Raw genomic sequence first — 72,089 nt, forward strand, 5'->3', positions numbered from 1 at the left:
GAGGATGAAACATCGGCCCGACAGATAATCCGGCGTTCCAAGTCAATGACCATACTCAACAGAGAGTTACATCGTTACAGCGTCTCAGGGGCAATTCAGCGTTGTGTTTCTCATCAAGAGGGTTGTGAGATTTTGCGAGAAATCCATGAAGGGGATTGTGGTCACCACGCCGGTTCAAAGTCTTTGGTAGCTAAAGCTTTTCACCATGGTTTTTATTGGTTAACAGCTCACGCTGATGCGGAGGACTTAGTCAAAAGATGTGACGGTTGTCAAAAATTCGCACGCCGTGCTCATATTTCGGCTCAGGAGTTGAGGATGATTCCAATAACGTGGCCGTTTGTGACTTGGGGGGCTTGATATGGTTGGATCCTTTAAGCACTCCAAGGACAAAAAGACCCACTTATTAGTGGCGGTTGACAAATTCACCAAATGGGTGGAAGCAGAGCCAGACAGTAAGTGTGATGCGGCCACGGCGGTTCAATTCATCAAAAAGGTGATATTCTGGTTTGGCTTTCCACATAGTATTATAATTGGTAATGGTACTAATCTGTCAAAGGGAGAGATGGAGGAATTTTGCCAACGTGAGCACATCCGGCTTGATATACCATCGGTGGCTCACCCCCAATCTAATGGTCAAGCGGAGAGGGCAAATCAAGAAATTTTGAGAGGTATTAAACCCCGGCTTATGGTTCCTTTGAAACGGACACCGGGTTGTTGGGTTGAGGAGTTACCTTCTGTGTCATGGAGCATCAACACCACACCCAACAGATCTACGGGTTACACGCCTTTCTTCATGGTTCATGGAGCGGAGGCAGTTCTTCCTAGTGACATACGTCACGACTCGCCCCGTGTGGCAGCTTATATTGAAGCTGATAATTAGACAGCACGTCAGGACTCACTGGACTTGTTAGATGAGGAGCGTGATCTTGCAGTAGCACGTTCGGCGATTTATCAACAAGATCTCCGACGTTATCACAGCCGCCGGGTTAAGACTAGAACCTTTGAATAGGGCGATTTGGTGCTCCGGCTCATCCAGGATCAGACTGATATGCACAAGTTATCCCCACCTTGGGAAGGACCCTTTGTGTTCAACAAGAATCTGCACAACGGGTCATACTACCTCATTGATGTTCGAGAGCACAAAGACTCACGTAAATCGGAGGAGGAGACCAAGCGGCCGTGGAATATAGCTCTTCTTCGTCCTTACTATACTTTAGCCACAGGCTCTTCATATGTACATATTCATGACAATGTATATATTATATAATAAACCGGAGCCTCGAATGAAGTGGGGTCTCTGTTATTTTTATATCATGTGTGTGCTTACAAGAGTTTTTACTGACAAAGCGGAGTTTTGTTAAACCGGTCTCTGCAGCCGCACGGATATAAAGAAAATCACTAGGGGGCTTGGTCATATCTGAACCATACCTACACCTCTTAATCGGTTTGAAACCACAAAGGGATATCACCAGGGGGCTTGGTTGTTGTCACACCATAGCTACACCTCTTGATCGGTTTAACACCACAAAGGGATGCCACTAGGGGGCTTGGTTGTTGTCACACCATAGCTACAGCTCTTGATAGGTGTTAAGTCAAAAGGAAATTTTGTGGAGCCAAAGAGAGTCTGTTGTATTAAGCACAACTCAAACATAGGTAACCACCGAGCACAGCTCACATATTACCTGGGGGCTCTTTGCTTCTCAAAGAACAATGAGTTTTGAACCCTTGTAATAGGCTATCAAGCCAGGCTTGGAAGCCAGGTGTATTCACCTAAAACCCCGGGTTATCCTGCCTCTTTAAGTATGTCACTCCATCTAGGTAAACCTGGTATGACCCATCGAACGTTTGACAAGTCAATACCATGGACCCTGAACTTGTCACAGTTAAATCGGTGATTGGTTAAAGATTGAGGTCCATCTAAAAAAGGCTTTGTAAAATGGTTTAACTTGGTGGCCTGGCAGCCCATGAAAAGCCTCGATTTGGAGCCTGGCAGCTCGTAAAAAGCCTCGCATGTTCTTTTTGAGTTCTATTTGTGGGGGAACGTAGTAATTTCAAAAAAATTCCTACGCAGACGCACGATCATGGTGATGCATAGCAACGAGAGGGGAGAGTGTTGTCCACGTACCCTCGTAGACCGAAAGCGAAAGCGTTAGCACAACGCGGTTGATGTAGTCGTACGTCTTCACGATCCGACCGATCAAGTACCGAACGCACGGCACCTCCGAGTTCTACACACGTTCAACTCAATGACGTCCCTCGAACTCCGATCCAGCCGAGTGTTGAGGGAGAGTTTCGTCAGCACGACGGCATGGTGACGATGATGATGTTCTACCGACGTAGAGCTTCGCCTAAGCACCGCTACGATATGATCGAGGTGGATTATGGTGGAGGGGGGCACTGCACATGGCTAAGAGATCAAGAGATCAATTGTTGTGTCTTTGGGGTGCCCCTGCCCCCGTATATAAAGGAGTGGAGGAGGGGGAGGGCCGGCCCTCTCTATGGCGCGCTCTAGGGGAGTCCTACTCCCACCGGGAGTAGGATTCCCCCTTTCCTAGTAGAACTAGGAGCCCTTCCAAGTAGTAGGAGTAGGAGGGAAGGAAAGGGAAGGGAAAAGGAGAAGGAAGGAACGGGGCGCCCCCCTCCCTAGTCCAATTCGGACCAGCCCATGGGGAGGGGTGCAGCCACCCTTTGAGGCCTTTCTCTCCTTTCCCGTATGGCCCATTAAGGCCCAATACGAGTTCCCGTAACTCCCAGGTACTCCCGAAAATACCCGAATCACTCGGAACCTTTCCGATGTCCGAATATAGTCGTCCAATATATCGATATTTACGCCTCGACCATTTCGAGACTCCTCGTCATGTCCCCGATCTCATCAGGGACTCCGAACTACCTTTGGTACATCAAATCACATAAACTCATAATACAATCGTCACCGAAACTTTAAGCATGCGGACCCTATGGGTTGGAGAACTATGTAAACATGACCGAGACACGTCTCCGGCCAATAACCAATAGCGGAACCTGGATGCTCATATTGGCTCCCACATATTCTACGAAGATCTTTATCGGTCAAACCGCATAACAACATACGTTGTTCCCTTTGTCATCGGTATGTTACTTGCCCGAGATTCGATCGTCGATATCTCAATACCTAGTTCAATCTCGTTACCGGCAAGTCTCTTTACTCGTTCCGTAATACATCATCCCGCAACTAACTCATTAGTTGCAATGCTTGCAAGGCTTATAGTGATGTGCATTATCGAGTGGGCCCAGAGATACCTCTCCGACAATCGGAGTGACAAATCCTAATCTCGAAATACGCCAACCCAACAAGTACCTTCAGAGACACCTGTAGAGCACCTTTATAATCACCCAGTTACGTTGTGACGTTTGGTACCACACAAAGTGTTCCTCCGGTAAACGGGAGTTGCATAATCTCATAGTCATAGGAACATGTATAAGTCATGAAGAAAGCAATAGCAACAAACTAAACAATCAAGTTCTATGCTAATGGAATGGGTCAAGTCAATCACATCATTCTCTAGTGATGTGAACCCGTTAATCAAATGACAACTCATGTCTATGGCTAGGAAACTTAACCATCTTTGATTCAACGAGCTAGTCAAGTAGAGGCATACTAGTGACACTCTGTTTGTCTATGTATTCAATCATGTATTATGTTTCCGGTTAATACAATTCTAGCATGAATAATAAACATTTATCATGAAATAAGGAAATAAATAATAATTTTATTATTGCCTCTAGGGCATATTTCCTTCAGTCTCCCACTTGCACTAGGGTCAATAATCTAGTTCACATCACCATGTGATTTAACATCAATAGTTCACATCACCATGTGGTTAACACCCGTAGTTCACATCTTCATGTGACCAACACCCAAAGGGTTTACTAGATTCAATAATCTAGTTCACATCGCTATGTGATTAACGCCCAAAGAGTACTAAGGTGTGATCATGTTTTGCTTGTGAGAGAAGTTTAGTCAACGGGTCTGCCACATTCAGATCCGTAAGTATTTTTAAATTTTCTATGTCAACAATGCTCTGCACTAAGCTACTCTAGCTAATTGCTCCCACTTTCAATATGTATCCAGATTGAGACTTTGAGTCATCTGGATCAGTGTCAAAACTTGCATGGACGTAACCTTTTACGATGAACCTTTTTTCACATCCATAATCGAGAAACATATCCTTATTCCACTAAGGATAATTTTGACCACTGTCCAGTGATCTACTCCTAGATCACTATTGTACTCCCTTGCCAAAAACACTGTAGGGTATACAATAGATCTGGTACACATCATGGCATACTTTATAGAACCTATGGCTGAGGCATAGGGAATGACTTTCATTCTATTTCTATCTTCTGCTGTGGTCGGGCTTAGAGTCTTACTCAATTTCACACCTTGTAACATAGGTAAGAACTCTTTCTTTAACTGTTCCATTTTGACCTACTTCAAAATCTTGTCAAGGTATGTACTCATTGAAAAACTTATCAAGCGTCTTGATCTATCTCTATAGATCTTGATGCTCAATATGTAAGCAGCTTCACCGAGGTCTTTCATTGAAAAACTCTTATTCAAGTATCCCTTTATGCTATCCAAAAATTCTATATCATTTCCAATCAGTAATATCCCGTCCACATATAATATCAGAAATGCTACAGAGCTCCCACTCACCTTTTTGTAAATACAGGCTTCTCCAAAAGTCTGTATAAAACCAAATGCTTTGATCACACTATCAAAGCATTTATTCCAACTCCGAGAGGCTTGCACCAGTCCAGAAATGGATCGCTGGAGCTTGCATATTTTGTTAGCACCTTTAGGATTGACAAAACCTTCTGGTTGCATCATATACAACTCTTCTTTAATAAATCCATTAAGGAATGCAGTTTTTTTATCCATTTGCCATATTTCATAAAATGTGGCAATTGCTAACATGATTCGGACAGACTTAAGCATAGATACGAGTGAGAAACTCTCATCGTGGTCAACACCTTGAACTTGTCGAAAACCTTTTGCGACAATTCTAGCTTTGTAGATAGTAACACTACTATCAGCGTCCGTCTTCCTCTTGAAGATCCATTTAATCTCAATTGGTCACCAATCATCGGGCAAGTCAATCAAAGTCCATACTTTGTTCTTATACATGGATCCCATCTCAGATTTCATGGCCTTAAACCATTTTGCGGAATCTGGGCTCATCATTGATTCCTCATAGTTCGTAGGTTCAGCATGGTCAAGTAACATGACCTCCAGAACAGGATTACCGTACCACTCTGGTGCGGATCTCACTCTGGTTGAGCTACGAAGTTTTGTAGTAACTTGATCTGAAGTTTCATGATCATCATCATTAACTTCCTCTCTTGTTGTTGTAGACATCACTAGAACTGATTTCTGTGATGAACTATTTTCCAATTCGGGAGAAGGTACAATTACCTTATCAAGTTCCACTTTCCTCCCACTCACTTCTTTCGAGAGAAACTCCTTCTCTAGAAAGGATCCATTCTCAGCAATGAATATCTTGCCTTTGGATCTGTGATAGAAGGTGTACCCAACATTTTCTTTTGGGTATCCTATGAAGACACACTTCTCCGATTTGGGTTTGAGCTTATCAGGTTGAAACTTTTTCACATAAGAATTGCAACCTCAAACTTTAAGAAACGACAACTTAGGTTTCTTGCCAAACAATAGTTCATACGGTGTCGTCTCAACAGATTTAGATGGTGCCCTATTTAATGTGAATGTAGCTGTCCCTAATGCATAACCCCAAAACGATAGTGGTAAATCGGTAAGAGACATCATAGATCGCACCATATCTAATAAAGTACGGTTACGACGTTCGGACACACCATTACACTGTGGTGTTCCAGGTGGCGTGAGTAGTGAAACTATTTCACATTGTTTTAACTGAAGGCCAAACTCGTAACTCAAATATTTTACTTCTGCGATCATATCATAGAAACTTCTATTTTTGTTACAATGATTCTCCACTTCACTCTGAAATTCTATGAACTTTTCAAATGTTTCAAACTTGTGTTTCATCAAGTAGATATACTCATATCTGCTCAAATCATCTGTGAAGATCAGAAAATAATGATACCTGCCGCGAGCCTCAATATTCATCGGACCACATACATCAGTATGTATGATTTCCAACAAATCTGTTGCTCGCTCCATTGTTCCGGAGAACGGAGTCTTAGTCATCTTGCCCATGAGGCATGATTCGCAAGCATCAACTGATTCATAATCAAGTGATTCCAAATCCCATCAGCATGGATTTTCTTCATGCGCTTTACACCAATATGACCTAAACGGCAGTGCCACAAATAAGTTGCACTATCATTATTAACTTTGCATCTTTTGGCTTCAATATTATGAAAATGTGTATCACCACGATCGAGATCCAACAAACCATTTTCATTGGGTGTATGACCATAGAAGGTTTTATTCATGTAAACAGAACAACAATTATTCTCTAACTTACATGAATAACCGTATTGCAATAAACATGATCCAATCATATTTATGCTCAACGCAAACACCAAATAACATTTATTTAGGTTCAACACTAATCCCGAAAGTATAGGGAGTGTGCGATGATGATCATATCAATCTTGGAACCACTTCCAACACACATCATCACTTCACCCTTAACTAGTCTCTGTTTATTTTGCAACTCCCATTTCGAGTTACTACTCTTAGCAACTGAACCAGTATCAAATATAGCATCAATAACATGTATATCAAATATAGCTTTGTTCACTTTGCCATCCTTCTTATCCACCAAATACTTGGGGTAGTTCCGCTTCTAGTGACCAGTCCCTTTGCAGTAGAAGCACTTAGTCTCAGGCTTAGGTCTAGACTTGGGTTTCTTCACTTGAGCAGCAACTTGTTTGCTGTTCTTCTTGAAGTTCCCCTTCTTCCCTTTGCCCTTTCTCTTGAAACTAGTGGTCTTGTCTACCATCAACACTTGATATTTTTCTTGATTTCTACCTTTGTTGATTTCAGCATTACGAAGAGCTTGGGAATTGTTTCTGTTATCCCTTGCATATCATAGTTCATCACGAAGTTCTACTAACTTGGTGATGGTGACTAGAGAATTCTGTCAATCAATATCTTATCTGGAAGATTAACTCCCACTTGATTCAAGTGATTGTAGTACCCAGACAATCTGAGCACATGCTCACTGCTTGAGCTATTCTCCTCCATCTTTTAGCTATAGAACTTGTTGGAGACTTCATATCTCTCAACTCGGGTATTTACTTGAAATATTAACTTCAACTCCTGGAACATCTCATATGGTACATGACGTTCAAAACGTCTTTGAAGTCCCGATTCTAAGCCGTTTAAGCATGGTGCACTAAACTATCAAGTAGTCATCATATTGAGCTAGCCAAACGTTCATAACATCTGCATCTGCTCCTGCAATTGGTTTGTCACCTAGCGGTGCATCAAGGACATAATTCTTCTGTGCAGCAATGAGGAAAAACCTCAGATCACGGATCCAATCCGCATCATTGCTACTAACATCTTTCAACTTAGTTTTCTCTAGGAACATATCAAAAATAAAACAGGGGAGCTAAACGCGAGCTATTGATCTACAACATAGATATGCTAATACTACCAGGATTAAGTTCATGATAAATTTAAGTTCAACTAATAATATTACTTAAGAACTCCCACTTAGAAAGACATCCCTCTAATCTTCTAAGTGATCACGTGATCCAAATCAACTAAAACACAACCGATCATCACGTGAAATGGAGTAGTTTTCAATGGTGAACATCACTATGTTGATCATATCTACTATATGATTCACGCTCGACCTTTCGGTCTCAGTGTTCCGAAGCCATATCTGCATATGCTAGGCTCGTCAAGTTTAACCTGAGTATTCTGCGTGTGCAAAACTGGCTTGCACCCGTTGTAGATGGACATAGAGCTTATCACACCCGATCATCACGTGGTGTCTGGGCACGATGAACTTTGGCAACGGTGCATACTCAGGGAGAACACTTTTTATCTTGAAATTTAGTGAGAGATCATCTTATAATGCTACCGTCAATCAAAGCAAGATAAGATGCATAAAAGATAAACATCACATGCAATCGAATATGTGACATGATATGGCCATCATCATCTTGTGCCTTTGATCTCCATCTCCAAAGCATCGTCATGATTTCCATCGTCACCTGCATGACACCATGATCTCCATCATCTTGATATATATCAATGTGTCATCTCGCCAACTATTGCTCTTGCAACTATTGCTATCGCATAGCGATAAAGTAAAGCAATTATTTGGCGCTTGCATCTTACGCAATAGAGAGACAACCATAAGGCTTTTGCCAGTTGCCGATAACATCAACAAAACATGATCATATCATACAACAACTTATATCTCATCACGTCTTGACCATATCACATCACAACATGCCCTACAAAAACAAGTTAGACGTCCTCTACTTTGTTGTTGCAAGTTTTACGTGGCTGCTACTGGGCTTAGCAATAACCGTTCTTTCCTACGCATCAAAACCACAATGATAGTTTGTTAAGTTGGTGTTGTTTTAACCTTCGCAAGGACCGGGCATAGCCACACTCGGTTCAACCAAAGTTGGAGAAACTGACACCCGCCAGCCACCTGTGTGCAAAGCACGTCGGTAGAACCAGTCTCGCGTAAGCGTACGTGTAATGTCGGTCCGGGCCGCTTCATCCAACAATATTGCCGAACCAAAGTATGACATGCTGGTAAGCAGTATGACTTATATCGCCCACAACTCACTTGTGTTCTACTTGTGCATATAACATCAACGCATAAAACTTGGCTCTGATACCACTGTTGGGGAACGTAGTAATTTCAAAAAAATTCCTACGCACACGCAAGATCATGGTGATGCATAGCAACGAGAGGGGAGAGTGTTTTCCACGTACCCTCGTAGACCGAAAGCGGAAGCGTTAGCACAACACAGTTGATGTAGTCGTACGTCTTCACGATCCGACCGATCAAGTACCGAACGCACGGCACCTCCGCGTTCTGCACACGTTCAACTCGATGACGTCCCTCGAACTCCGATCCAGCCGAGTGTTGAGGGAGAGTTTCGTCAGCATGACGGCATGGTGACGATGATGATGTTCTACCGACGCAGGACTTCGCCTAAGCACCGCTACGATATGATCGAGGTGGAGGGGGGCACCTCACACAGCGAAGAGATCAAGAGATCAATTGTTGTGTCTTTGGGGTGCCCCTGCCCCCGTATATAAAGGAGTGGAGGAGGGGGAGGGCTGGCCCTCTCTATGGCGCACCCTAGGGGAGTCCTACTCCCACCGGGAGTAGGATTCCCCCTTTCCTAGTAGAACTAGGAGCCCTTCCAAGTAGTAGGAGTAGGAGGGAAGGAAAGGGAAGGGAAAAGGACAAGGAAGGAAGGGGGGCGCCCCCCTCCCTAGTCCAATTCGGACCAGCCCATGGAGAGGGGTGCGGCCACCTTTTGAGGCCTTTCTCTCATTTCCCGTATGGCCCATTAAGGCCCAATACGAGTTCCCGTAACTCACCGGTACTCCCAAAAATACCCGAATCACTTCGAACCTTTCCGATGTCTGAATATAGTCGTCCAATATATCGATCTTTACGCCTCGACCATTTCGAGACTCCTCGTCATGTCCCCGATCTCATCCGGGACTCCGAACTACCTTCATTACATCAAATCACATAAACTCATAATACAATCGTCACCGAAACTTTAAGCGTGCGGACCCTACAGGTTGGAGACCTATGTAGACATGACCGAGACACGTCTCCGGCCAATAACCAATAGAGGAACCTGGATGCTCATATTGGCTCCCACATATTCTACGAAGATCTTTATCGGTCAAACCGCATAACAACATACGTTGTTCCCTTTGTCATCGGTATGTTACTTGCCCGAGATTTGATCATCGGTATCTCAATACATAGTTCAATCTCGTTACCGGCAAGTCTCTTTACTCATTCTGTAATACATCATCCCGCAACTAACTCATTAGTTGCAATGCTTGCAAGGCTTATAGTGATGTGCATTACCGAGTGGGCCCAGAGATACCTCTCCGACAATTGGAGTGACAAATCCTAATCTCGAAATACGCCAACCCAACAAGTACCTTCGGAGACACCTGTAGAGCAACTTTATAATCACCCAGTTACGTTGTGACGTTTGGTAGCACACAAAGTGTTCCTCCGGTAAACGGGAGTTGCATAATCTCATAGTCATAGGAACATGTATAAGTCATGAAGAAAGCAATAGCAACAAACTAAACAATCAAGTTCTATGCTAATGGAATGGGTCAAGTCAATCACATCATTCTCTAATGATGTGACCCCATTAATCAAATGACAACTCATGTCTATGGCTAGGAAACTTAACCATCTTTGATTCAACGAGCTAGTCAAGTAGAGGCATACTAGTGACACTCTGTTTGTCTATGTATTCACTCATGTATTATGTTTCCGGTTAATACAATTCTAGCATGAATAATAAACATTTATTATGAAATAAGGAAATAAATAATAACTTTATTATTGCTTCTAGGGCATATTTCCTTCACTATTTGCCAAGTTTTTTCGCCTTTGTTGAGGTTCATAATATATTCTGATAAACCGGTGTCCTTGCCCCGGCTTGTCTTTCAACTACAAGTTGTCAGTACATGATCAGTTATAATCCGGCGTTCATTAACCCGGTCTGGTTTTGACTAACAAGTCTCCAGTGTTATAAGGAAAACCCGGTGTTTATTATATCCCGGTACGGTTTATTATCTTAATCCAGCAAATTAAGGACGGAGTTATCAATGCTCCGAATTGGTGTTTACACCTTTACCATACAAGCAGTTGGTCAGCCAACGAGGTATGTTGCAGATATTATTTTTTATATACAAACTTTGATTATCCATCCAAGTATTGTATATTTTTGGGCATCATGACCCATCCAGTGGTAAACCACTAGGACACTTTTAAGTTCTTGTATCCAGGAACACAAATCATCATGGGATATGCATAAATAGATCCCCAAAAAGTGGAGCAAGTTTTCACAATAGCAAAGCACCACAAAACATGCTCGATGGCATGACAGATAAAGGAGTTTTTGCTATCCTATTACAAGAAGCTTCAAAATGGCTCCAATTAAATAATTGTTTTTAAGCATTGGCGCACAATAGCCGGTTTAAGATGCTTCGTCTGGACGGTTTGACGGTTGAGGGTCATTTGGTGCAATCACTTCTTCTTCATCCTTCCCCATACGCTGGAAATCAACCATTGACCAATCGATTCCGGTTAAAGCTTGAAACAGGGCTTCTTCATGGATAAGGCTGGAGGGGTTAATGTCAGGAGCGTAAGTATGCTTACGGATTGGAGGCACAAGTTCTTCGACTTCATGGATTTCGGCAGGTTGTCTTTTCCCTTCAGTGCCGTAAGCCGGCTGGAAATGAGATAAGTCTGTGTCTTCTGCCAGTTTGCTGGCTATTGGCCGCATCTCCTTTGTCAGCCTTCGGAGATCATCATTGTCGAAGTTTGAACTGTCCTCCTTCACACCTGGATATCCTTTTATAATGTCATCCACTTCAAGGTCCGGAATCCATGCCTTGGCCCGGATTAGCGCGATCAATGCTCCTGCTCTTGTGGCTGCCTTCTTTAGTTTGGTAATCCGGGCTGGTAACATGGCCAGCTTCTCAAGAGTTTCTTTTATAAGTGATGGCGCCGGCTTGTTGTAAGCCGCAGTGCAAATAGCACGCTGGGATCCAGATTACAGCTGTTCAATCAAGGAATAAGCCGCTTTAAGCTTCATCCACATATCCGTGCCCAGATGAGCAATACGAGTGCATGTCACGGTTTAAAATTAGCAAACTGGTAAATGATAAGATCTCATGAATTGGACAAACTTCATACGGAGATACTTACCAAAAATAGCGGATGTCATGGCATTGATTTGCCGCTTCAAACCAGTTAGTTCATCTACAACTGGCTTCAGGGCTGCTTCGGCATCCTCAGCTCTTTTGGTTAAACCGGCCTTCTCGGTTTCCCAGTCAGCACTTTCTTTGTTAAAAGACTCCTTTAGCTTCTCCATAGCTGTCAGGGATTTGGTCAGCTCCTCCTTGGCTTTCACAGCCTCTGCTTGTTGGGACTTCACGTTCTCTTGCAAATCAGCGGTTCGGGCGTCTCTATTGCTTAGCTCGGCCTGTAACAGCAAAGATATATCAACAATAGGATATGTATTTTCAAAGTACTAAGTGTATAACAAGTTATGCACTTCGTACTTGGGGGCTAATTCCTATTTGCTCTATTATCAATACATTTTTTATAAGTCTCCAGAACAATGCAAGCATTATCCTTGACACTTGGGGGCTAATGTACATCTGTTCAAAACGGACGCATGGATTTCAAGACCCAGATTACCTCGCAAAGCTAAACCGGCCCTTGGGGGCTACACTGAGGAAAGCTACATAATTCCATTGGTAAAGTATCGGTTTTGTTTTCACTAAGGACCTGACATGTTGAGGGTCAGCAGGAGAGGATTAAAGTATTACAAAGTCCTGGTTTAAGATTAACATCATAAAACGGCCCTTGGGGGCTACTTGGGCTAGTGTTTCAACTTTGGAATCAAAGAAATAAAGGGAGATGAAAATACCTCATAGCATTCCTTCATCAGGTTCACCAAACCGGCTTCATAGTCACGGTTTGAGTGCAGGCGGTTTAAGAAACCGGAGTGAAGTTCTTAAGCACTGAGATGAGCATAGCTTGATAAGTCAGTGCTCCATTTACCCTTTTCCCTAGCAGCATGCTCTTCTTTGGCGCTATGTTGGGCCCAGATTACAGGATGGCCAGGAGAGCTGTGGCCCATGCCTGTAATGATAACATCATCTCCTTGGCCTTCAGTAGTTTTTGCAGCTGATGATGGAGTATCAGTACCTCTCACCGGACTATCCTGGTTTGGAGGTGTCGGTTCAGTGTCAGGCACAGCAGGATCAGCTTCTGGTTGTTCATCAATATTCTGGTCTAGAAGGTGCGGTTCATCAAAGGTAGCTTCAGGATGAGGACCCTCCAGTTCACGAGTTTGGTCCGGTTCACCTATTTGCTCTTCTCCAAAAATAGCCTGGTCTTCTGACGGATTGTTAACCCGAGCTTTCTTGCTGGGTCTAGCTTTGGCTCTGCAAACAAAATTAAAAGAAGGTTTAGCGTCTTATTCAAGATTTGCAACACATTTGAAGAAACGGTTTGAATACTTACCCAGCTACAGTTTTAAGAGGAGGGAGTTGGGTTGCTGTTGATTCGCCAAAGGATGAGGGAGGTGTCACCTGATAATTTGAATCGGACGGATTAAGAGGTTGTTTGAAATAACCTGCCTTGGGATAAGAATTGTCAGAAGTGGGAGAGAGCTCAGACCAGCGCTTCCGAATCGGGATATCAGGTAAACCGGCCGAAGTGACCTGTTGGCCACTGTGCCGGGTTGTCGGGCGAGCTTCATGCTGCTGCGTCTTCAAAATAAATGTTGGATCCAAGTAAGTAAGAGGATGATAAAATCTTACTTTTCGGACTGCTTGACGGGTTTTTTGTGTTGGCATAGAGTCTGAACAGGAGGAAAGGGTAATTACCTCTACATCATTAGCCTGGCTGCCTTCTACGTCCTCCTGATAAAGATCATTGTTAATGAGGTGCATGAAAAGGGAGCCAAGTGAGTCAAGTTCTACCTCAACTTCCAGATCATCTGCATCATCATCAAGTTCCATGTTGATCCGGTCAGCCATTTTCCGCTTTGAGGTACGCTTGACGGCTTTGGTTTTGGGACAGGATGGCTTTGCCGCTTTATCCGCAGATTTCCGCTTCTAGAAGGGATCATCACCCTGTTTATACGCAAACAGAAGGAAGTTTACAAGTTGAACAATTTAAAGATATCAAAGATAAAAAGGAAGCATAGTGCTTACAGCAGGCGGTTTATTTTGAGTATAGAAGGGGTTTAAGTCGGTTTGGCGACAGACTGATTCCGGTTCATTCAAAATTTTCTTGACGCTTTCAGTGACCTCTTCATCGGTCACCTGAATGTTGATATGGCGTTGGTGGTCTTCTAAATCACCGGTGTACTCACACATTAAACCGGGGCGCCGGCTTAGTGGCAAGACGCTCCAAGATATCCAGCAACGCACAAAATCAACGCCTGTTAAACCGTTGGCCAGAAAGGCCCGGAGCTTGGCGAGTTGAGGGGCATATTTGGCCCATTCCACAAAACTTAAACGCTGCGGGATCGGATGAGTGTTGGAAAGTCGGTGATCACGGTAGCCTGGAAGAGGGTTCTCATCTTCAGGAGAGGTATCTATGCAATAGAACCAAGTCTCGTTCCATTCCTTAGGGTGACTGTGCAGTTTGACATGAGGAAATTCAAGTTCTTTCCGATTTTGAATAGAGACACCACCAAGCTTAGTGTTGGGACCATTTACAAATTATGTATGCCGGTTCAGATGAAAAAAGTCCCGGAATAGCTCAGCAGTTGGTTCTTCTTGTAAGTATACTTCACAGAAGACTTGGAAGTTGCATAGATTGGACACCGAATTGGGTCCGATATCTTGAGGATGGAATTGGAAACTACCAAGCACATCTCGGAAAAACTTCGACCCAGGAGGTTTGAAACCACGGCCTATGTGGTCGACAAAGACCACTACCTCACCCTGCCTCGGGGTAGGAGGATTCTCTGTTCCTGGAACTCACCATCGAATTTCAGTTTTCTTAGGCAAGGTGCCGATACTGACCATTCTGTTCAACTGTTCCTCGGTGACCCGGGAACGAGCCCAGTTGCAAGCGGCAAACTGTTTGGCCATTGTGAAGCGAAAAGCTGAAAAAGAAATGCCGGATTACAAATCATTCATGGTGGTACGCAAGATGCAATGGAATAAAGATATACAGATATGTGAAATTGCGTAAACCGGAGACTAATACAATAATGGATGACAAGGTCATATCAAGGGCATACATGTGTTGTTAAACCGGACTATTACAATCAATGTAAAGGAGGTTTGCCGGTTTACTAGGGGACTAATGGTATGGGATAGATTGTTTTTACAAGGGTAAACCGCTTACATGGTAAAGAGGATACAGATCTAAGGCGAAAAGGGCTAAGTAAAGTAAAACATGTTTCACAGGATTACATGGGCATTTTGGATCTACCACAAGTCAGGAAAAGAAAAAGATTTAGACCTAAAAAAAGTTGGTCCTGGAGCAGTTCACAAAGGTCCAGATCAGTTTTTATGCGTATAAGGCTTGGTTTGATAGCCAAAATAAGGACTACTATAGCTGCCGCACAGAACACATCAAGTTTGAGGTCTGCTGTGTATGGACTAACGAAGAACAAGAGAAGAACGCCATGAACCCACATGAACCCTAAGTGGATCTGCAGAGGAAAAAGGGGAAGATTTACCGAAGTTGTTGAAGTAGAGGAGGTGCGCCGCATTTTTTTGGTTCAGTCAGGTTGATGCAGCAGCCGACGATGAGGCAGAGGCGAAGCTCGACGACGGCGGTGGCGCTGGGGTGCAGAGGCATCACGAGGAGGAAGAAGAGACGAAGAGGCAACGGGAGGAAAAGGAAAGGGATCCTCAGCCCTATTTATAAGGCAAAGAGATAAGCGACAAGCGCGGGAATCGAGGAGCCTAAAAATGGATATATGACATGGTTGTTGACTCGATTGTTGGATGCTCATTAATAAAGGGTAACTTCGGCTTTAATGAACAGGTGACGTCACAATGTTTTACTACAAATCCGGAGGATGACGTCACGGCAGTTTACAAGATCTATGCGAAGGTGCAAACGGAGGAAATTTTCTAAGTGTTGAAGATTGACATGAACAAGTTCAAACCAACCTGGGGCCTAATGTTGGGGATATTACTACTGGACGTAAACCGGCCAGGAGTAGCCGGATTAACTTTATGAAGATTAGAAGCCCATGAAGACGTAAGAATGATGGCGCTTTATGAAGGCCCAAGGCCTAGAGGCGAGTTAAGGCCTGTAGCTGTAAACCGACCTTATTATGTAACTTGCATTGTAAGATAGGAAGTATAGAGACCGAACCGTACACGTTTATGATCCGGCTTCGGGACTCTGTAAACCGGCGGGCGTCAACCTATGTATATAAAGGGACGACCCAGCAGCGGTTTAAGGACAAGACATACAACTCGAGAGCCAGTAAAAGCGGATTCGCTCCCTGGTCATCGAAACCCTAGCAATACCAATCACAACTAGACGTAGGCTTTTACATTCATCGAAGGGGCCGAACTAGTATAAACTTCCCGTGTCCCCTTGTCCGGTCTAACCCCTGTAAGCTAACCCATTGCGATGGCTCCATGACTAAGTCCTTTCACAAGGACATCTGTCGTGACAAACCCACGACAATTACAAAAAAACTGTTAATAGGTCCCGAAAAAATTGGTCTAAAAAATTGGATGATGCAATTTGGGCCTATAGAACATCATATAAAAATCCTATGGGTATGTCTCCATATAAAATGGTTTATGGAAAAGCCTATCATTTGCCTCTAGAGTTAGAACATAAAGCTTATTGGGCAATTGAAGAACTCAACTATGATTTCAAACTTGCTGGTGAAAAGAGTTTATTTCATATTAGCTCATTAGATGAGTGGAGAACCCAAGCCTATGAAAATGCCGAATTATTTAAAGAAAAAGTTAAAAGATGGCATGACAAAAGAATCCAAAAGCGGGAATTCAAAGTGGGAGAATATATTCTTTTGTACAACTCTCATTTCAGATTCTTTGCAGGAAAACTCCTCTCTAAATGGGAAGGACCATATATTATCGAAGAGGTTTATCGCTTTGGAGCCATTAAGATTAATAATGTCGAAGGTACTAACCCGAAGGTGTTCAATGGGCAAAGAACTAACAATATATCTCAGGTACGCCTATTAATGTTGAAAGTAATATTATTCAAACCATGACACCGGAGGAACACCTAAAAGAAATAAACCTTCCCGAACACTCCAAAATCTTGAAAAAGAGGAGGTACGTGATACGGTAAGTAAACGGACTTTGAGAAATCCACAAAAATATTTTCTGTCAGTTTTGGAATATTAAAAAAAATATGAAAATAAGAAATGACCAGGATGGCAACCGAGGAGGGCACAAGACACCATGGCGCGCCTGGCATGCCTGCCGCACCTAGGTGGGTTGTGCCCACCTCGGGAACCTTCCCTACTCCATTTTCCTCTCATTTGCTTGTTTCGCAAGATAGAAAAAAATCTTTATATACCCCCCGAACGTATTGACCAACGTATCGCGGAGAAATCTTCTGTTCTTCTTTCTTGCTATTTTCTGGCAGATCTGAAAATTTGTCATCTCAAGATTCGGAGGGAGAGTGCCCGGTTTCTTACCAGCCCCTAGACCTAAATATCTTCTGAAAGGATCGAGAAGAGGGGTCTAGACAGGGGTGATTAGACCCTCAACAAGTAAAAGTGGCAATTTTAAGTTATTGAAGTTAAGGAGGAGTTTTAGCACAAGTTTAAGCATTCACAATACAATTCAAGCAAGCATGACAAGAGTATATGGAGCGGAAAGAGTAAAGCATGCTAATTAGAAGAATGTAAGGGATGGGATTGGAGTGTGCAAACTCAATGAAGACACAGAGAGTTTTGGTGTGGTTCCAATAGGTGGTGCTATCATACATCCACGTTGATGGAGACTTTAACCCACAAAGGGTAATGGTTGCGTGAGTCCATGGAGGGCTCCAACCACGAAGGGTGCACGAAGAAGAAACCTTGTCTATCCCACCATGGCCATCGCCAACGAAGGACTTGCCTCACTCGGGTAGATCTTCACGAAGTAGGTGATCTCCTTGCCCTTACAAACTTCTTGGTTCAACTCCAAGACTTGACGGAAGCTCCCAAGCGACACCTAACCAATCTAGGAGACACCACTCTCCAAAAGGTAATAGATGTTGTGTTGATGATGAACTCCTTGCTCTTGTGGTTCAAATGATAGTATCCCCAACACTCAACTCTCTCACACAGATTTGGATATGGTGGAAAGATGATTTGAGTGGAAAGCAACTTTGGGAAGGCCAGAAATAAAGGTTCTTGTGGTAGGATTGGTATATCTTGATCTCAACACATGAGTAGGTGGTTCTCTCTCAAAAAATGTATGCTGGAAGTGTAGGCACGTTTTGATGGCTGTCTCACATATGGAGAAGGGGGTGGAGGGGTATATATAGCGTCCACACAAAACCCAACCATTACACACATTTGACACAACTCAGTCAGACCGAATAGATGAACTCGGTGAGACCGATTTAGTTAAAAATGTGAATGTTAGGAATCTCATTGAGACCGATTGGAACAACTCGGTGGGACCGATGTGCTAGGGCTTAGGGAAAACCTCATCTCGGTGGCGCCGATTACATCAACTCGGTGAGATTGAAGTGAAGCCATTGAGAAACAGAGATTTGGTCAAGCCATCTCGGCGAGACCGATCGCTATTTCGGTGAGACCGAAATAATTGCAACATGCAACACAGAGTTGGCAAGGCAATCTCAGTGAGACCGAGATCCGTATCGGTGTGACCAAACTGTTAGGGTTTCTGGTTGTGGCTATGTCATATGAACTCGGTGGCTCCGGATAGAATGAATCGGTGGGGCCGAGTTGGAGTTTAGGGTTTTGACATATTTGGAATGAGTATGTGGTTGAGGTTTTTGGAGCAATATCACTAAGCATTTCAGCAAGCAAGACATTAAGTGACACCTCATCCCCTTTTAATAGTGTTGGCTTTCCTATGGACTCAATGTGATCTTGGATCAATAAAATATAAATGAAGAGTCTTGAGCTTTTGCCAATATGTGTACTTAGCATTTTGAAGGGGTTCCACATCCTGTTGTCCTTTCCACGCCATTGTTGAACTTGTCTGAAATACACTACATAAAAGCATTAGTCCAACAAGAGGTATATTGTCATTAATTACCAAAATCACCCAGGGAGCACTTGTGCTTTCTATCTCCCCCTTTTTGGTAATTGATGACAACATACATCAAAGCTTTAGGTAAAAAGAAATGTGAAGGGTAGCAGGTAAAGCATTGGAGAGACACGTAACATGCATAAGCTCCCCCTACATGTATGCAATCATGTGAAGATAGAATATACTAACTTGTGAATGCATAATCATGACAGAGCAAGCAGAGAATTACATGTATCTTGGCTATATGCATCAGAGCAAATGATATGATTTAGAAATGTACCTCCATGTTTATGAATCCCTCTTGCAAAAAATATGTACACCAGCAGGAGATCATCATGCACATGAGTGTGATACATATACTTACCTTGTGGTCTTGAGATGACTTTGGAAAGAGTGGGCTTGAGAAAATAGGGTTAGATAACACAAGATCACTCTAAGTAAAGCAGTTTTAGGGAACAAGAAGAGTACCAAGATTGGGATGACATGTAATGGATGAGTACTAAGTACTTCATTTAGATGTAGACATGTCCCTAAAGATTAAAAGATGTGCAATGAATTCCAAAGAGAAAATTTTCTCCCCTTAGACATGGACTCTTTCTCCCCCTGAATCTGATATTGGATAATGGGAGAAGGTAGGGTGAGCTAAAATCAGAGCAAGATAGGGTAATATCAACCAAAATCAGAGCAACAAGAATTTTATCAATAGCTAAGATCAAACATATTGACATGTCTTTCCCCTCTAAAAGACATGCGACTTCTCTCCTCTTTGTTAACAAGCATCTGTAGAAGAGCTTAGATGTGCTCATTTGACAAGCTTTGATGCGCTCTCTCTCCCCCTTTGACATAAAGTTCCAAGAAGGACACTTATGGATCATGAGCGAAATAGGCGTGGTCCTTGAGAGTCACTACAAAGCAGGAAGTAGCTTATGATGCTGATAGAGGAAATAATCACTGAGTGGAGCTGAAGAAAATAGGCAGTAAGAAATGGCAAAGCATTGTAACATCCCAAATTTGCAATTTGGAATGTTATACACTAGATCATCATGCATATCATATTTTCATGCATTTTGGTTGATCCTAGAAATTTCATGCAACTCAAGGACCCACGGATAGAGTTGGAGATTTCGTTATTTTCATATTTGAGTTCTCTCAAATTTTGGAAAAGAGGATCATTTGATTTATTTATTTCATCTTCAATTATTTTTCCAATATAAAAAAATGAGAGAGGGAATAATATGACTTTCCCAAAGTTAGGAAAAATCAAGATTTAATGAATAAGTCAAGTTTTGGTTTTGCCGGAGTTCTTTTGCGTTTTTTTTTGGATCGGGAAAAATGCGCGTTTTCAAAAAATTGCATTTTAGGCCCGGAGAAAAGTTCATTTTGTTCGACTCATTTTTTGGAGTCGGGGAAAATTTACTTTAGATTTTTCGGAGTTCGTGTAGATAGTTTTTCTTTTGTTTTTCTACGCGCGAAATCGATTTAAAAAAAAGGAGCAGCTCCCGCGCACCAGGCCAGCCGGGCCAAGGCCCAGCCTGCCAGCCGCCACCGCCCCCAGCCCCTCGCGCGAAGTCGAGTCCCAGCGGGACTCTAGGCCGCCGCCCCCCCCTTTTGCCCCTTGGCCAAGTCACACCCCCCCTCCTAGTATATATACTCACCCCCCCTCTCTTTTCCTCCACCACCCAAGCCCGCTGCCTTAAGCCGTCGCCGCCTTAACCGCCGCCGCCGCCTAAGCCGCCGCCCGGAGCCCCGCCTCCCGAGGTAGCCGTGCCGCCTCTTCTTTTCCTCGGTTCGGTTTTTCTTCTAGAAAACCGTTCCGATTTTTCTTTCGGCTTTGTTTCGGTTTTCTTCCGAAACCCTAGATCGGTTTTCATTCTTCTTTCGGACCGTTCGTCTCAACGAACGTGATCATCGATTTTTCTCGGTTAACGACGCCCGTTCGTTTAACCGTTCGTCTCTTTCTTTTCGTCGGATTTATTCCGCGATCGCGATCTCAGATCCGATCTTTGTTCTAGTCTTTCTTCCCGCTCGTTTATCGGAATCAGGTGATTCAAGCGCCTGGAGTTTCGTCTCGAAACCGCCGTTCCGTCTAATCAACTTGAACAAGCCTTTGCTACAGTAAAATTCGACCTAGTTTCAACTTGCTAGAACCGAGTTGTTTTCTTCCGCCGTTTGTTTTTCCGTCGTCTGTTCGGTTCTTTCTTTCTTTGCAACCGGAGTTCTTAAGTTGAACTTTCTGGTTCGTTCTCTTGTCCGAGTTTTACCTGTGCATTAGATGAGTACTTATTGTGTGCTTGTTGTTTGTCTGTGATAGATCACCCGGATTGCGCCGCTTGTTACTTCGAAACCCTAGGTCTCGCGGATCATCAACAAGGCAAGTAACACTTTGATCATACCTTTTCTACAACCTAGTTTTATTGCATTAGATCAATCCTCTCACATTGCATGATTAGGATCTAATTAAATTGTGGGATGGGAGGTAGATGAGGTAGTACCTATCACCTGTATTATTATGAAACCTTTGGGAGTTACTTCTACGTTTGCTTATTATGCCATGCTATGCTAGTAGACGTGGATTGGGTGAGTGATATCCATGACAGATGTGAGTTTGTTAATTTTAATGGTTTACTTAAGGTGGCAACTTAAATACACATCTGGGTGGATTGAGGCACCTGATGTCTATCGGGACTTGCCTGTTTTTATTTCGGACCGCCAGCCAGGCTCAAAGGGATCATAAGATCATTCATGCTAGTAAACTTCCGTGTGCAGCCACAAGCCATTATGGGCTCTGGCATAGTTGACTAAGTTGTGCAAACTCTTACAGGGTATACTAGCAGATGTAGGGGAAAGTAGGTGTACCGGTCTATCCATCGTAAGGTGCTAGCGCTTCTGAAAGACTATGTCTCGGTCATCCGTCTTCTCAAACACCATGTAGTGCGAGAAACCAAACGGAGGCGATCGAGTCTTGTGGGGAAAAGTGCGCAAACCTCTGCAGAGTGTAACAAACTAATCATGATTAGCCGTGTCCCCGGTTATGGACAACTTGAGTATCTAGTACTTGAATATCCTGTGAATCTCAACATGTTACTCTAATTAATATTAATGGGTTTTAATTACTTAATTGGGATCGGAATGCTGTCAACCATTCTCGATGTTTAACAACTACCATGATAGTTAAATAAATTTATTCCTTTGCAGTAGGGAAAAACTGGCTTTACGCAAAACTGTAACCATAGAGCTTTCCACCAGCCATATATGCATGTAGTATAGCTGTTTCATTCCATTACTCTCTATGTGTTACATTGCCAACATATTCCATGTGCTGACCCATTTTCGGGCTGCAACTTCTCATGTTGTAGACTTTTCAGACGACGAGTAAGGTGCTTTAGGTCGTGGTTCTATACTCAGTGATGCCGTTGGAGTTGATGGACCCATTTGTCTTCCGAGTCTTCCGCTGTTATCGTTATTAGATGGCCTTAAGCCATATTTATTGTAATAAGTTCTCTTTGAGACAACGATGTAATAAGTGTGTGATTGCCACTCTGCTATAAATCCTTTGATGTACTATGTGGTGTCAGCATTACTGATCCAGGGATGACATCAGAGCACAGTAGACTTGATCCATTCGGGTCGGGTCGCTACAGAGATGGTATCAGAGCACACGCTGACTGTAGGACACGACCACTAAGTTAAAGCCATAGATCACCATTCTCTTATCATTTTCTAACTCCTCATCTTTTCTACTCTTTTAGGATGACGAACGCGAAGATTAAGTACGCTCAACCGGATGAAGGCACACCATTTGGATTTCACCTGAAGGAAGTCACCAAGTACCTGAACATTGGATTACCAAGCTTCACGGGAACCTTCAATGCCACTCTGCCTGAAGAGGAGCGCTGGAAGATTCAAGCTCACGTTCTGGGAAGGACATTCGCGCCAATCACGAAGCCTATAGATAGTGTTTTCAATGCACCAACCTGGAGTCTGGGAAGGAGCATGGCAGCTCATATCACCATAGGACGCATTGGAGAAGTTTATCAAGAAGACCTCAAGGACACTATCTACCAGATTTGTGGACGCCGAGATGAACAATGGGAATTAGTCAGCACCAAGAAGGATAGATCCATTGCATCTTTCATCCAGGAGTTAAACCAGCACATTCGACGCCACGAGAACCAGATGTGCAATGATATGATAGAGTTGAAGAGTGCGAAGGCAAGGATCATCGAGCTAGAAGGAGAACTGAAGTCTACACGCAAGGACTACATGGACGAGATCGTAGCTCTAGCGAGACACAATGGCGATCTTAAGCAGGAGATTGAAGAACTCAAGAGGAAGTTAGCATCCAAGGAGGAAGACGAGTACATCGCCTGTCCGGACAACTACATCATAATCAACGACACCGATTCGGATCCAAGTGAACCCGACTTTGAAGACGAAGCTGGAGCAGATATCATGGAGTCTTCCACCGGTTCAAATTTCTAGATGACCACCAGATAGTAGTAGCATTTCCCCCCTGTAAACATTATAGTCGAGCACTTTTGCGATGGTTTTAGACCGATTGTAAGCCCTTGTTTGATTGAATGAAGTGATTTTGTGTGCATTTGCTCATGTGCATTGGGGTAGTGTTTTCCCTTTAGACCTCACTCTATTCTTAATTCTCGTCTTTTCTAAACCCTCAGATGCCTCCGAGACGTGACAATGGATTCCCACCGGAGCTCACTCAGTTGATCCAGCAGCAGAATCAATTGATGCAGATGTTAGTCCAGAACCAGCAGAACAACAACAACAACAACCCACCACCACCACCACCTGTTGACCACTTAGCCCGTTTCCTTAGGCTGAATGCGCCGGTGTTTCCCAGTAGCACCGAGCCAATAGTAGCAGACGATTGGCTCTGCAAGATAGGAAGGGACTTGACCACTGCAGGATGCACGGATGGTGAGAAAGTGAAGTTTGCCGCTCACCAGCTTGACGGACCCGCGGCAGCATGGTGGGAGAATTTCACAGCCACTTACCCAGTTGACACTATCACATGGGATCAGTTTCAGCAAGATTTCCGCACTGCCCATGTTTCAGCAGGAGCTATGGCCATGAAGAAGCGTGAGTTTCGCAACTTACGCCAAGGAGGAAGGACAGTTGGCCAGTACGTTGACGATTTCAGCAAGTTAGCACGTTATGCCCTAGATGACATTGCTACGGATGCAGCTAAGCAGGAGAAGTTTCTGGAAGGACTGAATGATGAACTAAGCATGCAGTTGATGGTAGCGAGTTTCAACAACTACCAGGAGTTGGTAGATCGTGCCATCATGATTGAAGGGAAGCAACAGCAGATTGAGAACCGCAAGAGGAAATATGGACAGGGGAAGTATAACTCTGGAGCCCAGCAGAAGCCCCGTTTTGCCCCTAAACTAGGATTTCAGTTTCAGCACACCCATGGAGGAGGTAGCTCGCACAACCATAATGGCCACAAGAATGGTAATGGGAATGGAGGAAGCAACGGCCAGAACCGGACCACCCCATCGACCCCAACCAAGAGAGACCTGAGTCAAGTCACCTGTTTCAAGTGTTCCAAGACCGGACATTATGCCAATGAATGTCCTGAAGGCCAGAATGGAAATGGCAATGGAAGCTCTGGGAAGAAGCCGAACCCTTTCAATAGGGGACAGGTGAACCACGTTAATGTGGAGGAGGTTGAAGATCAGCCTGATGCAGTAATCGGTAAGTTTTTGGTTAAGACATTTACCGCACTCGTTCTTTTTGATACTGGTGCATCGCATTCATACATATCAAGGGGATTTGTGGAAAAGTATAGCCTGCCCACTAGGGTTCTTAAAACACCTATGCTAGTAAGCTCGCCAGGAGCAGAGTACATGGCCAGACAAGGATGTTTCCAAGTACCATTAAGTATAGGAAGGCATGTTTTCCCAACAGATTTAATTATTCTGGAATCCCAAGGTCTGGATGTGATTCTTGGTATGGATTGGCTGTCGATGTATGGAGTAAACATCGATTGCGCCAGTAAGACAATTTTGCTTACCACACCAGAAGGAAGAAGGATCAAGTATGTATCCCGGCATGTGCCAAACAGGACACAAGTAAACTGCCTAACAGGAGTTGTGCAAGAGGAAGTACCAGTGGTGAAGGATTTTCCTGATGTATTTCCTGAGGAATTGCCAGGCATGCCACCGGATAGAGACATTGAGTTTTTGATTGAGTTATTGCCAGGTACAGGCCCAATATCGAAGCAACCGTACCGGATGCCAGCAAAGGATTTGGTGGAAATTAAGAATCAGATTAAGGAGTTATTGGATAAAGGTTACATTTGCCCAAGTTCTTCGCCTTGGGGATCACCCGTACTTCTAGTGGAAAAGAAGGATGGATCATTAAGGATGGTTGTAGATTATCGGGGATTGAATGAAGTAACCATCAAGAACAAGTACCCACTGCCAATGATCAACGATCTGTTTGATCGGTTGCAAGGAGCTAAAGTGTTTTCCAAGATCGATTTGCGATCAGGGTACCATCAATTGAAGATTCGGGAGCAGGACATACCTAAGACAGCATTCACCACGAGATACGGACTGTATGAGTATACCGTTATGTCATTTGGATTGACTAATGCACCTGCCTATTTTATGAACCTGATGAACAAAGTGTTTATGGAGTTTTTGGATAAGTTCGTCGTAGTGTTCATTGATGACATACTGGTTTATTCAAAGAATGAAGAGGAGCATAAGGAACATTTGCGTTTGGTTTTGGAGAAACTAAGGGAACATCAGTTATACGCCAAATTCAGCAAATGTGAGTTTTGGTTGAAGGAAGTTGGATTCCTCGGACACGTTATATCCGGAGAAGGTATAGTAGTTGACCCCACTAAGGTTGAGACCGTAACCGAATGGGAATCACCAACGACAGTTGGAGAGATCCGGAGTTTTCTTGGACTCGCAGGATACTACCGGAGGTTCATTGAGAACTTTTCAAAGATTGCAAAGCCTATGACTGAATTGTTGAAGAAGGATACTAAGTTCAATTGGACTGAGGAATGTGAGGCTAGTTTCCAGGAATTGAAGAAACGCTTGGTTACCTCGCCAGTATTGATTTTGCCAGATCAGACCAAGGATTATGAGGTGTATTGCGACGCTTCACGTCGAGGACTTGGAGCAGTGCTTATGCAGGAAAGGAGAGTTGTTTCGTATGCTTCACGGCAACTGAAGCCTCATGAGTTGAATTATGCCACCCATGATTTGGAGTTAGCAGCCGTAGTGCATGCATTGAAAACATGGAGACATTTCCTCATTGGAAATCATTGTGAGGTGTACATGGATCACAAGAGTTTGAAGTACATTTTCACACAGAAGGAGTTGAACCTCAGACAAAGGAGATGGTTGGATCTCATCAAGGATTATGACATGAGATTGCATTACCATCCCGGAAAAGCTAATGTGGTAGCTGACGCATTGAGCCGTAAGAGCCATGTCAACACCCTAGTGACGGGAGAAGTACCAAAGGAGTTAGTAGAAAACCTTCGTGAGCTGTGTTTGGAAATAGTTCCGAGAGGCTATGTAGCAACATTGGAGATTTAGTCAACATTGATGGATAAGATCAGAGAAGCTCAGAAATCTGACAAGGAGATTGCTGCTATAAAAGAGAAATTGAGCGAAGGAAAAGCAAAGGGATTTCGTGAGGATGAGCACGATACCTTATGGTTTGAGGACCGTGTTTATGTGCCAAATGACCCGGAGATTAGGAAGTTGATTTTGCAAGAGGCACATGATTCACCGTATTCGATTCACCCAGGGAATACCAAGATGTATTTGGATTTGAAGGAAACATTCTGGTGGACCGGAATGAAGAAGGATATTGCAGCATATGTAGCAGTTTGTGACGTATGTCAGAGAGTAAAGGTAGAGCATCAGAAGCCAGTAGGATTGTTACAACCATTGCCGATACCCGAATGGAAGTGGGATAAGATAGGCATGGATTTTATCACAGGACTACCCAGGACGAAAGCAGGCTATGACTCGATATGGGTAGTAGTTGATCGTTTGACAAAGGTAGCACATTTCATTCCAGTTAAGACCACTTACACCAGTGCTAAGTTGGCAAAGATATACATGACTAGGATCATTTGTTTGCATGGAGTTCCGAGGAGTATCGTATCAGATAGAGGAACTCAATTTACCTCAAAATTTTGGAATCAGTTGCATGAAACTTTAGGAACCAGACTAGAGTTCAGCACAGCTTTTCATCCGCAGACAGATGGATAGACCGAGAGAGTCAATCAGATTTTGGAAGATATGCTGAGAGCTTGTGCACTAGATTATGGATCTAGCTGGGACGATAACTTGCCGTATGCGGAGTTTTCTTATAACAACAGTTACCAAACCAGTTTGAAGATGGCACCTTTTGAAGCTTTATACGGAAGGAGGTGCAGGACACCGTTGTCATGGGACGAAGTTGGAGACCGTCAATTCTTTGGACCAGATTTGATTAAGGAGTCTGAACGGAAAGTTAAGTTGATTCGCGATAGGCTCAAGGTAGCCCAGTCCAGGCAGAAGAGCTACGCAGATTCAAAACGCAAGGAGACAGTCTACGAAACCGGAGACAGAGTTTATCTCCGAGTATCCCCACTTCGAGGAGTTAAGCGCTTTGGAGTTAAGGGAAAGTTAGCACCGCGTTTCGTTGGACCGTACAAGATCTTGCAACGTATGGGAGAAGTCGCTTATAAGTTGGAATTACCAGAGGAGCTGTCAGGAGTTCATGATGTATTCCATGTTTCTCAGCTGAAGAAATGTCATGCCGAGATGGCGGAGGTACCGCTAAGAGATACCGTGCCACTCGAAGCGATTCAGTTGAAGGACGACTTAACGTATGAGGAGAAGCCAGTCAAGATTCTCGATTATGCCAGCAGAGTTACCCGCAGCAAGGTTATCAAGTTTTGCAAAGTTTAGTGGAACCACCACTCAGAGGATGAAGCCACCTGGGAAAGAGAAGAAGATTTGCTCAAGGACCACCCTCACCTATTTTCTAGCCAACCCGAATCTCGAGGGCGAGATTCATCTTAAGGGGGGTAGGTTTGTAACATCCCAAATTTGCAATTTGGAATGTTATACACTAGATCATCATGCATATCATATTTTCATGCATTTTGGTTGATCCTAGAAATTTCACGCAACTCAAGGACCCACGGAGAGAGTTGGAGATTTCGTTATTTTCATATTTGAGTTCTCTCAAATTTTGTAAAAGAGGATCATTTGATTTATTTATTTCATCTTCAATTATTTTTCCAATATCAAAAAAAAATGAGAGAGGGAATAATATGACTTTCCCAAAGTTAGGAAAAATGAAGATTTAATGAATAAGTCAAGTTTTGGTTTTGCCGGAGTTCTTTTGCGTTTTTTTGGATAGGGAAAAATGCGCGTTTTCAAAAATTGCATTTTAGGCCCGGAGAAAAGTTCATTTTGTTCGACTCATTTTTAGGAGTCGGGGAAAATTTACTTTAGATTTTTCGGAGTTCGTTTAGATAGTTTTTCTTTTGTTTTTCTGCACGCGAAACCGATTTAAAAAAAAGGAGCAGCTCCCGCGCACCAGGCCAGCCGGGCCAAGGCCCAGCCAGCCGCCACCGCCCCCAGCCCCTCGCGCGAAGCCGAGTCCCAGCGGGACTCTAGGCCGCCGCCCCCCCCTTTTTGCCCCTTGGCCAAGTCACACCCCCCCTCCCTAGTATATATACTCACCCCCCTCTCTTTTCCTCCACCACCCAAGCCCGCCGCCTTAAGCCGCCGCCGCCTAAGCCACCGCCCGGAGCCCCGCCTCCCGAGGTAGCCGCGTGGCCTCTTCTTTTCCTCGGTTCGGTTTTTCTTCTAGAAAACCGTTCCGATTTTTCTTTCGGCTTTGTTTCGGTTTTCTTCCGAAACCCTAGATCGGTTTTCATTCTTCTTTCGGACCGTTCGTCTCAACGAACGTGATCACCGATTTTTCCCGGTTAACGACGCCCGTTCGTTTAACCGTTCTCTTTCTTTTCGTCGGATTTATTCCGCGATCGCGATCTCAGATCCGATCTTCGTTCTAGTCTTTCTTCCCGCTCGTTTATCGGAATCAGGTGATTCAAGCGCCTGGAGTTTCGTCTCGAAACCGCCGTTCCGTCTAATCAACTTGAACAAGCCTTTGCTACAGTAAAATTTGACCTAGTTTCAACTTGCTAGAACCACGTTGTTTTCTTCCGCCGTTTGTTTTCCGTTTCTTTGTTCGGTTCGTTCTTTCTTTGCAACCGGAGTTCTTAAGTTGAACTTTCTGGTTCGTTCTCTTGTTCGAGTTTTACCTGTGCATTAGATGAGTACTTATTGTGTGCTTGTTGTTTGTCTGCGATAGAACACCCGGATTGCGCCGCATTTTACTTCGAAACCCTAGGTCTCGCGGATCATCAACAAGGCAAGTAACACTTTGATCATACCTTTTCTACAACCCATGTTTTATTGCATTAGATCAATCCTCACACATTGCATGATTAGGATCTAATTAAATTCTGGGATGGGAAGTAGATGAGGTAGTACCTATTATCTGTTTATTATGAAACCTTTGGGAGTTACTTCTACGTGTGCTTATTATGCCATGCTATGCTAGTAGACGTGGATTGGGTGAGTGATAGCCATGACATATGTGAGTATTGTTAATTAATGGTTTATCTAAGGTGGCAACTGAAACACACATCTGGGTGGATTGAGGCAACTGATGTCTATCAGGACTTGCCTGTTTTATTTTGGACCGCCACCCAGGCTCAAAGGGATCATAAGATCTTTCATGCTAGAAACTTCCGTGTGCAGCCACAAGCCATTATGGGCTCTGGCATAGTTGACTAAGTTGTGCGAACTCTTACAGGGTAGACTAGCAGATGTAGGGGATGTAGGTGTACCGGTCTACCATCGTAAGGTGCTAGCGCTTCTGAAAGACTATGTCTCGGTCATCCGTCTTCTCAAACACCATGTAGTGCGAGAAACAAACGGAGGCGATCGAGTCTGTGGGGAAAAGTGCGCAAACCTCTGCAAAGTGTAACAAACTAATCATGATAGCCGTGTCCCCGGTTATGGACAACTTGAGTATCTAGTACTTGAATATCATGTGAATCTCAACATGTTACTCTAATTAATATTAATGGGTTTTAATTACTTAATTGGGATCGGAATGCTGTCAACCATTCTCGATGTTTAACAACTACCATGATAGTTAAATAAATTTATTCCTTTGCAGTAGGGAAAAACTGGCTTTACGCAAAACTGTAACCATAGAGCTTTCCCCCAGCCATATATGCATGTAGTATAGCTGTTTCATTCCATTACTCTCTATGTGTTACATTGCCAGCATATTCCATGTGCTGACCCGTTTTTGGGCTGCAACTTCTCATGTTGCAGACTTTTCAGACGACGAGTAAGGTGCTTTAGGTCATGGTTCTATACTCAGTGATGCCGTTGGAGTTGATGGACCCATTTGTCTTCCGAGTCTTCCGCTGTTATCGTTATTAGATGGCCTTAAGCCATATTTATTGTAATAAGTTCTCTTTGAGACAATGATGTAATAAGTGTGTGATTGCCACTCTGCTATAAATCCTTCGATGTACTGTGTGGTATCAGCATTACTTATCCAGGGATGACACCGAAGCACAGTAGACTTGATCCATTCGGGTCGGGTCGCTACAAGCATTTTCTTAGAGTTGAAATCGGTGACGTTGATCCGTTTTCAGTCGGTGGCTCCAAATTGACAGAGGCACAGAAGGTACTTATTGGTGAGACTGAGTGGGTCCATGTCGGTTGTACCAATGAACTATTCACAAGGAGACCTTGTATTTTGGTCAAGCCGATAGGTTGGATCGGAGGTACCGAGTTCAACACAAAGAAAATATTTTGTCATCTTAGCTCACTTAGCAAATGAAATCTCCCAAGAATTTGCAAGGAATTAACAGAAGGATTTGCAATGAATTTTCAATAGTATCATAGATGAAAAACAGAAAAGATAAAAGAGATCTAGTTGAAGTTTTTTGTTTGTTTTTGTTTTAGAGAGAGACAAAATGGCAAGAAAAATATGCAAATGGACAAAGCAACTGATCAAAAGAACATTAGATAACTCCATCTAGAAAGGGTCGGCGACAAGGTCACCTATGTTAGAGTATATTGACTGAGGAGTCAAGTTGTAGCACTTGATCGTAGGTCATACTCATTGTTTAAGCTCAAATGGGGTTACCATTTTTCGTTCAAGCATTTTGATGTATTCATACCTTGTTGAGTAGCTTTAGCTAATGACTTTGAGCAAAGCTTCTCTAAGGTGGAATGACATACCTTGGGTTGTGGTGTTGATCTTGATCATGTAGTCAAACTTGTGTTGGATGCTCAAGGTTGATGTTGTCCATCAAGAGTTGGGAGCACCCTAGTAGTTTGAGTTCATCTTCCTACATGGGTTAGTCTTGCCAGGAAAAGCACTTGTTTATCCAAATTGGCAATCATGAATATTTTTCGTATAAAGATAGTCAAAGGATATGTCAAGTTAGTTCATGATTCCTTGTATTCAACAACCATGTCATAGGGACTTGGTGATGTAGGGATTGCTCGAAATGTGAGTGACTTGCATTCTCATAGAGTTGGGTTCATCCAAGTACCTACAAGGGTTAGATAACATGCAAAGACACTAGTATAGATCCAAGACATATGCTCATCATCGAAAGAGAAATATCAAGGATTAGTCATAACAGGCTCATGCCTTGCATGTACCCAAATGGAGTTTCTACTCCAAGTTTGAGGCATCAATGATGTTCAATTCACCTCTCAAACGGCAAAATACTTTCTCATCCAGCGGTTTGGTGAATATATCCACTAATTGCTTATCAGTGTGAACATGCTTAATATTAATGTCTCCTTTAGCAACATGACCCCGAATGAAATGGTGACGAACTTCAATATGCTTAGTTCGAGAATGTTGCACAAGATTATGAGCAATCTTAATAGCACTTTCATTATGGCAAAGCAACAGAACATGTTTCACATGTATCCCATAATCCTTAAGGGTTTGGGTCATCCAAAGTAATTGAGCACAACATGATCTGGTGGCACTATATTCCGCTTTGGCAGTGGATAAGGATACCAAGTTTTGTTTCTTAGAGGACCAAGACACAAGGTATCTACCAAGAAATTGACAAGTACCCAAAGTGGACTTTCTACCAACCTTGTCACCGGCATAGTACAAATCAGAGTAGACAACAAGATCAAAAGATGACCTCTTGGGATACCAAATGCCAAAGTTTGGTGTATGAATTAAGTATCTCACTATCCTCTTCACGGCCTTAAGATGACACTCTTTAGGGTCCTCTTAATATCGTGCACACATGCACACACTTAGCATGATATCGGGATGGGAGGAACATAGCTATAATAATGAACCAATCATAGAGCGGTAAACCTTTTGGTTAACCGGTTTGCCGTCCTTAGTCAAGTCAAGATGTCCACTAGTAGGCATGTATGTTTTCATACCTTTGCTTTCTTGCATGTTGAACTTCTTGAAAAGATCCTTGTTATACTTTGTTTGAGAGACAAAGGTACCTTCCTTAGTTTTCTTGATTTACAAACCAAGGAAAAAAATTTGAGTTCACTCATCATAGACATCTCAAACTTCTTCGACATTAGCCTTCCAAACTTTTCACTAAAATGGGAGTTAGTAGATCCAAATATGATATCATACACATAAATTTGGCACACAAATAATTCACCATTAAACCTTTTAGTAAAAAGTATAGAATAAATCTTCCCAATTTCAATGCCTTTTTTCAATAAGAAACTTGGTCAAGCATTTATACCATGCTCTAGGAGCTTGTTTAAGACCATAAAGAGCTTTGTGAAGTTTGTAGACATGATTAGGTTTCTTAGGATTGACAAAGCCGGGAGGTTGTTTAACATACACATCCTCCTAATTTCTCCATTAAGAAAAGAACTTTTAATGTCCATTTGGTATAAAGTGATATCATGGTGATTGGCATAAGCAAGTAAGATCCGTATGGACTCATGTCTAGCAATGGGGGCATATGTCTCACCATAGTCCATACCTTCGACTTGAGTATAGCCTTGAGCGACGAGACGAGCCTTGTTGCGTACAACTTGTCCATCTTCATATTGCTTATTTCAAAACACCCATTTGGTTCCAATGACATTGTGATTGTCGTCGGGCTTTTCAACCAATCTCCATACTTGATTCCCCTCGAAGTTGTGTAGCTCTTCGTGCATAGCATTCACCCAATCCAGATCCTCAAGAGCTTCCTCAACCTTCATAGGTTCAACACTAGAAACCAATGAGTAGTGTTCACAAAAGTTAGCCAAACAAGTTTTAGAGCAAGTAATTCTCCCAGTTTGAATATCATTGAAGATTTGTTCGACAGGATGGTCTCTTGTGATTCTTGATCTAACTCGTGAGAGCTTTTGCTTGGGTTGGCGCCGAACATCCTCTTCATTATCTTCTTCTTCTCCTCCTCCTCCTCCTACTTCATTGTTGTTGGCATTGTTGTTCTCTTGTGGAGGTGGAGAAGGAGGTTGAGGTTGATCATCTTGGTGTACTTCCTCATTTCCTTCGTCTTGACGAGTTCCACTTGTGGATGCCTCCAAGTCAACTTGTGGTTCACCTTGACGTGAAGTTGAGGCTTTCACTTGAACGGACGAAGTACTCTCCTTCACTTCCGCTGGACGAATCTTGCCAATGGACAAATCTTCGATTGCTTCTGAAGGATCTTTGTCTCCTACATCAATTGGCATTTGCTCTACTTGCAAGTTGTTAGATTCATCAAACTTCACATCTACCGCCTCTTCAACCTTTCGCGTCAAATTGTCGTAGACACGGTAAGTGTGAGAGTTTCAGCCATAACCGAGTAGGAAACCTTCTGTCACGGGATTTCCGCGGCCACCTATGGGACCGGGTGGCCCCTTGTTGGTTCGGTAGGGGGACGGCGCGTTGCACAAAGTGAAGGAAATATGCCCTAGAGGCAATAATAAAGTTATTATTTATTTCCTTATATCATGATAAATGTTTATTATTCATGCTAGAATTGTATTCACCAGAAACTTAGTACATGTGTGAATACATAGACAAACAGAGTGTCACTACTATGCCTCTACTTGACTAGCTCGTTGAATCAAAGATGGTTAAGTTTCCTAGCCATAGACATGAGTTGTCATTTGATTAACGGGATCACATCATTAGAGAATGATGTGATTGACTTGACCAATCCGTTAGCTTAGTACGATGATCGTTTAGTTTGTTGCTATTGCTTTCTTCATGACTTATACATGTTCCTCTGACTATGAGATTACGCAACTCCCGATTACCGGAGGAACACTTTGTGTGCTACCAAACGTCACAACGTAATTGGGTGATTATAAAGGTGCTCTACAGGTGTCTCCGATGGTACTTGTTGAGTTGGCATAGACCGAGATTAGGATTTGTCACTCTGGTTATCGGAGAATATCTCTGGGCCCTCTCGGTAATGCACATCACTATAAGCCTTGCAAGAAGTGCAACTAATGAGTTAATTGCGGGATAGTGCATTACGGAACGAGTAAAGAGACTTACCGGTAACGAGATTGAACTAGGTATTGAGATACCGATGATCGAATATCGGGCAAGTAACATACCGATGACAAAAGGAACAACATACGTTGTTATGCGGTTTGACCGATAAAAATCTTCGTAGAATATGTAGGAGCCAATATGAACATCCAGGTTCCGCTATTGGTTATTGACCGGAGACGTGTATCGGTCATGTATACATATTTCTCGAACCCGTAGGGTCCGCACGCTTAACGTTCGGTGACGACCGGTATTATGAGTTTATGTGATTTGATGTACTGAAGGTAGTTTGGAGTCCTGGATGAGATCGGGGACATGACGAGGATTCTCGAAATGGTCGAGACGTAAAGATCTATATATTGGACGACTATATTCGGACATCAGAAAGGTTCCGAGTGATTCGAGCATTTTTTGGAGTACCGGAGAGTTACGGGAATACGGGGAAGAAGTATTGGGCCTTATGGGCCAAGTGGTGGAAGAGAGGAGGCAGGGCGCGTGCCCCCCTAGCCCAAACTGAATTGGACTAGGGGGGCGGGCCCCCTTTCCTCCTTTCCTCCCTCTCCTTCCTTCTCCCCTTCCCCCTTCCTTTCCTCCTCCTAGTAGGAGTAGGAAAGGGGAGTCCTACTCCTACTAGGAGGAGGACTCCTCCTCCTGGTGCGCCCTACAGGGGCCGGCCGGCCTCCCCCTTGCTCCTTTATATACGGGGGCAGGGGGTACACTAGAACACACAAGTTGATTATTCCAAGCCGTGTGTGGTGCCCCCCTCCACCATAATCCACCTCGATCATATCGTAGCAGTGCTTAGGTGAAGCCCTGCATCGGTAGAAACATCATCACCATCATCACGTCGTCGTGCTGACGGAACTCTCCCGTGAAGCTCTGCTGGATCGGAGTTCATGGGACGTCATCGAGCTAAATGTTTGCTGAACTCGGAGGTACCATGCGTTCGGTACTTGGATCGGTCGGATCGTGAAGATGTTCGACTAAATCAACCGCGTTCTCATAACGCTTCCACTTACGGTCTACGAGGGTATGTGGACGATACTCTTCCCTCTCGTTGCTATGCATCACCATGATCTTGCGTGTGCATAGGTAAATTTTTGAAATTACTACGTTCCCCAACAGTGGTATCAGACCCACGTCTATGCGTAGATGTTATATGCACGAGTAGAACACAAAGGAGTTGTGGGCGTGGGTATATACATATTGCTTGCCGTCACTAGTTGATTCTTTATTCAATGGCATTGTTGGATGAAGCAGCCCAGACCGACATTACGCGTGCGCTTACGCGGGACTGGTTCTACCGACGTGCTTCGCACACAGGTGGCTAGTGGGTGTCTGTTTCTCCAGCTTTAGTTGAATCGGATTCAATGAACAGGGTTCTTTCTGAAGATTAAAAAGCATTCACTATACCGGGTTGTGGTTTTTAATGCGTAGGTAAGAAATGGTTCTTTCTCAGCCCGTAGCAGCCACGTAAAACTTGCAACAACAAAGTAGAGGACGTCTAACTTGTTTTTGGAGGGCATGTTGTGATGTGATATGGTCAAGACATGATGAGATATAAATTGTTGTATGAGATGATCATGTTTTGTAACACAGTTATCGGCAACTGGCAGGAGCCATGTGGTTACCGCTTTATTGTATGAAATTCAATCGCCATGTAATTGCTTTATCACTAAGTGGTAGCAACAGTCGTGGAGGCAATAGTTGGCGTGACGACAACGATGCTTCGATGGAGATCAAGGTGTCAAGCCGGTGACGATGGTGATCATGATGGTGCTTTGGAGATGGAGATCACGGGCACAAGATGATGACGGCCATATCATATCACTTATATTGATTGTATGTGATGTTTATCCTTTATGCGTCTTATTCTGCTTGATTGACGGTAGCATTATAAGATGATCTCTCACTAAATTTCAAGGTACAAGTGTTCTCCCTGAGTACGCACCGTTGCCAAAGTTTGTCGTGCCGAGACACCACATGATGATCGGATGTGATAAGCTCTACATTCATATACAATGGGTGCAAGCCAGTTTTTGCACACGCAGAAATACTCAGGTTAAACTTGACGAGCCTAGCATATGCAGATATGGCCTCAGAACACTGGAGATCGAAAGGTCGAGCATGAATCATATAGTAGATATGATCAACATAGTGATGTTTACCATTGAAAACTACTCCATCTCACATGATGATCGGACATGGTTTAGTTGATTTGGATCACGTGATCATTTAGGTGACTAGAGGGATGTCTATCTAAGTGGGAGTTCTTACGTAATATGATTAATTGAACTTTAATTTATCATGATCTTAGTCCTGATAGTATTTGCATAACCATGTTGTAGATCAATAGCTCGCGATGTAGCTCCCCGTTTATTTTTTATATGTTCCTAGAGAAAAAATAAGTTGAAAGATGTTAGTAGCAATGATGCAGATTGGATCCGTGATCTGAGGATTATCCTCATTGCTGCACAGAAGAATTATGTCCTTGATGCACTGCTAGGTGACAGACCGATTGCAGGAGCAGATGCAGACGTTATGAACGTTTGGCGAGCTTGATATGATGACTACTTGATAGTCTAGTGCACCATGCTTTACGGCTTAGAATCGGCGTTCAAAGACATTTTGAACGCCATGGAGCATATGAGATGTTCCAAGAGTTGAAATTAGTATTTCAGACTCATGCCCATGTCGAAAGGTATGAGACCTTTGACAAGCACTTTGCCTACAAGATGGAGAAGAATAGCTCAGCTAGTGAGCATGTGCTCAGAATATCTGAGTACTACAATCAATTGAATCAAGTGGGAGTTAATCTTCCAGATAACATAGTGATTAACATAGTTCTCTAGTCACTATCACCAAGTTACTGGAACTTCGTGATGAACTATATTATGCAAGGGATAACAGAAACGATTCCCAAGCTCTTCGTGATGCTGAAATCGACGAAGGTAGAAATCAAGAAAAGCATCAAGTGTTGATGGTTGACAAGACCACTAGTTTCAATAAAAAGGGCAAAGGGAAGAAGGGGAACTTCAATTAGAATGACAAGCAAGTTGCTGCTCAAGTGAAGAAACCCAAGTCTAGACCTAAGCCTGAGACTAAGTGCTTCTACTACAAAGGGACTGGTCACTGGAAGCAGAATTGTCCCAAGTATTTGGCGGATAAGAAGGATGGCAAAGTGAACAAAGCTATATCTGATATACATGTTATTGATGTGTACTTTACTAGTGTTTATAGCAACCCCTCAGTATTTGATACTAGTTCAGTTGCTGAGTGATACGTCTCCAACGTATCTATAATTTTTGATTGCTCCATGCTATATTATCTACTGTTTTGGACATTATTGGGCTTTATTATCCACTTTTATATTATTTTTGGGACTAACCTATTAACTGGAGGCCCAGCCTAGAATTGCTGGTTTTTGCCTATTTTAGGGTTTCGAAGAAAAGGAATATCAAACGGAGTCCAAACGGAATGAAACCTTTCGGAACGTGATTTTCTCACCGAACATGATCCAGGAGACTTGGACCCTACATCAAGAAACAAAGGAGGAGGCCACGAGGTAGGGGGCGCGCCTACCCCTCCCCCCAGGCGCGCCCTCTACCCTCGTGGGCCCCCTGTTGCTCCACCGACATACTCCTTCCTCCTATATATATATATACCCACATACCCCCAAACGATCAGAGACGGAGCCAAAACCCTAATTCCACCGCCGTAACTTTCTGTATCCACGAGATCCCATCTTGGGGCCTGTTCCGGTGCTCCGCCGTAGGGGGCATCCATCACGGAGGGCTTCTACATCAACACCATAGCCCCTCCGATCAAGTGTGAGTAGTTTACCTCAGACCTTCGGGTCCATAGTTATTAGCTAGATGGCTTCTTCTCTCTTTTTGCATCTCAATACAATGTTCTCCCCCTCTCTCGTGGAGATCTATTCGATGTAATCTTCTTTTTGCGGTGTGTTTGTTGAGACCGATGAATTGTGGGTTTATGATAAAGATTATCTATGAACAATATTTGAATCTTCTCCTAATTCTTTTATGTATGATTGGTTATCTTTGCAAGTCTCTTCGAATTATCAGTTTGGTTTGGCCTACTAGATTGATCTTTCTTGCAATGGGAGAAGTGCTTAGCTTTGGGTTCAATGTTGCGGTGTCCTTTCCCAGTGACAGCAGGGGAAGTAAGGCACGTATTGTATTGTATTTTTGCCATCGAGGATAACAAGATGGGGGTTTTATCATATTGCATGAATTTATCCCTCTACATCATGTCATCTTGCTTAAGGCGTTACTCTGTTTTCATGAACTTAATACTCGATGCATGCTGGATAGCGGTCGATGAGTGGAGTAATAGTAGCAGATGCAGGCAGGAGTCGGTCTACTTGTCTTGGACGTGATGCCTATATACATGATCATACCTAGATATTCTCATAACTAGGCTCAGTTCTGTCAACTGCTCAACAGTAATTCGTTCACCCACCGTAAAATACTTATGCTCTTGAGAGAAGCCACTTGTGAAACCTATGGCCCCCGGGTCTATCTTCATCATATTAATCTTCCAATACTTAGTTATTTCCTTTGCTTTTATTTTACTTTGCATCTTTATCACAAAAATACTAAAAACATTATCTTATCATATCTATCAGATCTCACTCTCGTAAGTGACCGTGAAGGGATTGACAACCCCTTATCGTGTTGGTTGCGAGGAGTTATTTGCTTTGTGCAGGTACGAGGGACTCGCGCGTAGCCACCTACTGGATTGATACCTTGGTTCTCAAAAACTGAGGGAAATACTTATGCTACTTTGCTGCATCATCCTTTCCTCTTCAAGGAAATCCAACGCAGTGCTCAAGAGGTAGCAAGAAGATTTCTGGCGCCGTTGTCGGGGAGGTTCGTGCAAGTCAAGATTTGACTCTCGACAACGAGCGATTTCTGGCGCTGTTGTCGGGGAGTCTACGCAAAAGTTAAACATACCAAGTACCCATCACAACCCTTATCTCCCGCATTACATTGTTTGCCATTTGCCTCTCGTTTTCCTCTCCCCCACTTCACCCTTGCCGTTTTATTCGCCCCCTCTCTCTATCCTCCCTCTCTTTCTCTATTTGCCTCTTTTTGCCCGCTTGCTTTTTGTTTGCTTGTGTGTTGGATTGCTTGCTTGTCACGATGGCTCAAGATAACACTAAATTGTGTGACTTTACCAATACCAACAACAATGATTTTATTAGCACTCTAATTGCTCCTCTTACCGATGCTAAATCTTGTGAAATTAATGCCGCTTTGCTGAATCTTGTCATGAAAGATCCGTTTTCTGGCCTTCCTAGTGAAGATGCCGCTACCCATCTAAATAGCTTCATTGATTTGTGTGATATGCAAAAGAAGAAAGATGTGGATAATGATATTGTTAAGTTGAAACTATTTCCTTTTTCGCTTAGAGATCGTGCTAAAGTTTGTTTTTCGTCTTCGCCTAAAAATAGTATTGACTCTTGGAACAAGTGCAAAGATGCTTTTATCTCTAAGTATTTTCCTCCCACTAATATCATATCCCTTAGAAACGATATTATGAATTTTAAGCAACTTGATCATGAACATGTTGCACAAACTTGGGAGAGGATGAAATTAATGATACGTAATTGCCCTACTCATGGTTTGAATTTATGGATGATTATACAAAAATTTTATGCCGGATTGAATTTTGCTTCTAGAAATCTTTTAGATTCGGCCGCGGGAGTCACTTTTATGGAAATCACTTTAGGAGAAGCTACTAAACTCCTAGATAATATTATGGTTAATTATTCTCAATGGCATATTGAAAGATCTACTAATAAAAAGGTGCATGCGATAGAAGAAATTAATGTTTTGAGTGGAAAGATGGATGAACTTATGAAATTATTTGCTAGTAAGAGTGTTTCTTCTGATCCTAATGATATGCCCTTGTCTACTTTGATTGAGAATAATAATGAATCTATGGATGTGAATTTTGTTGCTAGGAACAATTTTGGTAACAACACGTATAGAGTAAATTTTAATCCTAGGCCTTATCCTAGGAATCCCTCTAATAATTATGGTAATTCCTACAATAATTCTCATGGAAATTATAATAAGATGCCCTCTGATTTTGAATCTAATATTAAAGAATTTATTACTTCGCAAAAGAATTTCAATGTTTGATTGAGGAAAAATTGCTTAAGATTGATGAGTTGGCTAGGAACATTGATAGAATTTCTCTTGATGTTGATTCTTTGAAACTTAGATCTATTCCTCCTAAGCATGATATCAATGAGTCTCTCAAAGCCATGAGAATTTCCGTTGATGAGTGCAAAGAAAGAACCGCTAGGATGCGTGCTAAGAAAGATGCCTTTATAAGAGCGTGTTCTTCTAGTTCCTATGAAAATAAAGATGAAGATCTAAAAGTTATTGATGTGTCCCCTATTAAATCTTTGTTTTGCAATATGAATCTTGATACTGATGGGACTGAATATGATCCACCTTTACCTAGAAGTCGTTTCAAAAATTCAGAGTATTCAGATCTTGATGCTAAATTTGATGAAAGTGGGACTGAAGAAATTAAAACCCTAGATGTTGCTAAACCCACTATTTTGGATTTCAAGGAATTTAATTATGAAAATTGCTCTTTGATTGATTGTATTTCCTTGTTGCAATCCGTGCTAAATTCTCCTCATGCTTATAGTCAAAATAAAGTGTTTACTAAACATATCATTGATGCCTTGATGCAATCTTATGAAGAAAAACTTGAGTTGGAAGTTTCTATACCTAGAAAACTTTATGATGAGTGAGAACCAACTATTAAAATTAAGATTAAAGATCATGAGTTCTATGCTTTATGTGATTTGGGTGCTAGTGTTTCCATGATTCCAAAGACTTTGTGTGATTTGTTAGGTTTCCGTGATTTTGATGATTGCTCTTTAAACTTGCACCTTGCGGATTCCACTATTAAGAAACCAATGGGAAGAATCAATGATGTTCTTATTGTCGCAAATAGGAATTATGTACCCATAGATTTTATTGTTCTTGACATAGATTGCAATCCTTCATGTCCTATTATTCTTGGTAGACCTTTCCTTAATACGATTGGTGCAATTATTGATATGAAGGAAGGAAATATTAGATTCCAATTTCCGTTAAGGAAAGGCATGGAACACTTTCCTAGAAAATAAAATTAAATTACCTTATGAATCTATTATTATAGCCACTTATGGATTTCCTACCAAAGATGGCAATACCTAGATCTATCCTTGCTTTTTACGCCTAGCTAGGGGCGTTAAACGATAGCGCTTGTTGGGAGGCAACCCAATTTTATTTTTATTTCCTTGCTTTAGCTCCTGTTTAGTAATAAATAATTTACCTAGCCTCTGTTTTGGTTGTGTTTTTGTGTTTAATTAGTGTTTGTGCCAAGTAGAACCGTTGGGAAGACTTGGGGAAAGTCTTGATATCTTGCTGTAAAAAACAGAAACTTTAGCGCTCACGAGAATTGCTGCCATTTTTATTTGGAAAGTTATATTTAGTTAATTATTTTTGCAGATGATTAATAGATAAATTCCTCACGTCCAGAAATTTATTTTAGAATTTTTGGGGTTCCAGATCTTGCGCTAGCTACAGATTACTACAGACTGTTCTGTTTTTGACAGATTCTGTTTTTCATGTGTTGTTTGCTTATTTTGATGAATCTATGGCTAGTAAAATAGTTTATAAACCATAGAGAAGTTGGAATACAGTAGGTTTAACACCAATATAAATAAAGAATGATTTCATTACAGTACCTTGAAGTGGTCTTTTGTTTTCTTTCGCTAACGGAGCTCAGGAGATTTTCTACTTTAAGTTTTGTGTTGTGAAGTTTTCAAGTTTTGGGTAAAGATTTGATGGATTATGGAACAAGGAGTGGCAAGAGCCTAATCTTGGGGATGCCCATGGCACCCCCAAGATAACTTAAGTACACCTAAAAGCCAAAGCTTGGGGATGCCCCGGAAGGCATCCCCTCTTTCGTCTACTTCTATCGGTAACTTTACTTGGAGCTATATTTTTATTCACCACATGATATGTGTTTTGCTTGGAGAGTCTTGTATGATTTGAGTCTTTGCTTTTTAGTTTACCACAATCATCCTTGCTGTACACACCTTTTGAGAGAGCCATACATGATTAGGAATTTGTTAGAATACTCTATATGCTTCACTTATATCTTTTGAGTTATATAGTTTTGCTCTAGTACTTCACTTATATCTTTTAGAGCATGGTGGTGGATTTTTTTATAGAAACTATTGATCTCTCATTCTTCACTTAGATTATTTTGAGAGTCTTAAATAGCATGGTAATTTTATTAAATAATCCTAATATGCTAGGTATTCAAGATTAGTAAAAAAATCCTTATGACTGTTTTGAATACTAAGAGAAGTTTGATGCTTGATGATTGTTTTGAGATATGGAGGCAATAATATCAAAGTCGTGCTAGTTGAGTAGTTGTGAATTTGAGAAATGCTTGTGTTGAAGTCTGCAAGTCCCGTAGCATGCACGTATGGTAAACGTTATGTAACAAATTTGAAACATGAGGTGTTCTTTGATTGTCCTCCTTATGAGTGGCGGTCGGGGACGAGCGATGGTCTTTTCCTTCCAATCTATCCCCCTAGGAGCATGCGCGTAGTGCTTGGTTTTTGATGACCTGTAGATTTTTGCAATAATTATGAGAGTTCTTTATGACTAATGTTGAGTCCATGGATTATACGCACTATCACCCTTCCATCATTGCTAGCCTCTTCGGTACCGTGCATTGCCCTTTCTCACATTGAGAGTTGGTGCAAACTTCGCCGGTGCATCCAAACCCCGTGATATGATACGCTCTTTCACACATAAACCTCCTTATATCTTCCTCAAAACAGCCACCATACCTACCTATTATGGCATTTCCATAGCCATTCCGAGATATATTGCCATGCAACTTTCCACCATTCCGTTTATCATGACACATTCATCATTGTCATATTGCTTAGCATGATCATGTAGTTGACATAGTATTTGTGGCAAAGCCACCATTCATAATTCTTTCATACATGTCACTCTTGGTTCATTGCATATCCCGGTACACCGCCGGAGGCATTCATATAGAGTCATCTTTTGTTCTAGCATCGAGTTGTAAATAAATAGAAGTGTGATGATCATCATTTTCTAGAGCATTGTCCCAAGTGAGGAATTAAAAAAGGCCAAAAAAAGAGAAGGCCCAAAAAAATGAGAGAAAAAGAGAGAAGGGACAATGTTACTATCCTTTGCCACACTTGTGCTTCAAAGTAGCACCATAATCTTCATGATAGAGAGTCTTTTGTTTTGTCACTTTCATATACTAGTGGGAATTTTCATTATAGAACTTGGCTTGTATATTCCAACAATGGGCCTCCTCAAGTGCCCTAGGTCTTCGTGAGCAAGCAAGTTGGATGCACACCCACTTAGTTTCTTTTGTTGAGCTTTCATACATTTATATCTCTAGTGCATCTGTTGCATGGCAATCCCTACTCCTTGCATTAACATCAATCGATGGGCATCTCCATAGCCCATTGATTAGCCTCGTTAATGTGAGACTTTCTCCTTTTTGTCTTCTCCACATAACCCCCATCATCATATTCTATTCCACCCATAGTGCTAAGGCCATGGCTCGCGCTCATATATTGCATGAAAGTTTATAGGTTTGAGATTACTAAAGTATGAAACAATTGCTTGGCTTGTCATCGGGGTTGTGCATGATGAGCGCATTCTTGTGTGACAAAAATGGAGCATGACTGAACTATATGATTTTGTAGGGATGAACTTTCATTGGCCATGTTATTTTGAGAAGACATAATTGCTTAGTTAGTATGCTTGAAGTATTATTATCTTTATGTCAATATGAACTTTTATCTTGAATCTTTCGGATCTGAACATTCATACCACAATTAAGAAGAATTACATTAAAATTATTCCAAGTAGCACTCCGCATCAAAAATTCTGTTTTTATCATTTACCTACTCGAGGACAAGCAGGAATTAAGCTTGGGGATGCTTGATACATCTCCAACGTATCTATAATTTTTGATTGTTCCATGCTATATTATCTACTGTTTTGGACATTATTGGGCTTTATTATCCACTTTTATATTATTTTTGGGACTAACCTATTAACCGGAGGCCCAGCCCAGAATTGCTGTTTTTTTGCATATTTTAGGGTTTCGAAGAAAAGGAATATCAAACGGAGTCCAAACGGAATGAAACCTTCGGGAACGTGATTTTTGGAACAAACAAGATCCAGGAGACTTGGACCCTACGTCAAGCAACCAACAGGGAGGCCACGAGGTAGGGGGGCGCGCCTACCCCCCAAGCGCGCCCTCTAGCCTCGTGGGCCCCCTGTTGCTCCACCAACGTACTCCTTCCTCCTATATATACCTACGTACCCCCAAACGATCAGAGATAGAGCCAAAACCCTAATTCCACTACCGTAACTTTTTGTATCCACGAGATCCCATCTTGGGGCCTGTTCCGGAGCTCCGCCGGAGGGGGCATCCATCACGCAGGGCTTCTACATCAACACCATACCCCTCCGATCAAGTGTGAGTAGTTTACCTCAGACCTTTGGGTCCATAGTTATTATCTAGATGGCTTCTTCTCTCTTTTTGGATCTCAATACAATGTTCTCCCCCTCTCCGTGGAGATCTATTCGATGTAATCTTCTTTTTGCGGTGTGTTTGTTGAGACCAATGAATTGTGGGTTTATGATGAAGATTATCTATGAACAATATTTGAATCTTCTCTAAATTCTTTGATGTATGATTGGTTATCTTTGCAAGTCTCTTCGAATTATCAGTTTGGTTTGGCCTACTAGATTGATCTTTCTTGCAATGGGAGAAGTGCTTAGCTTTGCGTTCAATCTTGTGGTGTCCTTTCCCAGTGACAGCAGGGGCAGCAAGGCACATATTGTATTGTATTGTTGCCATTGAGGATAACAAGATGGGTTTTTTTATCATATTGCATGAATTTATCCCTCTACATCATGTCATCTTGCTTAAGGCATTACTCTTTTTTCATGAACTTAATACTCTAGATGCATGCTGGATAGCGGTCGATGAGTGGAGTAATAGTAGTAGATGCAGGCAGGAGTCGGTCTACTTGTCTTGAACGTGATGCCTATATACATGATCATACCTAGATATTCTCATAACTATTCTCAGTTCTGTCAACTGCTCAACAGTAATTCGTTCACCCACCGTAAAATACTTATGCTCTTGAGAGAAGCCACTTGTGAAACCTATGGCCCCCGGGTCTATCTTCATCATATTAATCTTCCAATACTTAGTTATTTCCTTTGCTTTTATTTTACTTTGCATCTTTATCACAAAAATACTAAAAACATTATCTTATCATATCTATTAGATCTCACTCTCGTAAGTGACCGTGAAGGGATTGACAATCCCTTATCGCGTTGGTTGTGAGGAGTTATTTGCTTTGTGCAGGTACGAGGGACTTGCGCGTAGCCTCCTACTGGATTGATACCTTGGTTCTCAAAAACTTAGGGAAATACTTACGGTACTTTGCTGCATCATCCTTTCCTCTTCAAGGAAATCCAACGCAGTGCTCAAGAGGTCGCACTAAGATTAGTAACTCGAAACGGGAGTTGCAGAATGAACAGAGACTAGTTAAGGGTGAAGTGACGATGTGTGTTGGAAGTGGTTCCAAGTTTTATATGATCATTTTTATTGCAATACGGTTATTCATTTAAAGTCAGAGAATAATTGTTGTTCTGTTTACAAGAATAAAACCTTCAATGGTCATACACCCAAGGTGAATGGTTTATTGAATCTAGATCATAGTAATACCCATATTCATAATATTGAAGCCAAAATATGCAAAGTTAATAATGATAGTGCAACTTATTTGTGGCACTGCCGTTTAGGTCATATTGGTGTAAAGCGCATGAAGAAAGTCCATGCTGATGGACTTTTGGAATCACTTGATTATGAATCAGTTGATGCTTGCGAACAATGCCTCATGGGCAAGATGACTAAGACTCCGTTCTCCGGAAAAATGGAGCGAGCAACAGACTTGTTGGAAATAATACATACTGATGTATGCAGTCCGATCAATGTTGAGGCTCGCGGCAAGTATCATTATTTTCTGACCTTCACAGATGATTTGAGTAAGATATGGCTATATCTTCTTGATGAAACATAAATCTGAAACATTTGAAAAGTTCAAATAATTTCAGAGTGAAGTGGAAAATCATCATAACAAGAAAATAAAGTGTGTACGATCTGATCGTGGAGGAGAATATTTGAGTTACGAGTTTGGTCTTCATTTGAAACAATGTGGAATAGTTTCGCAACTCATGCCATCTGGAACACCACAGCGTAATGGTGTGTCCGAACATCATAACCGTACTTTATTAGATATGGTGCAATCTATGATGTCTCTTACTGATTTACCATTATCATTTTGGGGTTATGCATTAGAGACAGTTGCATTCACGTTAAATAGGGCACCATCTAAATCAGTTGAGATGACGCCATATGAACTGTGGTTTAGAAAGAAACCAAAGTTTTCGTTTCTTAAAGTTTGGGGTTGCGATGCTTATGTGAAAAAGTTTCATCCTGATAAGCTCCAACCCAAATCGGAGAAATGTGTCTTCATAGGATACCCAAAGGAGACAGTTGGGTACAGCTTCTATCACAGATCCGAAGGCAAGACATTCGTTGCTAAGAATGGATCCTTTCTAGAGAAGGGTTTTCTCTCGAAAGAAGTGAGTGGGAGGAAAGTAGATTTTGATGAGGTAACTGTACCTGCTCCCTTATTGGAAAGTAGTTCATCACAGAAATCTATTCATGTGACTCCTACACCAATTAGTGAGGAAGCTAATGATGATGATCATGTAACTTCAGATCAAGTTACTACCGAACCTCGTAGGTCAACCAGAGTGAGATCTGCACCAGAGTGGTATGGTAATCCTGTTCTGGATGTCATGTTACTTGACCATGACGAACCTACGAACTATGAGGAAGCGATGATGAGCCCGGATTCCGCGGAATGGCTTGAGGCCATGAAATCTGTGATGGGATCCATGTATGAGAACAAAGTATGGACTTTGATTGACTTGCCCGATGATCGGTGAGTCATTAAGAATAAATGGATCTTCAAGAGGAAGACGGACGCTGATAGTAGTGTTACTATCTACAAAGCTCGAATTGTCGCAAAATGTTTTTGACAAGTTCAAGGTGTTGACTATGATGAGATTTTCTCACTCGTATCGATGCTTAAAAGTCTGTCTGAATCGTTAGCAGTTGCCGCATTTTATGAAATCTGGCAAATGGATGTCAAAACTATATTCCTTCAAGGATTTCTTAAAATAAGAGTTGTATATGATGCAACCAGAAGGTTTTGTCGATCCTAAAGGTGCTAACAAAATGAGCAAGCTCCAGTGATCCATCTATGGACTGGTGCAAGCATCTCGGAGTAGGGATATATGCTTTGATAGAATGATCAAAGCATATGGTATTATACAGACTTGTGGTGAAGCATATGTGAATGTGAATGACATATTGTTGATCAGAAATAATGTAGAATTTTATGGAAAGCATAAAGGAGTGTTTGAAAAGAGTTTTTCAAATAAAGGCCTCGATGAAGCTGCTTACACATTTATCATCAAGATCTATAGAGATAGATCAAGATGCTTGATAAGTTTTTTCAATGAGTACATACCTTGACAAGATTTTGAAGTAGTTCAAAATGGAACAGTCAAAGGAGTTCTTGCCTGTGTTGCAAGGTGTGAAGTTGAGTAAAGACTCAAAACCCGACCACAGAAGAAAATAGAAAAAAGAATGGAAAGTCATTCCCTATGCCTCAGTCATAGGTTCTATAAAGTATGCTATGTTGTTTACTAGTCCTATTGTATACCTTAGCATGATTCTGGCAAGGGAGTACAATAGTGATCTAGGAGTAGATCACTGGACAATGGTCAAAATTATCCTTAGAGGACTAAGGAAATATTTCTCGGTTATGGAGGTGATAAAAGAGTTCATCGTAAAAAGTTACGTCGATACAAGATTTTGACACCGATCTACATGACTCTAAGTCTCGATCTAGATACATATTGAAAGTGGGAGCAATTAGCTAGGTTAGCTCCATGCAGAGTATTTTAGACATAGAAATTTGCAAAATACATACGGATCTGAATGTTGCAGACCCGTAGAATAAACTTCTCTCACAAGCAAAACATGATCACTCTTTGGGTGTTAATCACATAGCGATGTGAACTAGATTATTGACTCTAGTAAACCCTTTGGGTATTAGTCACATGAAGATGTAAACTAATCACACAAATATGTGAACTAGATTATTGACTCTAGTCCAAGTGGGGGGCTGAAGGAAATATGCCCTAGAGGCAACAATAAAGTTATTATTTATTTCCTTATATCATGATAAATGTTTATTATTCATGCCAAAATTGTATTAACCGGAAACTTAGTACATGTGTGAGTACATGGACAAATAGAGTGTCACTAGTATTCCTCTACTTGACTAGCTCATTGAATCAAAGATGGTTAAGTTTCCTAGCCATAGACATGACTTGTCATTTGATTAGCGGGATCACATCATTAGAGAATAATGTGATAGACTTGACCCATCCATTAGCTTAGCATTATGATCGTTTAGTTTGTTGCTATTGCTTTCTTCATGACTTATACATGTTCCTCTGACTATGAGATTATGCAACTCCTGATTACCGGAGGAACACTTGTTGCTACCAAACGTCACAACGTAAGTGGGTGATTTTAAAGGTGCTCTACAGGTGTCTCCGATGGTACTTGTTGATTTGGCACAGATCGAGATTAGGATTTGTCACTCCGATTGTCGGAGAGGTATCTATGGGCCCTCTCGGTAATGCACATCACTATAAGTCTTGCAAGCAATGCAACTAATGAGTTAGTTGCAGGATAGTGCATTACGAAACGAGTAAAGAGACTTGCCGGTAACGAGATTGAACTAGGTATTGAGATACCGACGATCGAATCTCGGGCAAGTAACATACCGATGACAAAAGGAACAACGTATGTTTGTTATGCGGTTTGACCGATAAAAATCTTCATAGAATATGTAGGACCCAATATGAACATCCAGGTTCCGCTATTGGTTATTGACCGCAGACGTGTCTCGGTCATGTCTACATAGTTCTCGAACCCGTAGGGTCTGCACGCTTAATGTTCAGTGACGATCGGTATTATGAGTTTATGTGATTCGATGTACCGAAGGTAGTTCGGAGTCCCGAATGAGATCGGGGACATGACGAGCATTCTCGAAATGGTCGAGACGTAAAGATCGATATATTGGACGACTATATTAGGACATCGGAAAGGTTCCGAGCGATTCGGGTATTTTTAGGAGTACGGGGGAGTTATAGGAATACGGGGAAGAAGTATTGGCCCTTATGGGCCAAGTAGTGGAAGAGAGGAGGCAAGGCGCGCGGCCCCCCTAGCCCATACCGAATTGGACTAGGGGGCTGGCCCCCCTTTCCTCCTTTCCTCCCTCTCCTTCCTTCTCCCCTTCCCCTTTCCTTTCCTCCTCCTAGTAGGAGTAGGAAAGGGGAGTCCTACTCCTACTAGGAGGAGGACTCCTCCTCGCGCGCCCTACAGGGGAGCCGGTGCCCCTCCCCGCTCGGCCTATAAAAGGGAGGAGCGGAGGAAGGCGGAGTCATCCATTTCTGTGGTCCTCTTCTCCTCATCTTCCATTTCTGTTGGTCATGCTTCAGAAGGAAACCTAGGCCCAGCCTCCGGGCTCTGGCTCGGGGTATCCTCATGTTGGTGTTGATGCTTAGGGAGTGAGCCTGGACCTTGGCGTGGCAAATCTTTTGGTCTCTTCGATGCTCGTTCGGGAGGAGGGGCTGGAGATCATTGGTAATCCCAGCATCGCCCCTCCCGGAGGTCTTCGAGTTGATGTCGACGGGAGGCGCGCTTTCCTGCCCGCCAAGGTGGGGCGTGGCATGCCTCGAGCTCCTTGTCCATCCTGGTTGCTTGTTGTTTCTCCGCTGGAGGCATTGGACCGGAGTCTTGGCGCCTCCCGAGAGCAATGGTGGTGAGGAGAATGTGAGGGAAGATGGAGAAGGCAGGTGGCAGGGGGTCAGGTCGGAGTACGATGGCGTGGATGCCTTTGCCTCTGACCATCGACCTGCCGCCTCATCTTTTGGCTCTTCCCATCCCTCCCCGGCATCGTCATCTCCAGCCTCTTTGGGTGATAGCCGGGGAGGGATGTTCTCTTGGTGCCTTCTCCTCACCTCCAGTAGTCTTCCAGTTGAGCTTTGGTGGATGACTCCACTAGCGCTCAAGCCGGGGCTTCTTGCTGGCTCTGGAGGTGGCGACCAGAAGGCGCTGTCCCGTCCCCTGCACTCCTCCTTCGTAGCCTCGCCACTCCCGGTCTTGTCAGGCCGTGCCCGACGGGCCCTGACAAGACTGGGGTGGGCTCCTGCTTGGGTGCTTCTTTTGTCGTCTTTTCCTCCTTCCGCTGCAGTGCCTGAAGGAGGGAAAACGAAAAGAGGGGATCACGGGGCACTTATGTTTTTTCAATCCTAAACTAGCCGGCACTTGCCAAATTTAATTTCAAATAATGTAATATCTTGAGTCCATCTTTTTTTTGTAATACTTGTACTTCTATCCGCATGTCAATGAAAGAAATAAACCTTGCCGAGAACTCGTGCATGTGTATGTCTATGCAGAGGTGGAGTGCCTCTTTATTGTAGCTAAACGAGTTTTCCCAGGAGGATACCCTACCGGCACCCTTTTCGTCTGCCGGAGAACCATGTCTACCGGGGAACAAACTGGAGCGCCAGCCCCCCGCCCACTCACTTTTCGTCAAGGGGCACCGTGACCATCCAGGCTGAAGCAACATTCGAGCTAAGGATGGGAGCACCCTAGTTTCAAGAGAGCAGCGAGGTTTCTCTATGCACAAGTTATAGCTTATAGAACACTAATGGACAAGAGGTAAACTTATCTGTTTGGCTTGCCGAGGACCATGGTGCCGTGCAATCTTCCCGTCCCTTGTCGGAGTCAAGTTCACGGCAGGAACCTACAACTCCATGTAGATGAGAATGAATGTAGGATGCAGTCCTATCTACATGCATATGCAAATGCTCATGAAATGCTTATGCAATGATCTGGGTGTGCTTGTGCATGCATGCGATCTCGATCGGCCCACCCCCCCCCCCACAGCACTTCTTTATTTTATCTTGCACGAGGTCATCGCCCCGGCTTGTACATGCACTACTGCAGGATGCCACTAACGCGGCACTATGACTAGAGACCCTTCGAGAAACTGTGTGCGATGCAATAATCGCAAACGGTGTTGTATGAAAACCGTTAGAAATGATACAAAACATTTGCGATGAATGATACATCAAACATGGTTCAGATTATAGTTGCGTGTGCGATGAGGGGCATACGATTGATCTGTACGAACTGTTTGCGATGAGATAGAACAACAGAAATGGGCAGCTAGATCAAGGTGTGTGCGATATACGGCATACAGTTCACTCCGATGAACCGTTTGCGATAAGTGAGGTGAACCACAAACTATTCGGCATAACAAGATGTGTGTGATACTCGGCAAACAGGTCGGTAATCAGAATTGTGTGTGATCATTATAGATAGCCCATACAGCCTTTTTTTGAATTGTGTGCTCGTCAGCGCACACAGTTCAACAAACCAACTTGTTGGCAATAATGTAGAAGATCTCTGTCGAATACATATTACTAACCGTCTGTGATGAGATTGACAGGATAAACAGAGATATATACATTCTGCTTAATTTAGTCCTTCTTCTTGTTGTTCTTGTTGGATGGCCCCACGACATCATCTTGGCGAGGACGCTTCTTGCCGCTGACCTTTGGCTTTTCATCGCCGTCATCGTCGTTGCTGTCGTCGTCCTCCTCCTTCTCGTTCGACCATTCCTCCTCATCATCATCATTGTCCTCTTCTTCGTCCTCCGACGGCTCCTCGTCCATCTGGTTGTTGTCTGACGACTCCGGAGGCGGCGTCCCTTCCATGAACCGGATATAATCGAGGTCTGGGCTCGACGCCCGACTCATGGAAGACGAGCGGGATGATTCTGATGTTGACCTATCATTGGGCGCTAGACTACTGGCCGAACTGTCGTCCTCGCTATCGCTCGACATGGATGCAGAGTGTGCGCTAGTGTGTAGCGCGGCCTGCCGGGGACGATGAAGATGGTGGACACTTAAGCGGGGTATGCAGAGAAGAGGAACTGTCAATTGAAGTGGGGATTGAAGCAGGGGTTGACGTATTATCTAACTGTTGATATAATCAACCGCAATTATTTGTACCCAGTCGCTCCAAATTCCTGGGGTTACGCAGGACTCCTATTGGCTATTTGGCTGGTTTCCCTTTTTCAGGACAAAACACAAGGAATGAGTTTTGGGATTATGCACCGGTACCGGTACGAATGGAGTAGGACAGTTGGCAAGCAATACATTGAGCTCTTCTTATTGATAAAGCCAGTAATAATCAAACTAGAAAGGAAAAGAAAAAGGACAAAGAAAATTATCTGCACGAATCTTCGCATAACATCAATGGCATAGGACCCAGATGTGCATTACTTAGAGCACATCTAGATGTGCTTTAGCAATACTGTCAAACAAAACCCCTAATCATCATTGCAAACAGCGCATAGAACATGGCTAATGCGACAACCATAACTACACATGCTAGTTCCTTCTTGTCTCTTGCTTTCATCTGTTGCCTGTGATTGATTCTTTCTTGCTTCATCATACTGATTGTACATTCCAGATCAGCCAGTTTCTTCTTTAGCTTTACATTATCTTCTGCGAGCTTGGTGATAACACTCCGAGCCCTGCCATGCCATTCTTCATCCATCCAGTTAACAAAGGCACAAGCCTCATATCCCTGCCAATGTTAAATAGTATTCTGGATGAGCGGTGGCATTAACTGCAGTAAAATGATGAACTTAACAATACTAGGAAAAGGGCTATAGATAGGATTGACACTAATGGCGCACCAGGGAAGTAGTGCGCCACTACTATATACTAATGGCGCACCAGTTGGTGATGCGCCATTAGTGTGGAAGACACTAATGGCGCACCAGAAAACAGGTGCGCCACTAGTGATAATTTTTTTTCATTTTTACATACATACTAATGGCGCATCCTACCGAAGTGCGCCATTACTAGTTCTAACTAGTAATGGCGCACCAGACAGGGAGTGCGCCAGTACTAAATTTTTTTATTCTTTTTTTTTGCAAAACTACTAATGGCGCACCACCTGCAGTTGCGCCATTAGTAACCAGGGTTACTAATGGCGCATTTGCAGGTGGTGCGCCATTAGTAACCTAGGACCCCAACAAGATATTTTGGACAGCCCCACACCTACCCACTCACTTTCCCCACTTCATTCCCTCCACCTCCTTCTCCAAGCTTTCGGCTGCCTCCTCCTCCTCACCTCATTTCCACCATAGATTCATCAAAATTAAGTGGTGAAATTACCTTTTTTTGATAGGTAAGTAAGGGGAAAGCTATCTTCATGATGTAGATCTACTTTTTTTCTCCCTAGCTTGCTCCAACAACATGCACATGCACTTTTTGTGGCCTAGCTAGATCTATGTATGTTTGTGGTGTTGCATGTGTTTGTGGTGTTGCATATATGTTTGTGTTTGCAGGTACCGGTATTTGAAATGCGATAGTTGCCAATATTTTGCCGGAATGTTGATTCATTTCCGTTTCGGCGAGAATTTTGGCACTATGCATTCTTTTTGGTCCTATTTTTAGGGAAGGTCATGCCAAAATTTTTCTTGGTTCTAAAATATCGTTTTGCTCTACCCCGCAGGCGACCATGGTCCGCACGATGACCGAAGGCATCGTGAATAGGTTTTTGAGCTCCGGAAGGCCGAGATGCTTCAAAAGAACGAGACGGAGATAAGATGTCCGTGTTGAAGATGCAAGCTGAAGAGCCTTATTGCAGACCCGGATTCCGGGCAGGTGCGAGACCACCTGCTCTTGCGTGGTGTCATGGATGGCTATCGGTGGCAAGGTGATGAAGATGACTATGAAGTCGTCCATGGGGGCCGGGCAATAAATGAGGAAGGGCAACAAGACAAGTACCACCGCGGCGAGGGCGGGCGAGAAGACGAAGAATCTCCAAGACATGATCACGACAGTGATGCTGTACACAGTCATCATGTAGAAGATGTCGTACACGATGATGAGGAAGATCAAGACGAAGGGCATGATCATGAAGATGAAGATGCCGGAGCAGACGACGATGGAGGCTGGGTGCAGGACCCTCATATTCAAGAGATGCTTCTCAAGTAGACGGATAACGCAAGAGCTGCCGCTCGAGAGAAAGCCAAGCTGGATCAAATGGAGATAGACGCGGTTACTCCATTGTATGAAGGATGCAGGCCCGAGGATACCCGCCTGGACGTAACGCTCATGGCTCTGGAGATGAAGGTAAAACACAAAATGACCGACGCATGCTTCGACGAGAACATGTCATTCTGGCACGAACGTCTTCCCAAGGGGAACAAGTGCCCGGCCAGTTTCGAGGAGGCGAAGAAAATCGTGTGTCCTCTGGATTTACCGCACGTGAAATACCATGTGTGCATGAACACTTGCATCATTTATCGGGACGAGCACGTGGAGTCTACCGTATGTCCGGTGTGCGGCGTCACTCGATACAAGAAGAGGAAGAAAGCTCCTCGAAAATCGGTGTGGTACTTTCTGATCACTCCTCGTCTGCAGCGGTATTTCACGGACCCTAAGGTAGCAAAGCTCCTGCGTTGGCATGCGGATAGGGAGGAGAAGAAGCGGGAAGATGACGGAAATGATCCGGAGATAAATAAAAAAGACAAGATGTTGAGTCACCCTAAGGATGCGAGCCAGTGGCAAGCGTTGAACTTCGAATACCCAGAATTTGGGAAGGATCCAAGGAACATCGTGCTGGGTGTGAGCACCGATGGAGTCAATCCATTTGGCAGCCAGAGAAGCACACATAGCACGTGGCCTGTGTTTGTGTGGATGTACAACCTTCCCCCCTGGTTGTGCATGAAGAGGAAGTACATTCACATGAGTATGCTAATTGAAGGGCCGAAACAACCAGGGAACGACATCAATCTGTATATGGGGCTGCTGAAAGAGGAGCTAGACACGATGTGGAAAATGCCAGCCAATACGTGGGACGCCGCAGAGAAAGAATATTTCCCTATGAGAGCCGCACTGCTCACGACGGTGCACGACTATCTCGGTTACGGATGTCTCGCGGGGCAGGTAGTCCATGGATTTTTTGGATGCGTAAGGTGCATGGATGACACAACGTATCGCCAGCTAGATAGAGATCCCGGATCTTCGAAAACCGTGTTCATGGGACATCGAAGGTGGCTTCGCGACGATGACCCGTGGAGGAAACGCAAGGATCTGTTCGATGGTGAAACCGAACCCCGAAAACGCCCGCGTACGAGGAGCGGCGAGGAAATAGATGAGCTGTTGAAAAATTGGAAAGATTGCCCACTGCCGGGAAAGAAGCAAAAGGCGCCAGAGCCGGGAAAGAAGCGAAAGGTGCCAGAGCCGCTGCTGAAGGTATGGAAAACGAGGTCTGTTTTCTGGGACTTGCCGTACTGGAAGATCCACCGTGTGCCTCACAGCCTTGATGCCATGCATATCACGAAGAACGTGTGCGAGAGTCTGCTTGGTACCCTGCTCAACATGCCAGAGAGGACCAAAGATGGGCCGAAAGCAAGGGCAGACTTGAAATCAATGGGCATCAGGCAGGAGCTTCACGCTAATGATGATGATGAGGCGAAGCAGGACACAGAAACTCGTCGCAAAGGCAAAAAGGCCAAGAAGACCGGAAGTGACTACCCTCCCGCGTGCTTCACTCTAAGTCAGGAGGAGATCGAGCAGTTTTTCACCTGCCTCGTAGGAGTAAAACTTCCTTACGGTTACGCGGGGAAGATAAGTAGATACCTAGACCCAGCGAAGCAGAAGTTCAGCGGAATGAAGTCTCACAACTGTCACGTGCTGATGACGCAGATACTTCCAGTTGCAATCTGTGGGATCATGGACATGCATGTCCGTGAAACGCTATTTAGCCTATGCAACTTTTTCGACGTCATCTCTCGGAAGTCGATTGGCGTGAGGCAACTCAGAAGGCTACAGGAAGAGATCGTGGTGATACTATGCGAGCTTGAGATGTACTTCCCGCCCGCATTCTTCGATGTTATGGTACATCTGCTGGTCCATATCGTGGAGGATATCATCCAACTCGGGCCGACGTTCCTGCACAGCATGATGCCGTTCGAAAGGATGAATGGTGTCATCAAAGGATACGTTCACAACATGTCACGTCCAGAGGGAAGTATAGCCAGGGGCTTTCTGACCGAAGAGTGCATCTCCTACTGCACGAATTATCTAGGCATCGAGAACCCCGTTGGTGTGCCTGTCAACAGGCACCTCGGCAGGCTCACTGGATGGGGTCACCATGAGGGTCGCCGCGAAATGCATGTCGACTTCGAGGGTCGACTCGCCGACTTTGAAAGAGCAAACCCAGTCGCGCTACAACACATAGACGTGGTCGATCCTTGGGTGGTAGAGCACAAAACCTTTATTGAGAAGACGTACAATGACCGAGGCCAACAGAGGACGGACGGAGATATAATCAAAGAGCACAACTCATGTTTCACGTGTTGGTTCAAGCAGAAGCTTCTGTCGTACCCTTTACATGAGGATTCTTCCGCGGAAGAACAACTCATATTCGCCTTGTCACAGGGCGCCGAGCACAACCTGATGACCTATGAGGCGTACGATATCAACGGCTACACATTCTACACCGAGGACAAGGACATGAAGAGCGATGGTTATCAGAACTCCGGGGTAACGATGGAATCCTACACCGGTAACGACAAGGATAGATACTACGGAAGGATCGAGGAGATCTGGGAGCTGAGCTACGCTGGAGACAAGGTCCCGATGTTCCGTGTCAGATGGGCCAAGAGCGTCCTAAAAGAAGACCGGTATTTCACCACCATGGTTATACCCGAAGCCAAATCCAAGACCGCGGGAGCAAACGTCACCGCGAAAAAAGAGCCATGGGTACTGGCTTCCCAAGTGGACCAATGCTTCTTCATTACCGACCCGTCAAAGCCCAGTCATGTTGTCGTGAGGAGAGGCAAAAGGAAGATCATCGGAATGGATGGAGTAGCCAATGAGCAAGACTTCGACAAGTACGGCGACCCGAAGATCGAACATGACGACGACGATGAAGTAGCATCACACACCACAAGAAGAAGCAGGACCACCCTACCTAAAGGACGTCCGTTCCACAGAAGAACTCCATTTGCGAAAAAGAAGGGCAAGAAGATTGTGAACAGATAGCTAGCTAAGATCGATTGTATTTAAATCGTAGTCTTCATTTCTCGATTGTATTTCATGGGCACTTTTTGATATCATGAATATTTTTAAATTTCACGGGCACTTTTTGAATTCATGAGGACACTCGATCTCGATCCCCCTCCACCGCCGCCGATGAGCACTCGGCCCCCCCACACCCTCCCCCGCTCCACCGCCGCCGACGACCCACCACTCCCCCGGCCCGCTCCACCGCCGCTGCCGACCCTCCGCACCCTCCCCCGGCCTGCTCCACCGCCGCCGCCGACACCCCGCACCCTCCCCCACTTTTTGATGATTTTTTTAAGTAACAAATTTGATGATATTTTCAAATAACAAATTTGATGATATTTAAAAAAATTGATGATATTTGATGATATCTTCTGTTCTTGTCCTCATGAAAATAACAAATTTGATAAAAAACAAATTATTAGATGCAACAAGAAAATAATGAAAAAAAGAAGTTACTAATGGCGCACCAGAGGAGGGTGCGCCATTGCTATCAGAAAAAAAGTTACTAATGGCGCACTAGAGGGGGGTGCGACATTGCTATCAGAAAAAAAAACTACTAATGGCGCACGAGAGGAGGGTGCGCCATTACTAACATTCCCCCCTCTAGCTGGATACCCCTTCGCCCGATCCCCCCTTCCCTCTCCCTCGCCAGATCCCCCTTCCCTCCCCCGCCACACCCGCTCCGACGACCCCCGCGCCCGCTCCACACCCTACCACCTCCCCACTTCCCCTCTCCTCGCGCTGCTTCACCCGACTAGGTCGTCCCCGTCACCGCATCGTCCCCGCACCCCACCAAGGAGTCCAGGAGCTCTGCAGTGTTATTCTACGTCATCTACGGCCAGCCGTTCGAGCTCGACGACTCTGCATCATGCGGATCGAGGTCTTCTTCAACCTCCGGCCACCGCGGCCTCACCGTCGATCCACGTCACCTCGTCAACCCCGGCTCCGCATGAGCTCGCCATCATCTTCCTCTCGGTGAGCTGCACCGGTTCCCCTCCCCCTTTGATTTCGTCTTCCTCTCTGTCAGTGTAGCTAGCTGTTATCCAAGTCACCACAGGGCCGGCCTTGTTTGTTTAGGAGTAGATTTATACTTCTTCTGGAAAAGAAACCTGAACAAAAATGATCTGTGCTTAATAGCAAAATTATATATGGCAGTTGGTTAAAACTCAATTTCATGACACATTCCAAGAGATTTGTTTGCTTTTGTGTGAAACATACTAGTATGTAACTATGTGCTCATGTTAATTGCTTAGTTTATGAAAGGGTAATTATGTAACAAAGTAACTGTGGCACACATAGGTAAACAGGAAATAGCATCACACTTGAGCTAGTAAAATTTGAGAAAACTCCTAGGACATCAATGACACAGAACCACAACTACAGCAAGCAAAGACATATCGGGTGCCTCATAACAGCTAGCAACTCATATCTATCTTTATTATTCTACAAATTCAGTTTATACATTCCTTTGTTTCCAGACAAATGATTTGAAGAGATGATGATCCCAATGGTATATTATTAGTGGCTATTTGGCTATCAGAAAAGCAAGAGACACTAAGAACGATCTGCATATTGTTTGCTGAGTTTTGGAGAACATACTGTATTCACTCTAAGAAATAATTATGGAAACATCACTCATTTTTTTCATGGCCTGGCAAGCATGTAGGAGTTCTCACTTGTTTTAAAAAAACCGCATATAGCTCTCACTTAATCCAGTAGCTCCATGGAACTGTTAGGCATTTGTTCGTTATTGGTTGCAATTTTTTGGTCTGTGAGTGGACACAGTACACTGCGCTGTCCATGTAGTGAGATGAAGATGTTTGGTCAGAGAACAAGGCTATAGTGATCAACGCACATGACACATGTATCATGTATCAGTAGAGTAATTTGTACAGTCACACCAACTGCTTCACTAAATGAACACATGCTTTGCTTGTGTGTTCCTGCTGCTTGACTAATTGAACACCTGTTGTTGCTACTGTGGGACAATGTTCCTTCTTTTCTTCCTAATGTTGCTATTTCCATTGAAGTACTCACATGTGTTCTAGATGAGCTGCTGCTAGTTAGTTCCCCTTAGACTACATTGTAGATTGCATAGCATAACTCCAGAATTTTGTCATTGCACACCTGCTGCTAGTTAGTTCTGTAGATACTTAAACCACATATCACTTGTCAGGTTTCGTTTGGTATATTAAATCCTATGAAATTATCAAAGTGTGTTGTACTATGTTGGACAGAATTTTACGTTTGGACTTGGGTGAATGTAACCAGACTTATACTCTCAGATTTTTTTCATAGTTGATGGTGCGAGGACTTATAATGTGATAAAGTATATATGGTGTGAGGACTTATAATTTTTGTTGGGTGACCTATTAGATCTGGAATGGAAGCTCACATAAGTTGAGCTGATTTTTGTCCATATGCAAGCAGAGGACCATATGGTTTGTGGCCTTTTCATCCATATGAAAGTAGAGGCACATTGTGGTGCTGAATTTTCTGCTCTGATTGTTGCTCAAAGAAATTTAGCAAAAAATGGGGTCCTGGGAGACGCCGCTGCTGCTTGCGGCCCTTGAGAGGCCCTTCGTGTCGTGATGATTTTGGAGGTACCCCGAGAGGCCCTTGAGTTTGTTGGAATGTCGATTAACTTCCGTTCCGGCAAATTCGGGTACTCCATATGTCCTATTTTCAGCAAAGGTCATGCTGAAATTTTCCGTGAATTTTAGCATGACTTTGCTAAAAATCAGACATATGAGGTACTTGCTACTAATGCATGGGCTGGGGTATCTTAGTACTTAATTAAGTAGGATCAACTGCCCCTTTATTCTTGCTGCATTAAACCATAGGTGGCAATAGAGCCAAGTGATTAGGCCCAACTTAGAAATTCTCCTCAGCATCGATAAAACCTAGATGATAAACCCAACATAGGTGGCAATAGAGCCAACTGATTAGTGCCAAGTGATTAGGCCCAACCTAGGGTGCCTCGGCATCGATAAACCCTAAATGATGAAAACTTAGCATTTAGGGTGCCTCGGCGTCGACAAACCCTAAATGATGAAACCTAGGCTTTTAGGGTGCCTCGGTGTCGATGAGAACCTAAATGATGTACGCTTAGGCTTTTAGGGTGCCTCGGCGTCGACAAACCCTAAATGATAAAAGCTTAGCTTTTAGGATGCCTCGGTGTCGACAAACCCTAAATGATGAGACCATGATCTTGTTCCTTGACAATAACCAACTTTTTGACCAAACTTTTTTCCTATTTAGAGTGAAACATGGCCCACAACGATGAGGCCGGCGGTTCGGGCGGCAAGCAATTCTGGGAGCTGTCCCAGGAGTTGGAGGAAGAACCTCACCGCTATGAGGACGCCGCGGAAGACACCGATCCTGACTACACAACCCCTAGTGGCGTCGGAGATGACACCACTGATGATGGCGCCGCGGATGCCACCACTGATGATGGCAGCGCACGCACAAATGGCAGCCAACCGAAGAGGCAACGGAAGGACCGGCGCCCGAACGTGCTCGGCACCGTCAGGGAGGAATTTACTGAAGTGAACTCCGACGGGAATCCGATGGCTCCCGAACACGTAGTCAAGGGGTACTCGATTCAGCTCAGGTGCATTCTCCGGAGCACCGCCTCGATCAACACCGAGAACCTAAGGCATAAGGACCGAGGGAATTTGCGCAGCCTCCTCTTCACGAAGCTGCACGAACGATACAAGTTCCCCACTGAGTTCGCAAACACACGCCTCTCGGGTAATAAAGTGAACGGTGCCGCCCTCATGATGATGAGCACGGCCCTATCTACTTGGAAAAGCACGGTGAAGGCAATGATTGACAAAGGTGATAGTTACGAGAAGATCAAGGCGAAATATCCTTTGATGAGCGAAGATGACTACAAGGAGTTCAAGGTCAAGTGCGAGAGCCCCGCAACCTCCGAATCAAGTCAATGGGGGAAAGAAATGCGGCAGTTGAACATAGGGGTCCACCAACTCGGTCCCGGCGGTTACAGAGTGGCGGAGCCTGTATGGGACAAGGAGGACGCGGAGCATGCCGAGCAAGGCCTACCGCCCCGCTTCGAGAAATACAGTGACAAGCAGACCAGGAACTTTCTCAGGGCCCGGTACAAGGAGGACCCGGTAACAAAGGAGCTTACCACGGATTCGAAGACCAAGGAGCTTGAGCTTGTTCTGGTAAGGAATACACCCCCGCGTAATTAGCTCCATATGGTTGCATTCTTATTAATCCCCAATATTTCTAAATGGTTCACGTTCCTTCCGTAGGACAAAGAAAGCAGTAGTGCGGGGTCGTCTCAGAGCTCCCCTTTCGACACCCCTTTGAATAGGGCATTGAACGTAATGAAAAACAGGGATAAGCTCAATAAGACGACGTCAGCTGGTCGTGTGGCCGGCAAAGGCTTGTCCACAAAATGGTCGTCATACTATGGCGCTGGTGGGCGAAAGGAGAAAAAGACCAGCTCAGAAAGCCAGTCACGCGAGGTTGAAGCACTCAAGGCGCAAGTGGCGCGGATTCCGGAGATGGTCCAAGAGCAAGTGCAACAACAACTGGGATCGACGCTTACCGGCATTATGCCTACCTTGATTCATGGGATAACGACGTGGATTGCGGGTGGCCAACAGGGGCCGCCCCCGATTCCCAGCTTCACGGCCAGCAACTCACACAACGCGCAGGCGGCGCCATTGGTGTCTCCGGCGGCGGCGGTATTGGTGTCTCCGACGCCGGCATTGGAGCTTAATGCACCCGGGTGTACGCCGGCCGGCACCTCACTAGCAAGCGGCCCCTTCGTCAGTTGCACGCCCGCCGTTGGCGGAGCCTCGACATTAGCCGAGCTCGACGGCATCACGGTAACTAAGCCTCTCGCCTGAGGACTTCATCTCCTTGTCTTTGACTGGGCATCCCTGATGCCCTACATGTTTTCGCAGGGCGCCGCCAACGTTCCTTGCACTCTCCTGCACTTCGTGGGCGGCGAGTTGGTCGATGTCGCCAAGGGCAGAATCGTTCAACCGGGCAACCCCGTGTTCCACGATAATCCAATGCCACCCACAATGTATAGGGTTGAAGTGGTTCGGGTGCTGCCAGGCTGCGACGAGCTGTTACCTTTGATTCGCCCCCTGGGGCCGACGAAGAAGATGAGATGACCCTCAGCGCCTGCGTAAGCTGGCCCCTGCTTTGGCCGAAGAGCCAGATTCGTTTGGGGGCGGGGGACACCACCCCACAACAAGACCGCCAGTCGTGCCGGCGCCAAGCCATGGCAAGAACGCCGCAACGCTATCGGACATGCCGGACATCCCTATGGCACAGGATCCGGACAAGCATATGGCACAGGATCCGGACGACGATGACAACGACGATGGTACATTTACCAACGTCGATAAGTACTTTGCCGAACATGGGTACGGTGACGAGTTCTGCGGGCCTCCTTCTCAAGAACCCAAACAAGACGACCGCGATCTAGCTAGTACGATGGAGAAACCCAATTGCAACAGGCGTCGTCTGGCGTTCAGTTCTCAGGAGACACCTCCAGCTGCCGCCTTCACCGAGCCTCAGATAGCGGAGGTGCCAAATATTATCAGCCCCAACACACTCAAGAAGGCGGTCTGTGAGCAGAACTCGGTCCCATTACAGTAGATCAAGAAGAAGGGCCGGAAACGGCCGACTAAAAAGGCCGCCGGTGCGAGCCAGCCGGCACCGAGTACGATCCGTGCTCAGGACGGGCCACCTTCACCTAAGAATATCTCGAGGAGGGTGCATGTGGCGGGTAGGGCGATGCTACCAACAAATATGCTCAGTGCTGCAACCGGTGGTATGCGGAGTCTGCACGACAGTGTTCTTTATTTGGAGAAGCGGCGTCTCAGAGAGAATGATGTGGCATACCTGGTTTTCATGGCCAAGGTGCCAGAGGGCAAGGGCTTTGTGGATGGCGCCATCGGGGGTACGATCATCTTGCGGTTTGATGACATCTTTGCTATGTTCAACCTTCATCCGCTGCACTACACCTTCGTTCGGCTGTTTTCGCTGAGTATGGAGATGCGGATCATTAGAGACAAGACCCCGGACATCGTGATCGTCGACCCCTTCTACATGTGTGCCAAGCTCTTGAGCAGCGCTGGGGACCGCCAAGTCGCGAGTTCACTGAAGGAAATATGCCCTAGAGGCAATAATAATGTTATTATTTTATTTCCTTATATCATGATAAATGTTTATTATTCATGGTAGAATTGTATTATCCGGAAACATAATACTTGTGTGAATACATAGACAAACCAAACGTCACTAGTATGCCTCTACTTGACTAGCTCGTTAATCGAAGATGGTTATGTTTCCTAACCATAGACATGTGTTGTCATTTGATTAATGGGATCACATCATTAGGAGAATGATGTGATTGACATGACCCATTCCATTAGCTTAGCACACGATCGTTTAGTATGTTGCTATTGCTTTCTTCATGACTTATACATGTTCCTATGACTATGAGATTATGCAACTCCCATTTACCGGAGGAACACTTTGTGTGCTACCAAACATCACAACGTAACTGGGTGATTATAAAGGAGCTCTACAGGTGTCTCCAAAGGTAAATGTTGGGTTGGCGTATTTCGAGATTAGGATTTGTCACTCCGATTGTCGGAGAGGTATCTCTGGGCCCTCTCGGTAATGCACATCACATAAGCCTTGCAAGCATTACAACTAATGAGTTAGTTGTGAGATGATGTATTGCGAAACGAGTAAAGAGACTTGCCGGTAACGAGATTGAACTAGGTATTGAGATACCGACGATCGAATCTCGGGCAAGTAACATACCGATGACAAAGGGAACAACGTATGTTGTTATGCGGTCTGACCGATAAAGATCTTCGTAGAATATGTAGGAGCCAATATGAGCATCCAGGTTCCGCTATTGGTTATTGACCGGAGATGTGTCTCGGTCATGTCTACATTGTTCTCGAACCCGTAGGGTGCGCACGCTTAAGGTTTCGATGACAGTTATATTATGAGTTTATGCATTTTGATGTACTGAAGTTTGTTTGGAGTCCCGGATGTGATCACGGACATGACGAGGAGTCTCAAAATGGTCGAGACATAAAGATTGATATATTGGAAGTCTATATTTGGATATCGGAAGTGTTCTGGGTGAAATCGGGATGTTACCGGAGTACCAGGAGGTTACCGGAACCCCCCGGGAGGTATATGGGCCTTAGTGGGCTTTAGTGGAAGAGAGGAGAGGTGGCCAGGGCTGGGCCGCGCGCCCCTCCCCCCTAGTCCGAATAGGACAAGGAGAGGGGGGCGGCGCCCCCCCTTCCTTCTCTCTCTCCTCTTCCCCCTTCCCGAATCCTATTCCAACTAGGAAAGGGGGGAATCCTACTCCCGGTGGGAGTAGGACTCCTCCTGGCGCGCCCTCCTCCTGGCCGGCCGCACCTCCCCCTTGTTCGTTTATATACGGAGGCAGGGGGCACCCCCTAGACACACAAGTTGATCCACGTGATCATATTCTTAGCTGTGTGCGGTGCCCCTTCCACCATAATCCTCGATAATATTGTAGTGGTGCTTCGGCGAAGCTCTGCGACAGTAGAACATCAAGATCGTCACCACGCCGTCGTGCTGACGGAACTCTTCCCCGACACTTTGCTGGATCGGAGTCTGGGGATCGTCATCGAGCTGAACGTGTGCTAGAACTCAGAGGTGCCGTAGTTTCGGTGCTTGATCGGTCGGGCCGTGAAGACGTACGACTACATCAACTGCGTTGTGCTAACGCTTCCGCAGTCGATCTACAAGGGTACGTAGATATCACTCTCCCCTCTCATTGCTATGCATCACCATGATCTTGCATGTGCGTAGGAAATTTTTTGAAATTACTACGTTCCCCAACAGTGGCATCCCAGCCTAGGTTTTATGTGTTGATGTTATATGCACGAGTAGAACACAAGTGAGTTGTGGGCGATATAAGTCATACTGCTTACCAGCATGTCATACTTTGGTTCGGAGGTATTGTTGGACGAAGCGGCCCGGACCGACATTACGCGTACGCTTACACGAGACCGGTTCTCCCGACATGCTTTGCACATAGGTGGCTAGCGGGTGACAGTTTCTCCAACTTTAGTTGAACCAAGTGTGGCTACGCCCGGTCCTTGCGAAGGTTAAAACAGCACCAACTTGACAAACTATCGTTGTGGTTTTGATGCGTAGGTAATATTGGTTCTTGCTTAAGCCCGTAGCAGCCACGTAAAACTTGCAACAACAAAGTAGAGGACGTCTAACTTGTTTTTGCAGGGCATGTTGTGATGTGATATGGTCAAGACATGATGCTAAATTTTATTGTATGAGATGATCATGTTTTGTAACCGAGTTATCGGGAACTGGCAGGAGCCATATGGTTGTCGCTTTATTGTATGCAATGCAATCGCACTGTAATGCTTTACTTTATCACTAAGCGCTAGCGATAGTCGTGGAAGCATAAGATTGGCGAGATGACAACGATGCTACAATGGAGATCAAGGTGTCGCGCCGGTGACGATGGTGATCACGAAGGTGCTTCGAAGATGGAGATCACAAGCACAAGATGATGATGGCCATATCATATCACTTATATTGATTGCATGTGATGTTTATCTTTTATGCATCTTATCTTGCTTTGATTGACGGTAGCATTATAAGATGATCTCTCACTAATTATCAAGAAGTGTTCTCCCTGAGTATGCACCGTTGCGAAAGTTCTTCGTGCTGAGACACCACGTGATGATCGGGTGTGATAGGCTCTACGTTCAAATACAACGGGTGCAAAACAGTTGCACACGCGGAATACTCAGGTTATACTTGACGAGCCAAGCATATACAGATATGGCCTCGGAACACGGAGACCGAAAGGTCGAGCGTGAATCATATAGTAGATATGATCAACATAGCGATGTTCACCAATGAAACTACTCCATCTCACGTGATGATCGGACATGGTTTAGTTGATTTGGATCACGTAATCACTTAGAAGATTAGAGGGATGTCTATCTAAGTGGGAGTTCTTAAGTAATATGATTAATTGAACCTAAATTTATCATGAACTTAGTACCTGATAGTATCTTGCTTGTTTATGTATGATTGTAGATAGATGGCCCATGCTGTTGTTCCGTTGAATTTTAATGCATTCCTTGAGAAAGCAAAGTTGAAAGATGATGGTAGCAATTACACGGACTGGGTCCATAACTTGAGGATTATCCTCATTGCTGCACAGAAGAATTACGTCCTGGAAGCACCGCTGGGTGCCAGGCCTGCTGCTGGAGCAACACCAAATGTTAAGAATGTCTGGCAGAGAAAAGCTGATGACTACTCGATAGTTCAGTGTGCCATGCTTTACGGCTTAGAATCGGGACTTCAACGACGTTTTGAACGTCATGGAGCATATGAGATGTTCCAGGAGTTGAAGTTAATATTTCAAGAAAATGCCCGGATTGAGAGATATGAAGTCTCCAATAAGTTCTATAGCTGTAAGATGGAGGAGAACAGTTCTGTCAGTGAGCATATACTCAAAATGTCTGGGTATAATAATCACTTGATTCAATTGGGAGTTAATCTTCCAGATGATTGCGTCATTGACCGAATTCTCCAATCACTACCACCAAGCTACAAGAGCTTCGTGATGAACTATAATATGCAAGGGATGAATAAGACTATTCCCGAGCTCTTCGCAATGCTGAAAGCTGCAGAGGTAGAAATCAAAAAGGAGCATCAAGTGTTGATGGTCAACAAGACCACTAGTTTCAAGAAAGAGGGCAAAGGAAAGAAGAAGGGGAACTTCAAAAGGAACAGCAAGCAAGTTGCTACTCAAGAGAAGAAACCCAAACCTGGACCTAAGCCTTAAACTGAGTGCTTCTACTGCAAGCAGACTAGTCACTGGAAGCGGAATTGCCCCAAGTATTTGGCGGATAAGAAGGATGGCAAGGTGAACAAAGGTATATGTGATATACATGTTATTGATGTGTACCTTACTAATGCTCGTAGTAGCACCTGGGTATTTGATACTGGTTCTGTTGCTAATATTTGCAACTCGAAACAGGGACTACGGATTAAGCGAAGATTGGCTAAGGACGAGGTGACAATGCGCGTGGGAAATGGTTCCAAAGTCGATGTGATGGTAGTCGGCACGCTACCTCTACATCTACCTTCGGGATTAGTATTAGACCTAAATAATTGTTATTTGGTGCCAGCGTTAAGCATGAACATTATATCTGGATCTTGTTTGATGCGAGACGGTTATTCATTTAAATCAGAGAATAATGGTTGTTCTATTTACATGAGTAATATCTTTTATGGTCATGCACCCTTGAAGAGTGGTCTATTCTTATTAAATCTCGATAGTAGTGACACACATATTCATAGTGTTGAAGCCAAAAGATGCAGAGTTGATAATGATAGTGCAACTTATTTGTGGCACTGCTGTTTGGGTCATATCGGTATAAAGCGCATGAAGAAACTCCATACTGATGGGCTTTTGGAACCACTTGATTATGAATCACTTGGTACTTGCGAGCCGTGCCTTATGGGTAAGATGACAAAAACACCGTTCTCCGGTACTATGGAGAGAGCAACAAATTTGTTGGAAATCATACATACAGATGTATGTGGTCCGATGAATGTTGAGGCTCGTGACGGATATCGTTATTTTCTCACCTTCACAGATGACTTAAGCAGATATGGGTATATCTACTTAATGAAACATAAGTCTGAAACGTTTGAAAAGTTCAAAGAATTTCATAGTGAAGTTGAAAATCATCGTAACAAGAAAATAAAATTCCTACGATCTGATCGTGGAGGAGAATATTTGAGTTACGAGTTTAGTGTACATTTGAAACAATGTGGAATAGTTTCGCAACTCACGCCACCCGGAACACCATAGCGTAATGGTGTGTCCGAACGTCGTAATCGTACTTTACTAGATATGGTGCGATCTATGATGTCTCTTACTGATTTACCGCTATCATTTTGGGGATATGCTCTAGAGACGGCCGCATTCATGTTAAATAGGGCACCATCAAAATCCGTTGAGACGACGCCTTATGAACTGTGGTTTGGCAAGAAACCAAAGTTGTCATTTCTGAAAGTTTGGGGCTGCGATGCTTATGTGAAAAAGCTTCAACCTGATAATCTCGAACCCAAATCGGAGAAATGTGTCTTCATAGGATATCCAAAGGAAACTATTGGATACACCTTCTATCACAGATCCGAAGGCAAGACTTTTGTTGCTAAATTCGGAAACTTTCTGGAGGAGTTTCTCTAGAAAGAAGTGATTGGGAGGAAAGTATAACTTGACGAGGTAACAGTACCTGCTCCCTTATTGGAAAGTAGTACATCACAGAAACCTGTTTCCGTGACACCTACACCAATTAGTGAGGAAGCTAATGATAATGATCATGAAACTTCAGAACAAGATACTACTGAACCTCGTAGATCAACCAGAGTAAGATCCGCACCAGAGTGGTATGGTAATCCTGTTCTGGAAGTCATGCTTCTAGATCATGATGAACCTACGAACTATGAAGAAGCGATGGTGAGCCCAGATTCCGCAAAATGGCTTGAAGCCATGAAATCTGAGATGGGATCCATGTATGAGAACAAAGTATGGACTTTGGTTGACTTGCCCGCTGATCGGCAAGCAATTGAGAATAAATGGATCTTGAAGAAGAAGACTGACGCTGACGGTAATATTACTGTCTACAAAGCTCGACTTGTCGCAAAAGGTTTTCGGCAAGTTCAAGGGATTGACTACGATGAGACCTTCTCACCCGTAGCGATGCTTAAGTCTGTCTGAATCATGTTAGCAATTGCCGCATTTTATGATTATGAAATTTGGCAGATGGATGTCAAAACTGCATTCCTGAATGGATTTCTGGAAGAAGAGTTGTATATGATGCAACCAGAAGGTTTTGTCGATCCAAGGGAGATAACAAAGTGTGCAAGCTCCAGCGATCCATTTATGGACTGGTGCAAGCCTCTCGGAGTTGGAATAAACGCTTTGATAGTGTGATCAAAGCATTTGGTTTTATACAGACTTTTGGATAAGCCTGTATTTACAAGAAAGTGAGTGGGAGCTCTGTAGCATTTCTGATATTATATGTGGATGACATATTACTGATTGGAAATGATATAGAATTTCTGGATAGCATAAAGGGATACTTGAATAAGAGTTCTTCAATGAAAGACCTCGGTGAAGCTGCTTACATATTAGGCATTAAGATCTATAGAGATAGATCAAGACGCTTAATTGGACTTTCACAAAGCACATACCTTGACAAAGTTTTGAAGAAATTCAAAATGGATCAAGCAAAGAAAGGGTTCTTGCCTGTGTTACATGGTGTGAGGTTGAGTAAGTCTCAATGCCCGACCACTGCAGAAGATAGAGAGAATATGAAAGATGTTCCCTATGCTTCAGCCATAGGCTCTATCATGTATGCAATGCTGTGTACCAGACTTGATGTGTGCCTTGCTATAAGTTTAGCAGGGAGGTACCAAAGTAATCCAGGAGTGAATCACTGGACGGCGGCCAAGAACATCCTGAAATACCTGAAAAGGACTAAGGATATGTTTCTCGTATATGGAGGTGACAAAGAGCTCATCGTAAATGGTTACGTTGATGCAAGCTTTGACACTGATCCGGACGATTCTAAATCGCAAACCGGATATGTGTTTACATTAAACGGTAGAGCTGTCAGTTGGTGCAGTTCTAAACAAAGCGTCGTAGCGGGATCTACATGTGAAGCGGAGTACATAGCTACTTCGGAAGCAGAAAACGAAGGAGTCTGGATGAAGGAGTTCATATCCAATCTAGGTGTCATACCTAGTGCATCGGGTCCAATGAAAATCTTTTGTGACAATACCGGTGCATTTGCCTTGGCAAAGGAATCCAGACTTCACAAGAGAACCAAACACATCAAGAGACGCTTCAATCCCATCCGGGATCTAGTCCAGGTGGGAGACATGGAGATTTGCAAGATACATACGGATCTGAATGTTGCAGACCCGTTGACTAAGCCTCTTCCACGAGCAAAACATGATCAGCACCAAGGCTCCATGGGTGTTAGAATCATTACTGTGTAATCTAGATTATTGACTCTAGTGCAAGTGGGAGACTGAAGGAAATATGCCCTAGAGGCAATAATAAAGTTATTATTTATTTCCTTATATCATGATAAATGTTTATTATTCATGCTAGAGTTGTACTAACCGGAAACATAATACATGTGTGAATACATAGACAAACAGAGTGTCACTAGTATGCCTCTACTAGACTAGCTCGTTAATCAAAGATGGTTATGTTTCCTAACCATGAACAAAAGAGTTGTCATTTGATTAACGAGATCACATCATTAGTTGAATGATCTGATTGACGTGACCCATTCCATTAGCTTAGCACCCGATCGTTTAGTATGTTGCTATTGCTTTCTTCATGACTTATACATGTTCCTATGACTATGAGATTATGCAACTCCCGTTTGCCGGAGGAACACTTTGGGTGCTACCAAACGTCACAACGTAACTGGGTGATTATAAAGGAGCATTACAGGTGTCTCCAAAGGTACATGTTGGGTTGGCATATTTCGAGATTAGGATTTGTCACTCCGATTGTCGGAAAGGTATCTCTGGGCCCTCTCGGTAATGCACATCACATAAGCCTTGCAAGCATTGCAACCAATGAGTTGGTTGCGAGATGATGTATTACGGAACGAGTAAAGAGACTTGCCGGTAATGAGATTGAACTAGGTATTGGATACCGACGATCGAATCTCGGGCAAGTAACATACCGATGACAAAGGGAACAACGTATGTTGTTATGCGGTCTGACCGATAAAGATCTTCGTAGAATATGTAGGAGCCAATATGGGCATCCAGGTCCTGCTATTGGTTATTGACCGGAGATGTGTCTCAGTCATGTCTGCATTGTTCTCGAACCCGTAGGGTCTGCACGCTTAAGGTTTCGATGACAGTTATATTATGAGTTTATGCATTTTGATGTACCAAAGTTTGTTCGGAGTCCCGGATGTGATCACGGACATGACGAGGAGTCTCTAAATGGTCGAGAC

This window comes from Triticum urartu, chromosome 5, assembly GCF_003073215.2.
Source record: "Triticum urartu cultivar G1812 chromosome 5, Tu2.1, whole genome shotgun sequence".
In the NCBI taxonomy this organism is placed as follows: domain Eukaryota; kingdom Viridiplantae; phylum Streptophyta; class Magnoliopsida; order Poales; family Poaceae; genus Triticum; species Triticum urartu.